The sequence below is a fragment of the Eucalyptus grandis genome, chromosome 8, assembly GCF_016545825.1.
Source record: "Eucalyptus grandis isolate ANBG69807.140 chromosome 8, ASM1654582v1, whole genome shotgun sequence".
NCBI classification, from domain to species: Eukaryota; Viridiplantae; Streptophyta; class Magnoliopsida; order Myrtales; family Myrtaceae; genus Eucalyptus; species Eucalyptus grandis.
The window spans coordinates 3,987,084-4,057,570 of NC_052619.1; the positions used below are offsets into that span (position 1 = coordinate 3,987,084).

Here is a 70,487-nt window from a genome sequence, read left to right on the forward strand (position 1 = left end):
CAACCCTATTTTTCTGTAAGTTATTTAATACAATAACTGAGGATAAGAATGAAGGAGATAATCTGAAACTCAAGAAGTGGAAATCTACTCATTTATGGTAGCTTTGTATTTTCCTACAACCCTATTTCTTGGAAATTATTATGATACCACCCACAAATTAGAAATATGGCTAGAAATCAGTTTTGTATGAAAAATATTAGCAAGTTATTTAATACAAGATAAGAACGAAGGGTAGAATTTGGAACTCAAGAAGTGGAATTTACTTATTTATGGTAGTTTTGTATTTCTTACAACCCTATTCCTTGGCAAGTTATTTAAAATGGATGATACCATCCACAAATTAGAAATATGGCTAGAAATCATATTGTATGAAAAATATTAGTAAGTTATTTAATATAATTACCAAGGATAAGAATGAACGATAGAATTTGAAACTTAAGAAGTGGAACTTACTCGTTTATGGTAGCTTTGTATTTTCCTTCAACCTTATTTCTCGGTAAGTTATTTAATATGGATAATATCACCCACAAATTAGTAATATGGCCAGATATCAGATTATATGAAAAATATTACCATTTATGGTACCAACCATTATTAGCTTTCTTTTGGTATGAGATTATTGCCCTTCTATGGTATTAACAATTAACTTTTCTTGAGATTGTATGAGATTATTTCTCTTTGTGGAATTTACAATTATCAACTTTCCTTGCATAATAATCAAAAGGCGGATTATCTTCCTATTGCCATAAAAGATTGTCTTGTTAAAAAAAAAAAGCCATTTTAGAATATGCCGGGGCAATAGAAAAAATAAAAATAAGTGCTTGGTTCATGCTAAATTTAGCTCGAACAATCTTCCTCAAAAGCGAATGGAGGATTTTTGTGGACCATAAACATCTATTCCTTGCGTGTAATATATAAAAAAATTTAACACTCTCCTCGTAGATAAATTAGAATTTGGTCAATGACTAACATGTGGCAATATATATTGTAAGATTTAGAAATATTTCAACTTAGGAATAGTAGTGATCGATAGTTTCAAAACTTGAGTCATTCGATTAAGCCTAAAAATTTAAGTAGAGTCGACACTTTCGCTCTCTAAAAAATGTGTGATAATCTATGCATTACTTGATGAGGTCAAAGATAAAAGACAATATAAGAAACATGCTGCATTTGATCGTTCGAACATTTTTACATCAAATTCAATAAGGACAAAATATGATAATAAATTGCCGGACATAACACGAATATAGACACTTTGAATTGAGTTTCCATCTTCTCCGATTGCGCAGTCGAGGTCGCCATGTTTGCACAACCGCTACTTGGTTGAGTCCAGTTTAGTTTTCCACTTGTAACCCAGCGTCACTAACGATTGCAAACCACCGTGATGTCGGCAGCACAATCAACAATAAGGAAAGGGAACTTGTGCTGATGGCACCATGCTCGCCACATGCATTTTCTCTCTCCCGAAGTGCCTCTGCTTAGATCGAGTCGAGCCGCCACTCCTCGATCCTCACAGCCGTCGCTGCCGCCCCATCACAGTTATCGACCTCGCCCCAACGCCCATCGCCGCCGCTGTCGACCTTTTACAAACTTTCGAATTACATCGATTTCAAGCGATACATCGCACACTCAAGCATCTAAAAATAAAATAAAAAATTACATGTGAAAAGATCATACCTAACCATACCCAACATAATCTATGTTCTTGCGATCTAATCTTCTTTTCCAATGACATTTTAGGACATGACAAAAAAAAAAAAAAAAAAAAAAGAGGCTCCCCGCCACGTGCATAGTGCTCCTCATCCTGCCTTGGCAGCCGCTATAAAAGGGGAGGAAGATGACTGAGAGGGACTGATATCTCTCCTCTCTTTCTCTTTCTCTCTCCACATTGCTCGCGGCGGGAAACCGACCAATTTGCGCAGAGCGCTCCCTCCTCAAATTCTCTCTTTCAAAAACCCTAACCCCCGAATTGCCCTCCTCGATTCCTCCCCTCGCTCGCATCGATTCAGGCTCGCGCGCAGCAGAGAGAGAGGGGAAGAGAGAGTTCGCATTCTCAGAGAATCGAGGGAGAGGGGAAAACCCACTTCGATTCTGTGGGGAATTGGGTTTTCTGGGGAGGTAGCTGTCCCTCTTCCGTGGCTTATGGCATTTCCGACCCGACAATCGGAAGCCACGGAAGAGGATACCAACGTGGACGCCCACACGGCCACCCCAGTCCGGTACGTGTCGCTGGACGAAGTTTACTCCGCCACGACCCCCTGCCTGACCGCCAGGGGATCGTCTGGCACCATGTCAAAGAAGATTAAGGCCCGCAAACTTCCCTCCGTCACCGACCAGGCGGAGGGCCCCGAAGTTGTCGAGATGGACAGGGGCGATGACCCCTTATATAATGGGGACAGCAAGGGAGACGACGGGGGCGCTCGTGCTTTTCGCAGGCGTCCCCGCGTAGGAAACGTGCCGCTCGTCCACGTGTACTCGCGGCGCACTAAGCGACCCGTATGCGGTGCGGATCGCCCTCATTGTTTGATATACTGATCGCTCGCGCGGAAGCCGCATTGGGATTGCCCATTAAGGCGGAATTTGGCGAGGATATGGAAATGGGGGAGGGCATGGACGAGGGCATTAATTGCTCTAAATCTGCAGCCGAAGTCACGCCTCGCAAGAAGAGGAAATGTCGGGGTGGCGAGCTCGCAAAACTGGGAGTGAGCTCGAGTGACCTGCACGACATGACTGGCCCTCGGTTGAGAGAGAACCGAAGGCCTAATGGCAACACTTACTGTGACCGGCGGAAGAGGAGGAAGCGTGACTCTAGTGTTAGAGACAACATTAGAGGTTTGCCCACAAAGAAAAGATGGGTGAGGTTAGTTAATCAAATTTTGCCCTCTATGAGATTAGGTTTTCAAATATGATTCGATGACGTGTTGGGAGTGTTTTTCGGAGTTTGCATCTTAGGTTATTTAGTTGGGTACTTACTACAGATATATTGTTATTATCTTGGTCAAATTTGTTGATGGGTTAAGGTTTTGGCATGACTAGGTTGTCCTATGATGATGCTGATCCCAAAATCTTCGTCGGTTTGCAATGCAAGGTGAGTATCTCCTTTCACCTTGCAATTAAAGCAAATGGCCTGTAATTCAACTAATTAGATGTTCCATTTGCAAATTTTATTAACTAAGCATGTGGGTCGCAGGTTTTTTGGCCATTGGATGCAGATTGGTACACGGGCAGTATTCTGGGTTACGATCCAGATACAAACAAACATAATGTAGGTTCACTACAGTTCCTGTAAAAAAAGTTGTCAAATCACTAGCCTCTGGATTGTGGCACAGAATAGACATTTTTTGATAAGAGTTGAACAACATGCAGGTAAAGTATGAGGATGGAGATAAGGAAGATATAGCTCTGGCAAATGAGAAGATCAAATTTTACTTGTCTCCCAATGAGATGCAGCAGATGAACCTGAAATACAGCATTAAAAGTATGGATTCTGATGCATGTGATTATGAAGAGATGGTTGTGTTAGCTGCCAGCTTAGATGATTGCCAAGAGCCTGAACCTGGGGATATCGTGTGGGCTAAGCTCACTGGTTCGTGCATATTTGTTCTCTTCTTTTAATTCTGTTCTGTGTGCTTATGCTCTTCTGGTACAATAGAAAGTTTAGGTTTGCATGAGACTGTATTCATGTACCTTTGCCGTTTTTCTATTTGATGGATGTTGATTTACTAGTTGGCTTATAAACCAATCATATGACTTTTCTGACAGGTCATGCGATGTGGCCTGGGCTTGTTGTGGATGATTCCCACATAAGTGCTCAGGGGATTTCAAATAAAACTTCTGTTGGCAGATCAGTTTCTGTTCAATTTTTCGGTACCCATGATTTTGCAAGGTTTGGAATTTTGTTTTCTTGAGGAATATTTTTTCAGTGTCAGATACATATTATTTTGCTCACTGACTTGTCTGTCTGTTACTCTGATTTTGCTATTATTCAGGATTAAAACAAAGCAGATTATTTCCTTTCTGAGAGGACTTCTTTCTTCTTTGCACTTGAAATGCAAGAAACCTCGCTTTGTTAGAGCTTTGGAAGAAGCAAAAACGTGAGTTATTCTTGAAATCTTCTAGGTGAAATGTTGCACTTGCAGCGGTATATCTGAAGTTTTGGTTGATCCCGTCATGAGATGTTTGAGTTTTGGACATGATTGTTGTTGCTGTGGAGATTTTTGGTTGCAATGTTAAATAGAGAAGACAGATTACAGGGTTGTTTGACTGTTGTTGCTATACATGCATGCGTGGATGCATCCATACATCCATTCATACATACATAGTGTTTGTGTTTCTCCAACACAAAAAGAAGGAAGATAAGTTGGTTAAATAAATAAATTAATTTGGACATCTGTTGCTTTTCATTCAATAAGTCAGACTAATCTTAGAGTGTCTTGATGAAAAAGTGTTTATTCTGTAAAACTAATTGAGAAACTCTTTCCCTCTAGTTTTTTTTTTTTTTTTAAATAATCATGATACCAGAAATTGGGAAATTTAAGGTGCTTTGGTCAAATTATTTGATTTGGTTTTGACTGGACTTGATGCCATGGGATGAGGCTTAAATTTGGTTGGCACAATTCTGGCGCTAACTAAGCTGTTTTGCTCCAATCAGATATCTGAGTGAACAAAGACTTCCAAGAAGAATGCTTCTGCTGCAGAGTGGCCGTACTACTGATGATTGTGTAAGTGCTAGTGATGAAGATGGAGAGAGTGGAGATTCGGCTGAAGACTGCATGGGCAATGAAAATAGCCAAAGAAAACTGGAGGGCCTTGGGACCCTTCCATATGTACTGGGAGATCTGCAAGTAATTAGCCTTGGTAATTGCCTCTGCTTCTGCCAACATGTTCGGGTTCCTACTCGAGTGTACTTCTATATTATGGAGCATGGCTCACGATAGATGTAGAGTAATGGATACTGCCACTGCTTCTGACGACATGTTTGGGTTCCTAGTCAAGTGTACTTCTATACTATGAAGCATGACTTGCGATAGATGTAGAGTAATGGATAATGTTGTGGAGTGAATGCATAAAAGTTCAAATGGGCAATGTTTCCTGCCAATTAATTTAATCATAGCTGGATGAACTAATAAGTGGGGGAAATAACAAAAACACACCTCACTTTTGACCTAATGACCACCTACATACCTCTACTTTTGCAAAAACCACTTGCGTATCTCTAAACAAAACCCTACATTGAAAAGACCAAGTTGTTTCACCTTGCAAACTCATTTTAGCATTTTGCTTAGGGTTTGGATAGTTTGGTTTTTGATTGATTTTTCAGTGTTTTGGGGGTGAGTGTGAGAATTTAGGATTTGGGGACAGGCTGTCTTGGAAAGAAAATTGCATTTATATAAATAGGGACACCAGAATAATTGTGAAGGTGCAAAGTGATATCCTTAGATAATAAGTGGTAATTTAGTTAAAGGTGAGCTATGTTTTTGGTATTTTACCAAATTTTTATTATCCTTGGGGATAGGGTCATACATAGTACTCACAAGCTTTTACAATGATTATTCAGGCAAGATCGTGAGGGACTCTGAATTCTTTCAAGATGGAAAGTACATCTGGCCAGAAGGATATACTGCCATGAGGCAGTTTACTTCAATTAAGGGTAACATAATTATTTATCATCTAACATTGTTGGTCAGGCTACTCTGAGGCTGCTTAGGTTCTTCATCCTCTAACACCTTTCTGAAAATGACAAGAATTGACTTTTACGTTTAAAGAAATGTACCTTTTCATAAGAAAACCATAAAGTGTCACCGAGTGAGCTATTGATGATAAAGTAGAATTCTAGTTTGCGTATGATGATTCAATTGAGTATATAGAAAGATGATTTTTGCTTTAGTTTCCTACCTTTAGGATATGTAAAAGTTGTCTCGTTGACTAATGGAGACTAATGGGCACTTCTTCTTCAAGATGTCAAAATTATTGTGGGTTATCAACAACCCCATCATTGAAAGTTTTTGAAGAACATTCAGTTGATTGAAAGTGTCCCAAAAATTGGATGACCAAAAAAAGAGGAACAGGGTGACGAGTTGAAAGGGAATCCATTGAATTTGCCCTTACTTTGATTGAATTTAACTACTGCTTATTCATATTCTCTTTGAATTGTTCAGATCCAAGGGCTCGTGCTTCGTATAAAATGGAGGTGTTGAGAGACCCAGAATTGAAGACCCGACCTCTATTTAGAGTATCTTTAGATAGTGGAGAGCAGGTACATTGTATTGGATAAACTTGATTTTGAATTTCATTTTAAAGTTCTCTATTTGAAAGGAAATAGTACATCCTATGACTTAGTGTTTTTGGCTTTCAATATTCTATCATCTTGAGCTTGAATTTGCTCGAGAGTATAGCATAGGCATATCGTGCACACATCTGCAGCTGTATGAAGAATTAATGCTGTCTCTGATCTTAGTTAGATTCTGAAATCCATAGAACAAAAGTTGGTCAGTATTGACCCTGATATTTATGCTGCGACAATAGCTTAGATTCCTCTTCTCTGGCATAGTTAACACTTTTATAGAGTATGTTTTCAAATTCTCTGTTGTAACCAATGAGAGGCTTGGAAATGTCTTGTCAAGGTTTACTTTGATACGATAGACCCAATAGATAAATGATTAGCAAATGATCGCCCCTTTCTTTTTTTTTTAATGACTAGTTGTTGGTTTGATGATTTACTGTCCTCATGGGAGCTCTTTAGTTAACCATGTTCCTTTGACTACATCCTAGGGTGAGGTTATAGAACTTCTATCTGGTCAGCCCTTGAACCAAAGTTATCAAAGTTTACTGAACTTCTCTGCCAGAGAGATACTTGGCTTTTTTCTGCATCACTCATCGAGTCCCTAAACTAAGTTACTTGAATGTGATGATTGACATTGGCATTATGTATTCCAGTTTAAAGGGTCCACACCATCAGCCTGCTGGGATAAGATTTACAAAAGATTAAAGAAGGCATATAGTGGTATGGCTGATGGTGTTATTGCTGAAGCTGGTGTGGAAACGACGTTCAAACATGGTTCACATATGTTTGGTTTCTCTAATCCTAAAGTGGTGAAACTTATACAGGTATGCTGTTCCTCTTCCTAATGACATTATCTATGTTCCCATTTCAACGTTAACATTTTGCTATTCTGGTTGTTAATTCTGTTTGCTTTATTTTGTATCCCAACTTAAACTTGTTTCTGTTTGTATTGACAGTGTTTATCAAAATCCAGACATTTGACCAAGGTCTCCATGAGCAAATTCCCAGTTGGTTATAGACCTGTTCGTGTTGAGTGGAAAGACCTTGACAAATGCAGTGTCTGTCACATGGATGAGGTGAAATTTTGTTTTCTTCATCATGTTAGGCTTTTGCAGCTTAATGGTTATTTGTGTGCTACTTTTGGTTGTTCCTCACTTGACAGTACTAACTATCAATTTAAATATGGTTAATCATTGTCATTATGTGCCTTCTTTTTTGCTGATTAGCTAGTTTGTAGGATCAGGGCTTCTTTTTATGTCAAGCAGATCTATTTAACCCCCCCTTTCATTGTTACTCTATCATTTTAACACAATGGATACTTGGTTTGTTCCTGATAATTGTCTTTAATTTCAGGAGTACGCAAACAATCTTTTCCTCCAGTGTGATAAATGCAGAATGATGGTGAGTACCCAAGTGCACTCTGATCTTTTGGCTAATGTATTATTGCTTGGATGTACATGCAGAAGTTTAATAGTTTGATGCTAGCCCATGTTCCTGTTCCACTTTTCACCTAATTTGTCCATTTGTTATCCTGTGTCGTGATTTGATTTTCTATCCCGTTTCAGCGGAATCTAGATTTTATCACCATCTATTTTCTAATTTTATCAACTTGTTTGTACTATTTGTTTAGGTTCATGCTAAATGCTATGGAGAGTTAGAGCCAGTAGACGGTGTACTATGGTTATGCAATCTATGTCGCCCAGGAGCTCCTGATCCTTTGCCTCCATGTTGTCTTTGCCCAGTTATAGGTACTACTTAGATTTTTGTGCTATATGGTTACTGTTACATGCTAAACTCTGCATTTGACTTTTGTGTAGGGGGTGCAATGAAACCCACAACTGATGGGCGATGGGCTCATTTAGCTTGTGCTATGTGGATACCAGGTTTGTGCTATTTGGATTTTTTTCCCCTTCTCATTATGGTTGATTGGTTGAAATTTTTTTAAAATGAAATTCTTGGTTTCATGCCATATGATCCTTTTTTGCTTTAGAAACTTGCTTGTCCGATGTGAAGAGAATGGAGCCCATTGATGGTATCAGTAGAATTAATAAGGTATCTTTGATTTCTTACATTCATTCATGTTGACCTTTTTAGTGAGTTTCTCATGAGTTATTTTACAAATATAACCAAGTTACAGTCGTTAAGCTAGAGATATTTTCTTGAACTTTTCCTAGGATCGCTGGAAGCTGTTGTGCAGCATCTGTGGCGTACAATATGGCGCCTGTATCCAAGTAAGTTTCCATGTGGATGATTATGTTTATTACTTAAGTTTGGCCTTTAGAATAGTTTACTAGAAGGAAGGAAGTTCTTTGATTAACTTGCATTTCTTCTTTTGATGAGCGCTCACATGAGATAGGCACACATAAGATGCAAATAAAAATCTCTAGTTCTGTCAAATGGGGTGCTTACTCAAAGGAATGTAGGCACCAGTTACTTTTTTTTCTTACAAAGTAATCTTAACTCTTGCAATTAAGCAAAATCAAGTTTGCTAGATTAAGATCCGCTCTCTCTCATTTAAGAAGTAGAAGTCCCACACAATATCTCGATAGACATAACTGCTGAGACTAGCATCATGTTGAAGGTTTAGATCAATTATCTGTCAAAAGATCACATTTGGATTATGCTACAGAAAAAAAAAAAAATAGATGAGAACCTGAAAAGAACAATACTTACAGAGGTGACAGTGATCCAAATGAAATTAATGATGATGGAAATAAGAGTAAAGGTTGTTATTGGGTCGGTGCTTTGGTCATCCAGCACCTATCAGGTCTTATAATTATAATGTTGAGTTGAAATAAAATCTTATTCTTCTCCTAAAGATGACTTACAGAGTGCCTCTTTTGACAGTGCTCAAACAATACTTGTCGAGTAGCATACCATCCACTGTGTGCAAGAGCAGCTGGTCTTTGTGTCGAGGTACTTATGATCTTCCCCTGGAATTCTGGTTATTGTACGTGTTTACTCCATAAGCACCAACTGCTGGCCAGCAAAAGCAAGAATACATTCGGGGCCAAATGCTTGCATGCGTCTCATAAAGTTTTGGTAGATCAATGACTTGTTATCTATCTGTCTCTGTATTTAATAGCTTGAGGATGAGGAAAGACTTCATCTCCTTTCAATAGATGATGAAGATGAAGAACACTGCATTCGTCTTCTCTCTTTCTGCAAGAAGCATAGACAGCCATCTAATGAGCGTCCTGGCTTGGACGAGCATGTCAATCAAATTGAGCGTCAATGTTCTAACTATGACCCACCCTCTAATCCATCTGGATGTGCTCGTTGTGGTAAGTGTAGCTTTCCCTACTCTGCTGTTCCACCAATGGGGCCATGGGTTGGTTAATTGCTCAAGTTGTGTTCTTTTTATGGTAGCTTTCTAGGCATTTAGTTATACGGCATTGCTTTTTTTCCTTTTTTCATCTTTTATTAACCCCTACGCATCAAATGTTGGCAATTGCGTAATGAAAGTCTTTTTTTGGTCGATAAAATTGTTTCCTTTTTTCATGTCTGGCAGAGCCTTACAGCTCTTTTGGGAGAAGAGGACGGAAAGAACCTGAAGCACTTGCTGCTGCATCCTTGAAACGCCTTTTTGTTGAGAACCAGCCTTACTTGGTCGGTGGGTACAGTCAACATTTATTGGCAGGCTTGCCTTCCAATGGAGTTGCTGTCAATAAGTACTCTTCTCGTCTTCACCAATTAAGGTTCCATCAAGTTGATACTTCTGATAGCGTATCTTCTATGGCGGAGAAGTATAAATTCATGAGGCAGACCTTTAAAAGAGATTAGCATTTGGTAAGCAAAATGTTAAAGTGAATTTAGCTATGGCATTCTTTTTTGGTTCTTCCAATACTTGATCTATTCTTCTTTTTTGAAGTTCTTTGTTTAGCTTGTATCATGAGTGCTGACTCACCTTGAGTAAAGAAAAACCAATACCATTAACAAATGCTACAACAGTTGAATATATGTTAGATATATGTATGTATGCACACGCGCGTGCACGCGCGCGCACACACACACACACATCGAATATTGGTATGTTTTAGCTTTCACCTTGAGTAGAGAAAAACCAGTTAAAAAAAAAAAAATAGACTAGAGAGAGGAGATCCTCTTGGAAGGGAGGATAAAGAGAAGTGTGAGAAGGAAGATGCATTTGCAAAGCAATGATAAAATGCTAGGAACAAAGAGATAAGGTAGTTCTGACTGCTTTTGATGCTCCATTTCACCAGTTACCGAGAGTTTTGGAGATTGTTTTTTTAGATTTAGCATGGAAAAATATATAGTTTTGAGTTTCTGCTTGTCATTGTTGGCTCCGTCAAGAGATTTCATCCTCTTTTGCATGATTGCTTAGAATTTTCTCCTATTGTTCTAATTAATTCTATGTCTATGTAGATTTATCAGAAAGAAAAGAAGTCAGCTTGTTGTAACATTTATTATCTTCCCTTTCTGCTGTCATAATTGATCTATTGAGGTTTCCTTTGCGATTTAACTTATTTTCATACATCTCTATGTTGCTGTGTTGTGGGATGATCATTGCTTTAGGTAAATCAGGAATACATGGATTCGGTATCTTCACTAAGCAACCACACAGGGCAGGGGATATGGTATGCAGTTTGTTAATCTGTTTGTAATTCTTTCTTTTATGAACATTTGATTAATGATATTATGCCAATTTGAAATTCCTTATGTAGGTCATTGAGTACTCAGGCGAATTAGTTCGACCTCCTATAGCTGACAGAAGGGAACACTTCATATACAATAAACTGGTGGTGAGTTCTGACATGATGTTGTCACAGTACTGCTTTTGCATCTGATGGATGCTAGTACCAGTCTAAATGAATAGAAAACCAAAGAAAATGGAATGGATGAAGATAAAGATACTTTAACATACTGCTGTCTGCTTTGCTTGCTACTTGGATGGGTGAAAGAATTCGTGTCAAAGTAGCATTGCTCCATAATGTCCTGGGGTGATGTATATTTTATTATCTGTCAAATTTCTAAAGAAAAACAAAACAATCAAATGAACGTCTTGTTGATGATCATCTAGATTGTCTACATGTTGTGACTGTCTTTTCTCATGTTTGGAGAATCAAAATGCATGTCTTAGACATGACTCTGATTGAGTTATTTTGGGCATTGCTAGCATTGTAAAGGATGAGGGGCTGTATGAATTTCTTGAATGAGGGTGCTGTATGATGAAGCTAGAAACTGGAGGTTCTCTGTACATTTTGCTCTGTTTTTGCAACAATGTCATTACACTGTTTATGGTTGTATGTGTGCGTGAATGTTCTGTCCTCTACTTTGAAGGAGAGATCCCTGAACAGGTTTCTGTGCTAATGGTCTTCCAAAAGAAAAAGCAGAGCCTTTCGAGTATGAAATGTCAAGAGTGCTTTTTCCCTGTGTTTGCTAGGATCTTCAATTTTCTGCATTCTGAGCTAAATGATGTCAATTTTGTGTCTTTAGAGTTGAGGTATTCTTTTGGCCAAAAAAAAAAAAAAAAAAAAGGTTAGGTATGCTAATTTTTGGATGTAAATATTAGCTACATACTGTGGCTAGGTGAAATACAGGAGCACACATGGTATAAATGGAAACAGGCACAGTGGAAATGTTGTCAAATTTTTGTTTTTCTGCGAACTTCAATAGTACTCATATTAGCACTCCTTAGAGGTACATCATTGACAGAAAATTCTTTCAGATACAAAAATATATACTGCATTCTGAGAGTAATGGTTCATTTCAGACAGAAGTAAAATGCTTTGGCTCTCTATATTCAGAAAATTCTCTCAGATTCAAAAATGCATGCTGCTTTCTGAGCATAATGGTTCATTGCAGACAGAACTAGAATGCTTTGGCTCTTTGTATTCAGTTCAAGATGCATGTCATGCTACCTTGCTGATTATGTTAACTTAAAGCAACTTGTTCCTGTGTTTGGTGAAGGCATGGTTGATTCTTTGTTGAAAGGCCCTTTGCACGCATTGTCTTGACCTTTCATGACAGGGAAAGCAATTAATCTTTTTTATTGTCTTCCCCATTTTCATGCAGGGTGCTGGGACATACATGTTCCGAATTGATGATGAACGAGTTATTGATGCCACAAGAGCCGGAAGCATTGCTCATCTGATTAATCATTCATGTGAAGTGCGCATTTTTCTTTTATATTGCACTTTCTGCTGCTTTATAATTGGATTGAGCATTATAGTTTGCTTGTTAATATGTGTGAAGTGCTATTTATTTTCCTATAAAAAGAAAGGAAATGGGCTTGAAGAACTTTATTGCTTGATAATAGAGCACCAGGTTTTTTCCTCCCATCTAGGGTGATTGTAGGTCTGGTTATGTTATGGCAGGCTAACCAAAATCATGTCTTAATACTTGTCATGAGTACACTAGCAAGCTTGTGTATTAGTAAGGCTAAGATTGAGGATTGTAGGTGAACTGTGGTGCATCTAGTGTGTCAACATGTTGGTCACTGTCTCTTTATGTGAACAGCTGGTCATATTTTCTACCTCAAGAGAGTATTCTCTCTCTCTCTCTCTCTCTCACACACACACACACACGCACACTAGGACCTGTTCATGCCATAGGATCAATATAAGAATGTTAGGCCATATGTTTGTTCTCCTTGGTACTCTTAGAGAGTACTCTCTCTCTCACACACACAAAACACACGGACCTGTTCATGCCATAGGATCAATATAAGAATGTTATGCCATATGTTTATTCTCCTTGGTACTCTTCTGATTTCATCTGCACTTTACCTTTGTGCAGCCAAACTGTTATTCTAGAGTCATCAGTGTTAACGGTGATGAGCACATAATTATCTTTGCCAAAAGGGATATTGAAAGATGGGAAGAGCTCACCTATGATTATCGGTAATGTGTTTCTTGAATGATCTGCATAAAAATGTTTCCTTCATGTATCTAGTTCTTACAGTGTCTTTTGTTACTGATATTCATTCTATGCATCTCAGGTTTTTCTCAATTGATGAACAATTAGCTTGTTACTGTGGCTTCCCTGGATGTCGTGGGGTTGTCAATGACACTGAAGCGGAAGAGCAAGCAGCAAAGCTCTATGTGCCTCGCAGTGATTTGGTCGAGTGGAAAGGAGATTGAAATGGTATGTCAACTTTTGGAGTGACTTTGGTCTTTGGCAATAAGCCTTCTCTGAGCTTCTCTTTTTCCCCCTTCTAAATGTTAATCCATTGACAGAAGACTAGATACTAATCAACATCTTTTCCCCCTTCTCTCTTCTTGACCTCCATATTGTGGTAGTCTTGTATCCTGTGTGCACTCATCTTGTTCTTGTACTGTTTTCTTTTTGTGCAGCATTTATACCAAATCAGCAGTATCCCTGCTGCTTTGTTTTTTTCTTGAATTTTTTTCCCATGTTGCTGGTCCTGAGTGAAGTCCTATTAAGTGCTTCAGCTTGCATGAAATTATGCAGTCAAATGAGGATGCTCTTTAATATCCATCTCTAAGATACTTGTGTCGGGCCCTACCAAAGATAAATATATGAGATTGCTTACAAAGATGAGACAGATCCCATTTGCACGTCTTGGTCTCTCCTTACCATCAATTGATGCTCTGTGTCTCTGTCCTGTCTAGATTCCTTTTGTTTGCTTGGTCCTATTCACCACAAGATCATGATATTCCCTGGTCTCGGAGGGCTGTTATGGGCAGACTTAATCTTTTTGAGACTAATAGAAATATGATTCAATAATGCCTTTGTGAAGAGGACAAAGCTGGAATTGAAGCTGCATCAGAATTTGCTATGTCATACAGTTGTTCTTTCCTTTGGCTTTCAGACTGTTCTCAGCTTTCTTGTATGAAAGGGGATTAATCTTCTGACAGCCTTCCCTGAGACTCATTCAAGGGGTAGATGACACACTAATTTCAGATCATACTGTCTTGGTTTTTTAGAGTTTCCAATTTTTGGCCTTAATGTGGCACTTTTCATCTGACTATACTTCTGAACGAAGGCCTTAAATTCAAAAGCTCAGGCGCTTAGGGTCTGCACTCCTCTTCTGCTACATGAGTGACTCTACTCACTCTGTTCTCAATTTACCTTGTCTTCCCATTCTGTCAATGGCTTTTGATGCTATCATTACTGTGTATAAATCATTTGTTTGTACATCTTCTAGTTCTTTTGCTGACAACTATATCCCTCTTTCCTTTGTGCAGAAGTTTCTCATTGCCAAAATATGCCCATGAGGCTCATGGAGCGGTTTGCTACCTTTTTCCGGTCTATTGATCTCAGCCTGTCATTTACTGTGGAGGATAGGATATAGTGCTCTTTATAGCCCTTGTCTCATCCTCTACATCATATCTAATTCCTCCTGGTGCCCTCGTCCGTTAGTTCAGCATCTTTTTCCTTAAGCTGTCCTCACTTGGTCACTCAGGATCTCCTAATTGATTCATAAAGACTCAAACTCCAAGCAGAAAATAGAGGCGATAGGATGTTTTGATTCACTATCCACATTCTGTTTTAGCTGCAACCTTCTGCTGGCCTCATTCTCAGGCATCCATTTTTTTTTTTTTTTTTTTTTTTTGGATATGCTCAGGCATCCATTTGACTATGCTTAAAGTTTGTAGAAAGTTTGTAGAATAGTTAATTCAGAGAAGTGTACATATAATACAGTGATCATTTTGTACAGTTGAAGTCAACTTTCTTCATCAATTTCCTTTTCTCTTCTCTTTATTTTAGATCTTTATGAAAATTAGTGGATGCTGGCTTTTTGCTGAAATTGACTATGGATCTGGTTGATTTCCCTTGAAGTCTTAAGTTGGAGTTAGGTGAGGTTGTTAAAGAAGATAAAGATGATTTTGGCATTTGTTTGGTGAAGTTTGGCTTGAAAGAAAAGCATGAGGCTTAAAAGAAGGGATGGGGCTCTCTGGGTCTACTGGCTTTCGGGAAGATTCACTTATTTAGTTTTCAAATGAAAGGTTCATTTGTCTTTAACCTTTGCAAAATGCTTTGCTCCTAATTAATTGAAGAGAGTTGTGCTTTTACTCTCCTATCCTTTCCTGAATGAGACACATTTTTCGTTGATTGAACAATGAGCCATCAGAATGAATTATGTACACCTTTATGCTTTGAGACATAATCTGCAGATTGATTAAGAGACCAGTTTACTTGAGTAACAATGCATAGAATCTGAGCTTAGGCCAGTGCTGGTTGGTTCACAAAATAGTACCTGTCAAACCTGTTGACAAACAGACCCCCTAAAAGCCATATACAATTGGCTTTGCTCTGCCAAACCCATTACAAAGTTTGAGCTAACTCATACATCACACGATCCACTAAATTTTAGTTAAATAATGGATCCATGATCTATCTTGCCACCTTTGTCAGTAATCTTTGGTTAAAAATTCTATAATTTTTCCCTAAAGAATCCACATATTAAAGTGAGGAGTGTAAAACACTAATAATATCATTTGTATTAAATGCATGTCTATCCAATGGTTGTCTTTTAAGATTTGTATTTATAAGAAAATTGGAAAGCTAATAGAAATTCAACCTTAATACCATATTTGAAATGAAAATATCAAATTCAATAGAGAGAAAATTTGTGACAGGATGTAGTTAAATCCTTACCTTTCTCTAGTTGCATTGTCAAGCAAAACATTGGTTCATCGTTGTTATTCAAGGTAAGGACAGTGAACGTGTCACTGGAACAGGGTAGACATATGTCAGTGCTAGAACTTGTTTGGTAGTTTTGGGAGCTTGGAAATTGTGGTGTGTCCTTTAACAGTGGGTGCAAGGTTCCCATTGATAGTATGTACACCTTGGCCATCCTCTTCCTGGCAAAAGCAATATGTCCAAGTTTTTTGCATGGTAAGGAAGTGCCAATGCAAAGAAATTGGAAATGTTAAACCATAACTAATCTTTCTGACATGTAGTTTCTTGCCAAATCTCATAAAATGCAGTAATTGAGAAGCTTTTGTGCAATTTGGTCAAGGGGCAAGTGCTTATTTTGCCAAATGAAAATCTACCTGAAAAACTAAAGTGAAAACGGTTGTTTAATTCCAAAAAGGAATCATAAATTGTGAATTAAAACCTAAATTACAAACAATGTATGTAGCATTCAATTAAACTATAGAAACAAAATTTGCTTCAAAATGTAGTTTTTTTAAGATAAATCCTAAATTTAACGTTGCCACTTACAAATGGAGCAAGTAGTTGAATTTGGTTTACTAAAGTGAATCTCTACATGGGAAAAGAAGAAGAAGAAGAAGCTTTTGTGCCTTCTCTGCTTCCTCAACTTATTCATCTTTTAGTCACTGTACCTAAAATATACTGAGTGGCCTTTAATGTGTGTTTTTTTCCTGCTGGAATGCTCTAGTTATGCCAATTATTAGATCTAGTATGAAACTAAAATTGTCTAAGAAATTGTTATCTCAAATCCATGTAGTTACTGTTGCCTTAATGTTAATTAAAAATCAAATGACTATGTCACTCCCTCATAAATCTTACATAGTCTAATCAACTTAATGATCTAGATGCAAGTCTATTGATTTCATCTATATGGTGCAAGGGATCTAAATTGCTTATACTTGACCTAGTGCAAGCAGGAGGACCTAACTAGTGAATTTTTGCGTAGTGGTTTGTAACCCTTGTTTTCTTGAAGTAGATTATCTCTTGTCCATATGAGAAAAGAGTAAATACCAATGAATGAGGTATTGGAGTAAGATGGCTGGTTCTGGTTGGATTCCGGCTTTGGTTCTCCTGCCTAACGAATCTGAAACTCGTCATTAACCCTATAGTCATGTTTAATTACAGAGAATAGTGGGAAGGAGAGAGACTATTACTGTGTTTTCACTAATGTGAGAGAAGGTGGCAATGAATCAGAAGGAATGAGCATGACTGTTTGAAAAGGTAAATTCTTAAATGGAGGAACATTAGTGGCATGATAACAATTAAATCAAAGGGTGACGTTCCTCTCTTGTACTTTTTTCCTCCTTATCTTTAACAAGTTTGTGGTGAGTTCTTAATTTATTTTCTCATTGTAAAGGTATGATTCTACCATGTTTCAAATTTTTTAGAAACATCCCATCATGATTCTGAGGTGTTCCCAAACACGGTACCTAAGACAGTATTATCATTTCGATTGCTCATTAGTTATTTTGTCCTGCAGTTCCATTATGGTCATATTATTCCAACTAACCAAGAGGAACCTGTAGGTTCTTAAACAAGACTCCAAATTCATCTTTCTACTCGAAACTTGGTCCTAACAGGACAAAGACAATGTAAAATGTAGGATTGCTTGGTGGATGGATGAGAATTTTGATTCTTAGTTGAACATTAGTAAACTAGAATTTTGATTCTTTATCAAACATTATTAAATGATTTTAAAATTGTGTATTTAAATGACAGCTAGTGTTGTTTACTTAGTCTCAGTTGACCTCTAATATTAATAAACATTTGCTGGTTGTCTCTCTTTTTTTTTTTTTTTTTTTTTTGGGTCAAATCTCTCTTTAAGTTCATTTGTTTAATTATTTGGTAATCCATGTTTTGTGAGAGAAATGTTTCTTCTTTGACATAATTAGAGCTTTGAAGTCCACATAGTCTAATTCAGATCATTAGAGGTTAAAAACATACAGGTCTTGTCTATTCGAGTTTTATGTAAGTACATATGTTTGTATTGATGATGTATAGCACTAAAATCCCACATGAAGCAATTTGGGTTGATTGGGAACCTCATTAAACTTGACTCATTGCTATTCATGATGAGGGTCTTGTTCCTTGCTACTTCTTGAGTAATCGCTGCAATATGTTGAACTTTCAATTAAATTATGAGAGTGTGCAAAAGAAAACAATTATTTGATTGGCAAAGTTGAATAAAGGAAACCTTTAGAGTAGCTTGACTGTTCAACTAGATGGTTAGGCTTGCATAAGAATAAGGAGGAGTTGATTGCAAAGTCAAACAAAGAGGAAACCTTAAAAGGACAATGCTATTGTTGAGTGTGATAGAAAAATGAATGAGCGAAGTAAAGTGATTGAGAACGGTAGCTACATTGCAGTTTCAACTATGTGTCCGTTTTTACAAAGTTGAAAAGCAAAAAGTTTTTTTTTTCTTCCTTTTTCATAAAAAAAATATGAAACGTTTTTCATATTTCAGGGAAATATGAAAATTTATATGTGAATCTACATGTCAAAATTTGCATATTGTGAAATTTAAGGTCTTCCGATTGAAATTAGTCGAAGTGCATGAGCCATAAGATTTAGAAAAGCAAAATGTAAAACATAAAATTCCTTCAAGACGTATTGTGAAATATCTATGGTGTCTAGGAAATTCAAAAGGGCCATATTTCTGCCCAGGGTAACGACCTATCATGCTACATTAGGGGTTAAAGTATAAATAGGATTGCTACATGTAAAGAAGTGGAATGAGTGAGATTCTTTTTAAGAGTCAAATTAAAATTGGGAATTTGTTGCATGCAAGGAAATAAAGTTTCAAGAGACAAATTAAAATCGGTAATATGTTCTTGTCAAGAGCATCCAGGCTAGAACATTCTGTTAATCATAGCTGATATGCTTTACATGTGCTTTCATTTGTATCGTGGATTCTTATTAAGATGCTGAAGAAAGTAGATAACTTGGGTTAGAATTGGCTTGTGTTGGGTGGTGTGCATGTTTCTGCAAACGAAGAGTTTTGGCTAAGTTGACTGAAAACAAAATATGTGTACTGTAAGTTCTTTGAAAGTATGAGTTCAAATGAATCTTGATAAGATTTGAAGACCAGGATATCTCAAAGAGCGAACCTCCTGATATCTTGGATCTATTTTTCAAAGGGATGGAGAAATAAATGGAAATCTCACCCATAGGGTACAATTAAGATAGATGAAATGGATAAGTGTGTCTGTTGTCCTGTATGATCATTGATGGCACTTAAGCTTAAGGAAGAATTTAACAGGATGACCATTAAGGCCGACCATGCTTTATGGCATGGAGGGCTGGATGGTCAAACACCAAAATTTGCACAAAGTGAAGAAAGGAGATGAGAACTCTTCATTGGGTATGCAGGCATGCCAAAAAAGACAATTAGAAATGAATAAATTGGGCACCATTGGAGGATAAAATGAGATAAGTTCATTTAAAATGGCTTGGTCATGTTCAACCAACATTTTTGGAGGCTGCAGTGAAGAGTTACGATTGGAGATGGAGACTTGGGTTAAAACTGACAGTGAAAGGCCTAAAGACGGGAGAGACACGGTGAGGAAAGATATGGAGCATCTACTTAGATTGTACAGAAGTATTCATGGAGCAGTTGAGCATACCTAGTGGGAAAAGGCTTAGTTTGTTGTTGAATGATATCTACATCTTCTGGTGGTAATATGTAAATGAATTTTATGACTATTTAAGTTGAACCTGTGATTTTACTTCAACTGTACGAATGATCACTATATTATGTGTACACTTTGTAGATTTAACAATTCTAGCAATTTTTAGCAGTCACATGGTCGCCTGAATATGAGATTGGTAGCATGTTACAAGCTGAAAACAAAATATGAATAGGGAACCAAATCTAACTCACTACCTTTGCATGGAATTTAACTCATAGTAAACCATTAGGAGATCCTGAGGGACCAAGAAAGGTCAGCTTGTGGAAGAAGATGCTGAACAATCGCGCTTTCACAGGAATAGGTTAACTTAGATTCAAGATCAATAGACTGGGGTAGGTAGTAGACAACTCCTTGAGGCTTATGGGCATATTTGGGTGTGAGAAACTTTGTTGCATTTGCTCTTTTTGATTTCTTGTCAACGTGAAAAGAGAGGAATGGGCAAAACTTTGAAAGATTATTGAAAGAGTCCTCTGTTTTTTATGATTATTGAAAATTGGTTGAAAGTATTACATTTTCAGCATTATAAAAACTTATGTGTGGATGTAAATGCTTTGATTGACATTGGAATTGCTTTGTCTTGTAATTTAGCCCTTCTTAGCATTGGCTATAGTCTTTTTAAATCCAAAAAACTGACTTTTTTTTTTTGAAATTTGGAAAAAATTGAAGGAATCATCATTTGCAGTTTCCAGAGAAGCAGAGGACAACGCACCTTTGGAATCTCTGTCCAAGCTATTCTGTTCCTTAAAGTTGGACCCCATTCTTGCCAAGCTGACTGCTTGCAATCGACATCATCTCATCCAAATCGATCAATCAGTATAAGTACCCTAAGGATCAAAACCCAACCTAAAACGCCTCATTCTTGCAAAGCTCACTACTTGCAATCACCACCATCTCATCCAATTCCATCAATCAGTATAAAGTACGCTGAGGATCAAACTCCAACCTAAAATGCCTCTTTGGATCCTAGGGTAAAGTGTTTAAATGATCTTATCATCATTTACCTGCTTTAGAGAACAGCTTTGTATTCATTGCAGGGGCCTAAGCCTTGTCAGAATATCTGATCGATAGTTTGGCCATAGCTTATTTTATAAATCTGCTGATGTAACACATCAGATTTTGGCAGTAGGATAATATTGACTGGGGCACATGCTGTGGAAATTTAATTAATCCACTACCCGCATTTTTCCCTTTCTAACGCTCTGTTGTAGGAACTACTGCGAAGGAATATATCTGATGGAGTTTAGCAATTCAATGTCATACTTCAAAGATTACAGCCAAGAAGGTTGTCCAGATAACCCTGAATGTATAAATAGCCTAAGAATTGGATGTCGAGCCTATCACTTATGGTTTTATTACCAGGGACTTGTCAGAAAATGCAACTGATCTCTTATCTTTCAGCATAAATATGTCAATGATCTCCCTCTTCTACCAAATGTGCAGAAAACCAAAATCATAATATATATATAGATATTATCTTTGCTTATTTGTGACTGTCGTGTGCTATCATAAATGTGAGTTGTTTGATGTGATTGTTGGGATATAAATCCGGTCATTTACTTGTTTGTCATATAAAGTGAGACTGTTACAACTAAATGTACGTTCGCTGTATTGTGTTTGTCGCGATGGCTTTTTTTCTAGTGCATCTGTAAAGGGCTGTGCATGTCGTAACCCTTCTTACACGGTATATGTTGGAGCAATCGACTGAGACCCTTTTGCTTTTATTGAACAATGCATGTTTACATGCCTGCCTTCTCATTTTAACTTTTGGGTGGAGCATTTTACTGGCACCCTGGTCCACTGTACTGCTATTCAATTTCACAGTAGTCTTGAAATCTTATGCTCACAGAGTTGCATAGGAAGACCCACGGAAAGAGCAAATTGGTAGAAAAGGGAACACAACATGCGGTTAGTATAGCCAATGCCATGCATACCTTGTGGGACAAATTGGTTTTAAAGGTTATCCTTGTAAAGCTCAGATTACAAGATGCAAAGAGTGATATGGGGTGCAAAGTTTAGCTAAATGCATTTTTCAATGTCAATTGCTTTTCTCTCTTTGAATACTTGCTTGCAGGTGGCTTCTCTTTAAATTTTATTTGCTCAAGTGTCTTAAAGTTGATCACTCGGAGAAATTAAATTTGTTAGGTTTTGACATGCTTTAGTGCTTGTTTTGAATCTTAGCTTTAGCATTGTGATTAGAGCTGATATCTACCGTCAAATCGACCTTTGGGAAGTGTTGATACCAATCTATGTTCAAATAGAGATTTGGTGCCTAGCATTTCTATTGTATGACTTGACGAAAGGATGAGGTAAATAGGTCACAAAGGGAATTAACTGGAATTTACATCACATCCTTGATCATGAGAATCTAGGTATATAGTATATACAATGAAAAAAATATTAGTATATATTCCCTTAAGCAATAACAGTATATGAATGGCAGGCGTTGTATACCTCTCGATATATATAATGTCATCGACGTTACCTTGATGACTTTCACCTACACCCTTCTGCGCTTCCCTAGCCCCATAAGAAAAGAAGGTGCAGCTTCATATGCTTTGTAAACATGAATGGCTGATGGTCTTGGCTGGAGATTAATGTTCTGTGCAGTGGCATTGATGAATGGCTGGTAGACAGACATTTACCAGCCATTTGCAATCACTAGTTGTTAGAAGGTGGCTGGTGGTATGAAGCAGAGACAGGTTACAAGGCTCTGGCTGGCACTAACTGAAAAACTAATGGTCTGTGACTGCAACTGTCATGTTGGTATATCAATGAGAGGTTATTTTGGAAAGCTACACATGGGCATGCAAAGGTAATTTCTTTGAACGTTACATTTGTGAAATCCGCTATTTGGGCACCAATTTCTTTCTACTTTTGAGTGCTGGGAACATGTCAAATATGTAAATGCATCACTTCGTATAGTCTGTTTGTCATTTGTCCCCTCCCCAATTGGAATATAGTATACCTCTTTCATGGTGAGGCCTTAATAGAATGACTAGTGCAGTTTAGTATTTGGAATAATAACCTGATAATATGAGAATATGCTATATTTTCTGCAATCTAGGTATTTAACTAACTACTGTTTGGCTGATATACAAAGCATTTAGAGTATTGTACTCAGCAGTTTAGATAAAGTAATTGTTTCAATTAAGATTTTGAGTTGCTTTTCATCTCACTTTTTACTTTCTTTCAACAAGCAAATGAGCACACGCTTTGCGTGAAAGAACTTAAAATTTGATCAATGTAGGAAAATCTTGAAAATTTAGTTGATCTGTGAAAATGAACTCATATTTTTGGTAAATACAAAATAAAATACAAAATAGATTTAACCAAAGATAACAAATTTTAAGTTTGGAAAGTGTTAAAGAGTTGAGGGATCATGAATTAAAGAGATAAAGATTTAATTCAATTTTGAATTACAATTTTGTCTCTCATTGAACTCCAAACAAATATGATCCATCTTAGTAAAAACATATATGGGGTTTCATGGAATTTATTGGTAAAATTTTGAGGTTGAAACCATCTTTGAGTTTACTTTATCATAAAGAGTGATCACGAGTTGCATCGAGGGACAAGTTTTTGCTTGGTTTTGTCAATTGGTATAATGCAAGAGCATGGAACTATTTTTAATTCTCTTGACTCTGTTCACAAGTTACTATAGCAGATTGTTTGTTTTGTTTCTTAGTATTTTTGTGCCTCTACTTCAGCCTAAAATATCCTTTATTAGGTATACTTTCTTAGTTTATAAATGGAGAATTATGTTTTTATTAGTCTCTGATGGTTGTTTTTGGCTTAGAGTATTCCAAATCAAATAATGTTCCTTCAACTAAAGTTGTTCTTTCTATCCCCTGGCCTTGAAGCTCAGAAGACAATTTTTTATTTTTTACTTTCTTTTCTGTCGGAAGACATTTTCATGATATATACCTAATGACAACCAACTGTAGTCTTACCAGGTGGTAGATATGCTAGCTCCCAAGTGCCATTTGGAATTCAAAGCAGACATTCCTCCTCCATTGTCCCTCGCCAGCCTGGAATCATCAGTTTTATCCAGAAATGGAATAGAATGGGATGGTTTTATGATTGAGCCTGCTTTTGAATCGGTTTCAGTTCACTTAGAGATTCCATTCTGTGAGCTGGTATTTAGTCAGACTCTTACTATCACTAGTCAACTCAGATCCATTGGTGTATTTGTGGCGTGAAATCAGTAGTTCTCTAGTTTTTGCTTCAGCTATATCAACAGAATTTAATGCATAAGCCATTGGCAGATATCTGAACCCACTGACTTTGACAAACCATAACTTTATATTCAAGTAACGTAACAGGACCCGCTGTTTGGCTGCTGAAACAACCTGGCTCATGCTCACCCTTAACCTGGATAGAGTCTTCTTGATATTACGTTTCAACCTTAACAGCACCCTTAGATATAAAGGATGCAGTCAACTTTCAGATACTCCATTCGACTAAAAAACATGCTATTCCTGCTGCAAAGCTTGCACAACCTGCACTAGTTATATTATTTATATCATTGCAGTCCACTTGTGTTTTCTTGACAACTAACTATGGCTTAAGAACAAAGAAGTGATCATCCAGGTTGGTGCCTTTTGACTTAAACAGATATGTAAAGGAGAAATAATGGCACAAAGTACAATGAGGTCAAACTAAAATAGTTTTGGAGCTAAATCAGAATAGTTGTGTTCTAGGGTTTGGAGAAATTGAAATGCTGTAAATAAGATAGGTTTGTGAGAGCTCAGCTGTAAGTTGCTCATAAAGCTTTTCAGATTTCAAATTCGAAACTTCCATTCAGAAATTCATGCTAGCAAATGTAGACATAATATGCACTTTTATTACAAATTTTGCAAGTGATGATGGGGCTCCCAATGGGGAAGCGATATTGTGTTGTGCTTTTTACTGTCCCTTCATCCTTACCTAAATTGTTTTGGCTCCTACTTGTAATTTTTTTCTGCAGATGGTTGAAATAAATGCATATGATATTCACTATCTTTCACTGCACAAACATTTATGTGGATAATCTTTTTTATCTGACACTTCTCATTTCTGAATGTTATTCATCTCAGACTCTGCATATTGAATTAGCTCTTTTCAACTCAAGACTTTCATACTTGTGCCTGTCTACTGCCGTCATTGGATTAAATTGCCAAGGACACATTTTAACAAGAAATGACAGTGATGACAGGGTGCAGCTGGAGGCACTCAGATTTTTCCATATATGATATTCTTTACGAAGACTAGCTTTGGGAGTTTGATTTTTTTGGATCCGGTTTCTACTTCTGCAGTTTCCATTCAGAAAACATATTCATGAGAAATTTTGCCTGCATAGGCACCATCATTGGTTTCGGACATCTGCAATGCTCAAGCAACTTTTGAATAGTTTTACCTTCCACCTAGCGTGTTTGCTGAGAAATATGTGATTGAACTCCTCATTTTTGTCTTAAGCAATTTCATAATCAGTGAGTTTGTTCACTCATCCAAATTTAAGCTTCTTCTATGTGCATCTAAAAGGGCTTATCAAATTTTAGACTTTTCTTCTAGTTGTAGGTGCGAAGCCTAAAGCAGTTTCGTAGATAAATTGTACTTGTATGTCATGAAATGAAAGGTACAAAATGTGGGTGAGAATCCGTCTGGAGTGCAAAATTTTATCTTGATTAAGGAACTGAAATTTTCCCTTGATTTTCGGTAGCATGAGAATTTATCTTCCAACCAGCAGCATCTTCATGCGTTTAACCCTTCTATGTGCGCTTGTTCAAACTAATCCGTGTTGGTTGCAGGGACTCCGAGAAGTTCACATTAGGCTCGGGGCTGAAACTCGGCTTGAGAGCTGGATGCCACCTGATCAGACCAGTTTTCAGGAGCGTTCAGCTCATGGTTGGTCCGCATCAAGGCCTTGAAGCCGTCTTTTGTGGTGCATTTGTTAGGAAGTCGACTAGAGGGTCCAGTAAGGTGTCCGTGCGTGTCTGAAGATCTGTTTACTTAAACAAAAGTCGGAAAATCTCGAGCTTCGATGTGAAGCTTGATTCGTGATTCAGATGTTTTCGGTGCTGGTTTCTATCGTGCCGACATTTCTTTTTCTTTTTATTGGCCAAGTGTATTCCTGGATTTTGAAGCTTCTCTACGAGGAGTTTGGCAGGCTCCTCGGGGAGATCCCGAGTGGCTCTTGACATTTCTTTTCTACTTAACACAATACTTAGGATAGAACTTTAATCATTTAATGCATGTCTTTAATAATAAAAACCAAAAAATCAGAAAATTTCAAATTTTAATAAAGGGCAAATACAACCCTAACATATGCCTAGTATGGCATAAATATGCTCAACTTTTTTTGTCACAAAAAGTCCTGAATTTGTTCACTGTGATACAAATATGTTTAATTTTTTTGTGTCACTAAAAACTCCAAATTTATGACATATATGCCTTTTATTATAGTTCCATCCATGCTCTATTTATCACATTTGTATAAGTTTTGGATTTTTATTACACAAAAATGTTAAGGATATTTGCAGGCATTCATTATGGGAATGGTATAAAATTAGGAGTCATAAATAATTTTTTATTAACATTTAGAAGAATCATATTTGTGATAATTATCCATGCATCATATAGGATAGGAAGCATGTAACTTTAGGCAATTGCATCCTAGGCATTTTAGGATAGTTTCTTTCCGTTAAAAAAAGGTATTAACATCTCGAAAATCCCAAGTTAGTATACATGTGATAATTTATCCAAATTAAAATCACAAACAAGTATACATATGATAGATTTATGCTTCATTTTTTTAATTAAATTTGACCATCGAATTGTTAAGTTAGATGACGAGTGTAACCATAACGGTATCAATTTGTGATTTTTTTATTAATTTAATTTAATGGAAACTAACCAAGTATTATCACAAATGTACTAATTTGGAGTCTTTTATAGACAAAAAATTAATTTTTGTTAAATTTGTCATTAGTGTATCAATTTAGGTTTTTGATAGTTAAAAAATCACTTTGGGATAAATTTATATACTAGTTTGGAGTTTTCATAATATTAAACCTTAAGAAAAAAAGCATATGTAACCACCGCCTTGGTGGCCGCGATGCTTTGGGCTCTCTCCCTCTCATGAAGGAGAGGAGTTCGAATCCCCTCATGGTCGCTTGGGGTCTTAAGTAGGATGTCAGGGGTGGTAGATCCTCCCGCTTATGTGTCCCCCTAGGTTTATTCACTAGTTGCCGGTTGTACGGACTTCCTAAGTCACCAAAAAAAAAAAAAAAAAAGTACATGTATATCTCGATGTCAGAAAATATTACATGTCATTCTAGGTTAGATATCATTTTAAAATTTAGGATTAAATTGACCAAATTAAAATATTTAAAACTAAATTTGTACAAGCACAATAGATTGTTGACTTTTTTAGTTTATTAGTAATTTGTACGGGGTTCATGGGCCACAAAAAAAAAAAAAAAAGCATATGTATATCTCGATGTCAGAAAATATTACATGTCATTCTAGGTTAAATATCATTTTAAAATTTAGGACTAAATTGACCAAATTAAAATGTTTAAAACTAAATTCGTACAAGCACAATAGATTGTTGACTTTTTTAGTTTATTAGTAATTTGTACGGGGTCATGGGTCACACAAAAAAAAAAAAGCATATGTATATCTCGATGTCATAAAATATTACATGTCATTCTAGGTTAGATATCATTTTAAAATTTAGGACTAAATTGACCAAATTAAAATGTTTAAAACTAAATTGTACAAGCGCAATAGATTGCTGACTTTTTTTAGTTTATTAGTAATTTGTGCGGGGTTCATGGGTCACAAAAAAGCATATGTATATCTTGATGTCAGAAAATATTACATGTCATTCTAGGTTAGATATTATTTTAAAATTTAGGACTAAATTAACCAAATTAAAATATTTAAAACTAAATTGTACAAGCGCAATAGATTGTTGACTTTTTTAGTTTATTAGTAATTTGTACGGGGTTCATGGGTCACAAAAAAAAAAAAAAAAAAAAAGCATATGCATATCTCGATCTCATAAAATATTACATGTCATTCTAGGTTAGATATCATTTTAAAATTTAGGACTAAATTGACCAAATTAAAATGTTTAAAACTAAATTCGTACAAATGCAATAGATTATTGACTTTTTTAGTTTATTAGTAATTTGTACAGGGTTCATGGGTCACCAAAAAAAAAAAAAACAAGCATATGTATATCTTGATGTCAGAAAATATTACATGTCATTCTAGGTTAGATATCATTTTAAAATTTAGGACTAAATTGACCAAATTAAAATGTTTAAAACTAAATTCGTACAAGCGCAATAGATTGTTGACTTTTTTAGTTTATTAGTAATTTGTACGGGGTTCATGGGTCAAAAAAAAAAAAAAAGCATATGCATATCTCGATCTCAGAAAATATTACATGTCATTCTAGGTTAGATATCATTTTAAGATTTAGGATTAAATTGACCAAATTAAAATATTTAAAACTAAATTCATACAAGTGCAATAGATTGTTGACTTTTTAGTTTATTAGTAATTTGTCTGAGGTTCCTGGGTCACCAAAAAAAAAAAAAAAGCATATATATATATATCTCAATGTCAAGAAATATTACATGTCATTCTAGGTTAGATATCATTTTAAAATTTAGGACTAAATTGATCAAATTAAAATGTTTAAAACTAAATTCATACAAGCGCAATAAATTTTTGACTTTTTTAGTTTATTAGTAATTTGTACGGGGTTCTAGCTCACAAAAAAAAAAAAAAACATATGTATATCTCGATGTCAGAAAATATTACATGTCATTCTAGGTTAGATATCATTTAAAAATTTAGGACTAAATTGATCAAATTAAAATGTTTAAAACTAAATTCGTACAAGCACAATAGATTGTTGACTTTTTTACTTTATTAGTAATTTGTACGGAGTTCCCGAGTCACCAAAAAACTAAAAAAACATATGTATATCTTGATGTCAGAAAATATTACATGTCATTCTAGGTTAGATATCATTTAAAAATTTAGGACTAAATTAACCAAATTAAAATGTTTAAAACTAAATTTACAAGCGCAATAGATTGTTGACTTTTTTAGTTTATTAGTAATTTGTACGGGGTTCATGGGTCACAAAAAAAAAAAGCATATGCATATCTCGATCTCAGAAAATATTACATGTCATTCTAGGTTAGATATCATTTTAAAATTTAGGACTAAATTGATCAAATTAAAATGCTTAAAACTAAATTCGTACAAATGCAATAGATTATTGACTTTTTTAGTTTATTAGTAATTTGTACAGGGTTCAAGGTCACAAAAAAAAAAAAAAAAAAAAAAAAAAGCATATGTATATCTCAATGTCAGAAAATATTACATGTCATTCTAGGTTAGATATAATTTTAAAATTTAGGATTAAATTGACCAAATTAAAATGTTTAAAACTAAATTCGTACAAGTGCAATAGATTTTTGACTTTTTTAGTTTATTAGTAATTTGTACGGGATTCATGGGTCACAAAAAGAAAAAGCATATGTATATCTCGATGAAAGAAAATATTACATGTCATTCTAGGTTAGATATCATTTTAAAATTTAGGACTAAATTGACTAGATTAAAATGTTTAAAACTAAATTCGTACAAGCACAATAGATTATTGACTTTTTTAATTTATTAGTAATTTGTACGGGGTTTCTGGGTCACCAAAAAAATTAAAAAGCATATGTATATCTCGATGTCAGAAAATATTACATGTCATTTAGGTTAGATATCATTTTAAATTTAGGACTAAATTGACCAAATTAAAATGTTTAAAATTAAATTCGTACAAACGCAATAGATTGTTGACTTTTTTAGTTTATTAGTAATTTGTACGGGGTTCTTGGGTCACCAAAAAAAAAAAAAGCATATATGTATATCTTGATGTCGAAAATATTACATGTCATTCTAGGTTAGATATCGTTTTAAAATTTATGACTAAATTAACCAAATTAAAATATTTAAAACTAAATTCGTACTAAGCGCAATAGATTGTTGACTTTTTTAGTTTATTAGTAATTTTCTTGCATTGCAATGAATTCTAAAATACTCTACTTTCCTCAACTAAATTCTAAAAGTGGCAAATGGATGTCATTGAACTTGAATGGAATGCTATGCATGTCAACGGAAAATCACTTTCTTTAAATGCAACTGCAGAAGAAAACATGGAGCATAAGTATGCAAATCTCTAAATGGTAATAATACCTAAAATGAGCTTTTAGTTTAATCTAATTTAATCAAGTTCTTGTAACTAGATTTTCTTACTTGCGAGGTAAAGAGATCTCTCGTACTTTATCAGGTTCCCTAGTCGGCTTGGTAAATAAATTAATGGCGACTCTAAAAAAGTAACATATTAACGAAAGAAATCAAGTTGCAATCAGTAGGGATTGTTTATGCCCACTTGATAATTCATTAGCTCTCTCGAGATCCAGTTAGAGAGAGGGATCGCAACAAATCTAGATCATCGAACCATATGTCCTATAACCCATTTATTTATGTGAGCTGTTCATTCAGGATAATAAGATTGAGGTCGATCCTCCTATCTTTTTTTTGGTTCTTAGGCTAATACTTTCGATCTTTCAAGGCGGTAACTTTGAGGGCGAATGAGACAATCATCATCAGCAAACGGACCCATTAGGACCCCCCCAACCGAGCCAGGGCCATGCCATTCCACATTCGAATTCTCGAAACAAACAACATTCGAATTTGCCGGTCCGAGAAGGGAGTGGGATTCGACGGTCCAGCTGACCAAAAGGCTCTTCCTTTGTTTAATAAAAATGTCATCTTTACGGGTAGGGGGGGAAGTTGGAGATGATGGTCCTACCCATCGTTGAATCTTCCCCACGTTGTTTCTCCTCTGTCTCTCTCTCTCTCTCTCGTTCTCGTTCCCACGATCCCTTTTCTCCTGCGGGCAGGCGAAGACACCCCAGCCCAGCACGCAAAAACAGAGTCTCTCTCCTGTTCTGTTCTGTTCTGTTCTGTTCTGTTCTCTGCCGTTGTCTCTGTTTTGCGCGCACAATTCAGAGCCGAGGAGGAGGAAGAGGAAGAGGGTAGGCGGTGGATCGGCGGCATATTCGTGTTGAAGCGAGACGCGGGGCGATAAACCCACCCCTCCCCTTCCCTTCCCCATGGTACCCACCTTCCTCCTCTTCCTGACGTGGGTCCTCGCCGCGAGCTCCGGCGTCGGCGGCGGCGGCAACTACGGCGTCTTCAGCCTCAAGTACCGGTACTACGGGCAGGAGACGTCCCTCAGCGCCCTCAAGGCCCACGACACCCAGCGCCAGCTCCGTATCCTCGCTGGCGTTGATCTCCCCCTGGGCGGCACCGGCCGCCCTGACGCCGTCGGGTACGAATTTCCGTCCCTCTCTGGCTTGGTTTCCTTATCGATTACGTCCTCGGGTCGGGTTCCGTCGGAGTCGTCGATTCTGCCGGTGGTCGTTGTGGTTGACTTGTGCGACTCCCTATTAGGAGCTGATAAAACACGATTTGTTGTATGTTTTTTGCATGAAGGCAGCTAGTGTTTGGATGATCAGACGGGGCGTAGTTGAATATAGGGGTCAATTCCATTCCATTTTGTGTGTGGAAACTGATTTCTGGGTCTGGATTCTTTTAGGCTTTATTATGCGAAAATCGGTATTGGGACCCCTGCGAAGGACTACTATGTACAAGTCGACACGGGGAGTGATCTCATGTGGATCAATTGTATTCAGTGCAGAGAATGCCCCAGAAGAAGCTCCCTTGGTGTATGTAAATGCTTTCGTCTCTGTAGTTGTTCCTCTGTTCTAGTCTTTCCTGACTCAATGATTCTTTGATCTGACTCATTGTCTTTATTCTATTAGATAGACCTCACGCTGTATGATATAGAGCAATCGGACACTGGTAAACTGGTCTACTGTGATAACTCGTTTTGCATAGGGTATAGTGGAGGTCCCTTGTCAGGCTGCAGCGCTAATGTGTCTTGTCCATATCTTGAGATATATGGTGATGGGAGCTCCACTGCTGGATACTTTGTGAAGGATGTGGTGTTATATGATCAAGTATCTGGAGATCTCCAGACAACAACTGCAAATGGAAGCGTTATATTCGGGTCAGTTTCATCTTCATTGTTTAAGTAATACGCTAGTAGGGTTCTTGACCTTCAGCTGTTTCTTGAAGTTATTACTAGGAGAGGGGTCCTCGGTACAACATAATAGGACTGTGTCTTCTGTTTTTGTGCTTCTATAGCTAATTGACTGTTGGCTTGTAATTGAAACAAATGAGACGGATGTGTTCTTTTGCTTTTAAACTGCCTGTCTTAGTACCATGTTGGCATATTTGAGGAGAAATAGCATAAAATTAGGGGTATCACGGACAAAGTAGCAATTGACAGAGTGTTTTGGTGGTTGGTTGGTGGAGGGGGTATTGCATACAAATTGCAGTGAGGAATTTGTTGAATGGTCTAGTACATGTTCAGTTCAGTCTTTAAATTGGTTTTGCTGCTTGTGACATATAGGTGTGGCGAGAGACAATCTGGAGATTTAGGTTCAGATAATGAAGAGGCACTTGATGGCATCCTTGGTTTTGGAAAATCAAATTCATCGATGATTTCACAGCTAGCTTCATCTGGAGATGTCAAAAAGATGTTTGCTCACTGTTTAGATAGTACGAATGGTGGTGGCATCTTTGCAATTGGACGCGTTATTCAACCAAAAGTGAATACAACTCCTATGGTTCCTGACCAGTATGTTTTCTTGTCCTACTTTCTTTTGGGCGTTTTGATGCATTTCCAAGTTGCATATCTTCTAAAATGTCTTCATTTAAATTTTAGTCGTACTTTTCTGTTTGAGTGGTTTCCTCCTTTGTACTAGTTCCTTCGTATTAAATTGTTTTAACTTCTCCATATCCTCTTGGTATCACTGGCCAGAAAACCCTGATATTTGTTGGAATTTTTGTCCTTGTCCCTGTCCTCGTCCTGATTTTCAGTCTTGCTGATTTAATTTAAGTGAAAAAGGTAACTCTAGAAGGACTTCTTGATTTGGTGCTATGATCACTTGGCATGTATATGATGTGAAAGCACCTGTTAAAGAACTTCTAGAACAGTTGCATTAGCATAATTCTAGTTTGTTGGCCCAGGGCAAGAATTTGCCCCGACATTTATGGACCATAGTTTCTTGTGGAGTCATTAGGCTCACTGTTTGGGTGCTATCTGCAAGTTCAATCTGGTAAATGTAGGACTTATCTGCCATGCTCAAGCCCACCCTGATATCAGATGAGAATGGAGTTCATACATGGTGTACTCAGTTTCCTTAGAAGAAGTTTTGCCTTGCTATAAATATACCCTATAATGTCAATGATTTTGCTTATGGTGTTGTTTCTGGCTGCCAAATTTAGTCCAGTAATTTTAACGCGTGGTAAGTCGAGTTTATGTAATCTCTTTTGTAATATTTACAGGCCACATTACAGTGTCAACATGACTGCAGTTCAAGTCGGTCTTGAGTTGCTAAATCTTACAACGGATGTGTTTGAGATAGGAGACAGAAAGGGCACCATACTTGACAGTGGTACAACCTTGGCCTACCTTCCAGAAATTATCTATCAGCCATTAGTAAGCAAGGTCTGTGGTATAACCGGATGTCGATGTTCAGTATTCTCCCATATTGCTCACTTGGATGCATTTGTGCCTTTTTTGTTTTCAGATTATTGGTCAGCAGCCTGATTTGAATGTCCACACGGTTAATGATGAATACACTTGCTTCCAATATTCAGAGAGGTATAGTGTATCTATAGTCACATTGACATTGATCCATCATTCAGAAAAGGCATTTTGTGGTTATATATGTTGCATTTGATTTTATAAATGTTTTTTCCTTGTAAAGGAATTTGATAAATGGGTCAGGAATCTGCATAGTGCTTTCACCAATATTAACACATTCATAGCGGGAAAAATGAAGAAAAAGATGTCTAGATGGACTAGCAAAATGTTTTCGTGTGGGAGGTTTGAGATCCCCTCTCAGCCAAATTTCTGTCCCAAAGCAAAAGAGGATTATGTGTCTGCAGTTTTTCAATAAAGCCTTTGTAGCGTTTCCAGTTCTAACTTAGGCAGCGCATGTTAAAATTTATACTTCTCTATTTATCTGTTTCTTTGTTCCCCGGAACAGGTTTGGAACAGAACTCCGTTTGGTAACGCAATTTGATTTTTCTATTTCTGGAACATATTTGTTTTATAAATTGATTTAGAAGAAATCAGAAGCTAAAATTTTTAATTTCTCAATTTCTGTTCTAGAAATTTTGTCGTGCGCACCCTTAGTCTCGTTTCGGTTGTGAATTTATACTTAAGTGTGCTAATTCTAAAAGAGTTCTGTTAGGAAGATTTGTTCCCCCTAAGGGGCGTGGAATCTTTTTTGTGCATGCCAACTACTGCCACTGCTTCTGGCTTTCACAAGAGCCAATAGTTGATAGCTGATTTCACAAGCCTGAAAGAAGAGAAAAGATTATGGTGTCAAAGTCCTTTTTTGATTTTAAAAGAGTTTCAGGGGGATGTGATCTTGTGTCAGTAGTATTCACATGATTTTGACATTCATTTAATTTACGAACATAGATTCCTTTACACGGTGCTATAATGCATCGTGTAGCTTGTACCTTTTATTGCACGATAACTATATGATCTCATTCATGTATGTTTCTCCTGTTGCAGCGTTGATGAAGGATTTCCTAATGTCACCTTTCATTTTGAAAATTCGCTCACTCTGAATGTTCATCCTCACGAATATCTATTTCCTTATGTAAGTATGATGACCTGCAATCTCTGCATTTACCTGTTTAATGATGCCTTTTCTTGGTCAAAATTTTGATATGCTTAACTTAACTGTTTGTTATACCATAAAGGGTTAGTGACCTTATTTTTAATAGAAAAGTAGAGGAACTATGGGTCCTAATTCTTCTTGGAGTATAAATGATGTTTGACATTGATGTTATGGAGGTCCTTGATGGTTGATATCCTAATGAGGAACTCAGTTAATCACTTTTTAATATGAAAATAGAAAATTTGGGATGTTTTCCAAAATCAAACACGGCCAAAGCTGCCAGGGATCCGGGGCTCGCTTCATTCTATACTATCAGTCCTATTTGTCTATATATGCCACTTACAGTAGTTATAAAGTTGTCTGGAAGTGAATGAAAAGGATCTCTGAAATGTCGGGGAGCGTTGAGCTGTCAACCCTGTCTTCTCCAGTGTCAAGGTGGCAAGAGCCTGTCTCTTGTGGCAACTAGAGCTGGTGGAGCTCATGGTAGTAATTTGTTCGTCTGAAGGAAGACGTTCCCTGGTTCAAGCAGGGGCAATCGGTAGAACTTTAGAGCTGGTCTTAACAGGGATCCATTGAGGAGCTCCGGTTTTCATGGAGATTAATAAGACAGAAATGTATCAATTTGCTACCTTTTTAGTCACTTAGAACTCCCAATGTTTTGTGCATAGTCTGCAAATAATGCTGATTGCACATCGCAGTGTACACCGCAAATTGAGACAAATAAATAATGAGAAACTGAATATTTCCTTGCTTCTGCGAAGGGAGTTAGGGAAAGCTAAAAAAATTAATGGATTAATGGGTGAATAAGATGGATCAATTTCATGATAAGTTATTGTAAATAACAGCTATATAATTTATCATTGTGGCTTGTACATAAATGTGTTAAAATTTCACTGCCATTCAATATGCAAGCAGGACACTAACAAAAGGGATTAAGATTGATGGGTATATCGGGTAGGACCTGGATGTATAGGACCAAATAGTGTACTCTTCTATTCGCATGATATTTGGTAATTGGGCTGGTGGCAAGATGGGTCTGAGTATCTATTATCTATTCACCTTTCCTATTTTATGCATCTATAATGAGTTCATTCATTTCAAAGGTTCATTTTCCTAATACTGGATTCGCAGGAAGGTTTATGGTGTATTGGTTGGCAAAATAGTGGGATGCAGTCTAGTGACAGAAGGAACTTGACACTTCTCGGAGGTATATTAATGTGTAATATTACACGTCTTCTTACAAATCCCTCATTGTCGTATCATCTTTTCTTCTTCATTTGGAAAATTTGGTATTTGGCAAATGTTAATCACCTAAGAATTTTCTTGGCTGATATAAAAAGAGCATTCTCTGTGTAAGATTTGATCCCCATCCTTGGACACTTGATTTCTGCATCCAGCTGATCTTTACAGTGTAAGCCTTGTGTCTGATGTATTGTCCCAGAGATGTCAGCATTAGTTATCCCTATAGCTATTACTAACAAGCTGTCCTTAAGCCAAAGGACACTTGATTTCTGCCTTCACGTGATCTCCACAATATAAACCTCTTGTCTGAGGTATTGATTGTCCCAGAGGTGTCAGCACTAATAATCCCTGTAGCTATTACTCGCTCTCTCTCTCTCTCTCTCTCTCTCTATCTCTATATCTACATCAAGTGTTATTGTCTTAATGGCTCCACAGTTTCTTAATATACGTTGTCGATGCCCGTGAAGCAGGTTTGTGGTTTCGATACCTAAAAACCAATTTCTAACTCTGCAATCTTAATTTTGGTTCTCACAAGGGCTTTATTTCAATGTTCTGAGAGGACATAAACTTCTCTTTGGAGGAAATAATAGTAGGCATGTCAATAGCATGTCATCAGTGAGGATGAGAAAGGCCTTGAGCATTCACTGCCTGATGAAACTTTCTTTTATGGGCAATTCTGCCCCAGTTTAGAGTCGTGGTCCTCTCAAATCCTCCATGGTTCTCAAGGCAATTTTTTTCATGCCATTCTTATCAAAATTAACCATCAATCTCTCTATATGTTAAGGAAGCTCCCTATCATATCAGAGAGTGTGTTGTGGCCAACAGCATGCTTCACTGTACATTGAAAAAGTTAGATCTTTTAGGTATCCTAGTTTCACCATTTTGCGGCAGCAGGTTATATTTGACCAATTGGCTTTTGAACTTACATTTCCCCAGTTGTTTGTTCTGACCTCATATTTTGTGAGTACTGCTGCTTTGCTCTCTTAAAATTTGTTATTCTGCCTCCTTACTTTCTGAGACTACCAGCTGCTTCCACTTGGGGTATTCCAATGGTAGATTAACTTAAATTGTCGTACCTTTTTTTATCTGTAAGTTGAGGCTTTTAGGTCTCTAATCCTGTAAATGTTTGTTTGGTTGAGATATGTAGCCAGAGTTTTATGAAGAAACTAAGTGTATGGATCATCTTCAGCAGTATTCCTAGGGATTGACATTGAATGCACACCATTGGTACTTCTATGACAGTTAAAACTTTTGTTAAGTTCGGACACATCAAACACTGAATTTCTTGTACTCGATGTCAAGAAGCCTGATATCTTGTTTGGTCCATCACTGAGCTGCTGTGGATGATGCCATTCCAAATTTTCACTGTCAAAAGCTGTTATAGTGGTTCTTTTCCTGTACTTAAAGAGTCTATGCTAAGCTTCATGTGCTGCTTTGCAGATTTAGTGCTTTCAAATAAGCTTGTTGTGTATGATCTGGAAAAGCAGGCCATTGGATGGACAGAGTACAATTGTAAGTACCATGTCACTTTTCCTCTGTCGTTTATGGATCTTTTCTTCATTCCACTATGTTTCCATTGAACTCGTATAAGGGTAGGAATATCCTAGTACTCTCAAGTTGTAGGTGAGAATTGGATGTTAAGGTCTAAATTGAACAGCTGAACAAGAAGCATTTGCTTTTTCATGCTATTTTTTTACCTTGGAGGTCTCCTGCCTTGTCTGTTTGTTTGGTTATATAGGAACAACAACCTTGGACATTACTAGGATCAATGATTCTATAAAATTTAAGGTTAATGAGCAACTATTCCTGTTTCTTGACCTCTTGTTGTTTCTTTCAGGCTCTTCAAGCATTAAGCTGCAAGATGAACACAGTGGAACAGTACATTTAGTAGGTTCCCATTATATTCCCTCTGAAAGCCCTCCTCCTTGTGATGTAACGGTGTTGGTTCCGTTCATTTTACTGTTGACGCTGCTGCAGATATTCATACACCAAAACATGTGAGAGTCGATCAAATAAAGGTGAAAGTTAACATATAGGGAAGATTGTTAAACTGATCACACAACTGTGAAGTAGGCACTTTTGACGATTGGTAGTGATCATGGTTTGCCCGGGCATCCTAGGATAATGTAGTTTGTCATTTTGGGTTAATAATTTTTGTCCACAAAGTGAGAATCTTATATTACCCATAGCTAATGCATGTATAGTCTCTCTCTCTCTCCCTCTCTCCTCTCTCATGTGCAAACAATTCTATAAAAGGCCAAGTAATCCAAATACAGATATTCCTCTCTGATTTTAGTTCTGCTGAAGTTTTGTGTTGGAAATTTTTGCTTGTAATCTCTTGAACATTCTATAAAATGGACTTGCAAAAAATGGTTCTTACATTTTTTATATTGCTTTTCCTGCTAGCCCAAAATACGGTCGGTTCTTTAGGTTACTTAACTACAATGTAATTATTCAAGATCAGACTGGGACATCCGGTGCTTGGGGGTGGGGTTGCGCATATGCCTTTTATCTTTTTATGAATCTGACCGGTTGTATCTTTCAGAGTGGGGAAAAACTGAAATTAAGGGACACATGAAGCTCAAACTGTAGTTTCGTCGTATACCTTGTGATGTTGTTCAGCTGTGATATTCGATATTTTGTTAGTCGAGGCGCAGTGTCTAAATTGATTCCGAGAAATTGAGCATAGTTGCTAACTAAATGTGCGTTTGGTAATGTTTATGTTTTGAGAAACAATTCTTTTTTCAATTTTTTTTTTTTTGTTTCTGTTTTCAGAAACAATTTCTGAGTATTCAAACACGTTTGGTAACTATACAAAATTTCTATTCCTAGGAAAGAAATGCGTTTGGTACAGTCCGATATATTTTTTTATGATTTTTTTTTAATTTATTAATAATTTTATTACATTTTTTTTTTCTTTTTCTTTTCCTTCTTCTAGCTAGTCACTGGCAGGCGACTGACTAGACAAGGACCGACAAGGTCGGCCTTGGGGGAGGCTTGCGGTCACCTCGAGCCTCATCGTGATTGGGTGAGTTTTCACTCGGCCACCAGCGAGGTTGAGCCTTGCTATGGTTGGGCAAGTCTAGGCCACTACGAGGTCGGTGTCGCCTGGCCAAGGCAAGGCTCGGGGGCCGGCGAGGTCGCTGGAGCCTTGTCTGGCCAATCGTCGGTCGGTGCCGAGGCTAATGATCGACTAGGAGAAGAAGGGAGGAAGAGAGAGAGAGAAAAAAAAAAAAACAAAGAAAAGGAAAGGGGAAAAAAATTGATAATTGATTCTTGTTTCTTGAATTGTTTATTGAATGTTCTCGGAAACAATAAGCGATTTTTTTTTTCTTGTTTTTGTTCCAGATTTGTTCTCGGGAACAAAAAACTTACCAAGCGCGTTTTTGTTCTATTTCAACTTCTAGGAACATAAAAAAACAGAAATACTTGTTCTTGAAAGTGTTACTAAACGCACCCTAAATCACTATTTATGATTTGTCATATACTAAGGTTGACATCATAGATAGCGTTGATCATTCTCTCTGTATCTACTAGTTAAAATCTTGCATCTCACTTTTGTTTGTGATCCTTCTGTGGAAAAGAGGTGATCAATACAATCAAACTGTTGTGCAAACGTTAGTATACACATGAGGTGGATATGCCTGCAACGCGCTTTTGTACTTGGTTTTTCTAGGTTTCGGCATTTAACCTATCGACACGCTCTTTACAGGCATTCTTCCTCGTACATGATTGGTCTTAGAGATCTTGCATAATGGTGCATATGGCTCCGACTGGATGCATGCACTTGATCTATCTAATAATAATCCAAAAGTCTCTCTTAGAAGGAATTTTTGGAGGGATTTTCCCCACGCCTGATTATATTCCACTATAACAAGAGAGATACAGATTGAGTCTAAGCCTCACTCGCATTGGAAATCCCAAGAACTAGGGTTCAAAGAATACTTGGAATGTGAATAGGTGAAGGAGAGCTTTTGGAGGGGTGGCAATGGCAAGCCCCCGCCGACCACGCAGTCGTTGCGATCCACCACCTTGAGCAGCCTCGGGCTAACCAAGGACTGATTGAAGCTCCCACATTCGACGTGCACGTTGATTACCGGACACATGGGGCAGTTGTTCTGCACTTCGACCCTGAACTTAGGAGGATCTCCGAATCCAACTTGAGTCTGCTTCACCGTCGGGCCGTTGGCAGCGCACTTGGCCCCGGACCCTGACACAAACGAGATGGTTAGCATGAACAAGCGACGATGAAACATGGGATATCATCGTATGTCAATGATACGCCACAAGAGAGAGAGAGAGAGAGAGAGAGAGACCAGAATGAAAGAGGCCGGAGAAGGAGAGGAAGAACAAGGCAAGGAGAGCGAAGGATGCTATGCATTTCATGTTGAGCAACTGAGAGAGAGAGGGAGACTTTGGACGAGAGTGTTTGAATGATTGTGTTGTGTCCTTGGGGTCGCATGCAACCCCCTTGATGTTTATAGGCATTGGGAAAAGAAGATTAGCGTGCATGAACGCTGGTTCTATAAGATGAGATGGTAAGCTGATACGGTAACAATGAAATAAAACACGGTCATTGGAGAGAGAGAGAGAGAGAGAGAGAGAGAGCTTTGGTCACATGTTTGAGGTCAGAAGCAAAAGGGCCTCCGGCCAATAATTCGACCTGCAAAAGGAGATGCGCCTCTGCAAATCCCAAGCAGGGCCCCCTCCCTCTCTGTCCCTCTCTTTCTCGCTGAGTCCACATGCTCTGGTTCACCAATGCAGTGGCAAGTCCACGAGAAGGCCATCACGAGACCGACTTGCGATGGGGACGGGTCGTGCTAAAGGAGACACGCCGCGGAGTAAAGTCTTTTCCGTATCTAATTAGCCCTTCTTTTTTCCAGTCTTGGGAAGTGACTCTGTCGATGCACAAGCTCCGCGCGTCGGGAATCAGTCGACTCCCGTGCTTCCTGACTTGTAATCTGCAAATCGCAGAAAAGGGAGATTCCCCGGGTCCTTACCTTACTCTCGAACGATTGAACCAGAAGGTATTCATAGTAGAGAGAGAGAGAGAGAGAGAGTGAGAGAGTCTCATTTTATAGGGAGAATACTAGGGTTATGGACTTGATTAATATGCCTCATGAAAGGTTTGTAGTTTGGGCAAAAGCCACAAAAAACCACAAACTATATTCATTGCAACATATTTATCAAAAACTTTTTTTTTTCAATAACACCAAAATCTAAAACCATGACTACAGTCTAATAGACTGTTCACGTATGCCCTTTTCCATTAATAAGCACCATTAAAAATTTACCCGCATGAATATCATAAATCAAATTGTGTTGACATGACACACAAGTGGTTTAAGTAAAATAAAAATGATGTTTTGACTAGGAGTGTGCAAAAGAATCGGGATCTCGCCCTGACCGCCTGTAAGCCAGACAGGAACCGCCCGGAACCAGTGGTTCTTGAGGAAATCGATCCGGGGTTCCCGATTCGATTTATGGGAATCGGTGGCACTGGTCCGATTTTCGGTTTCATGGGCGGATCCGTCTACCCGTCCATCCGGACCGGACCGGTTAATTTTTAATATTAAAAAAAATAAAATTACTAATTAACAAACACTGTCGAATTTGCTCTCTCTCTCTCTCCATCACACCCATTTTCCAGCTTCCGCCGAAAACCTTAACAAGTCCCGAGAGCCTACGGCTCTCCACGCTCCCTTCCTTCCCCAAAAACTCGAAAGATCTCAACTTTGAGGTTCCCCAGCTTGCTGTCCTCCATCGACACTGTGGAGCTTTGTCACTTCCAAGTGAAACGGCACAGAAGAGAGCTACAAAACAGTAGCAAAGAAACCCTAAAACGCCGCCTCTGCCCCTCCAAATCCAAGTACCAGAACCCTCCCAAGTACCCATCTTTCTTCCATCCGCACATGCGAAGAAGCAAGGTTGCAGGAGGAGGAGAAGAAGAATAGGTCTAGGGTTTGCGAGGATAGTAGCAGGTCCATCCATCCCTTTCTTTATTCAGCCCTCCGAAAAATCGCCGTCGCCCTTAATAGTATCCGTTTGTCCGTCCATCCCTTTCTCTATTCGGCACTCCGGAAAATCGCCGTCGCCCTTGACAACAACGGGTCCGTCCCTTTCTCTATTGATGAGACTAGTTTCATGGATCCATCCGGAAACTGGACTGGATCGGCGGTCCGATTCCCGGATGGATTCCGGTTCCCATTTTTTGGAACCGGTCCTTAGCAGACGGTTCTTGATTCTAGGTCGAGAACCGCCCGCTCAGACAATGCACACCCTTATTTTTGACTGAAAAATCATCTAACAAAGCCTTGACATAGGTTAAACGCAATATGTGCTCAGACAATGCACACCCTTAGGATATATGTGTCGCAATATGTATAATTTTAATTTTTTTTTGTCATAAAAAAAAAAAAAAACCTTAAGAGTAAATATGCCATAGTGGGTATAGTGAAAAAATTTATAGCTTTTTCCCTTGTAGTTTATATGTCGTCATATGTGTCAACCGAACTCACCATGGGTCTGTAGCTTGTATGGATTCGGACCGAATTGACATTAAAATTCTCTTACTTTATGTGAATAGAATCAACCCTAACAAATGTTCTTTTCATGCAGTATAATTTTGGTAACCACGACTCAACTAAGACCCAAGCCAAATCCACCCAATACCTCCCATTTCAAGAGTGCATTGATCAATCCGCCGCCGCTATCACTTCATCATCGCTACCACTAGCTTCACCTCGACGTTGCCACCACCACCGCTGGCAGGTCTTTCCCTTATCTCAATTGCAATTAGACAGTGCCATCTCTACGTAGCTAAATCCCAACATTTGAAGGAAGGAAAGCGTCGCAAAATCCATGAGATGCTCATCACATCACAGTCCGAAGCGAAAATCGACTAAACCAACTTGCATCTTCTCCGTCTGTACTCCTTTGCTTTTTGGGCTCCAGACAACAACCTCGTATCGTATCTTCAACAAGTGAACGCTATCCAACAAACCTTAAAAGGACGAGAGGGACACTTCAAGACGAGAGAACCGCAGCTAAGGATTATCCAAAACATATCCAAAACAATATGCACATAGTAAGGGAAAAGAGTGAAGACATATAACGACAGCTATGACATCAAGAAATCAAATCCGAAAAACAAAAGATATCACTTTCAATGCTTCCACTTCCCAATAAGAATAAAATTACAGGAGAAACCAAAGGAAGGCTGGGAACAACAAGCCGACCCAGGACAAAAACAAAGGCCAGTGCCCACCTCCCCAGCCAATAATTCACAAGACCCTCCACCCCAAAATATGGAAAAGAAGATAAAAAGAAGAAAAAGTCCTTCATCCTCACTTTCTTCATTTATGAATACAACTGGTAAAAGAATCAAGTAAGATATTGAAGAATTCTATGTACTGATGAAGAATTATCAAAAAGATCATCAGGTTGCTGACCTTGAAACACCACATCACAGAGAGCCCCTACCAAGAAGGGCAGCCCTCAGATGATGTCGAACCCCCACGTCTTTTTTTATTCAAAACCCTGAGGCCTACTCACCACAGGGCATTACCGCTTTCAAGGGTTCTTTTGAGGAGATACTATTTGCTCATTGGATGCGGATTGGGAAGTAGCATGACTGCTCGAATTTGAATCGAGGAAGAGGCAAACCACAGCACAGTCGTCAACCTTGGCATATGGATACTTGAACCTCCAAGCTCGAATGGCTGACTCAACTAAGGTTCTTGCAGCACTTGACCTCGGTGCTGAGGCCACTATGTCTACAACTTCGTTGTTTGAGAGGACATCCCAAATCTGTCGAAAGAGGCAAGGCAATAACAACACAAGTTATTTAAACATGAGCACCAAGCACCTGAATTTTCGAGTATACAAAACCCTTTTTTTCTTTCAGTGTCCATCTGGTAATTTCTATTAAAGGGACAATTATGTTGAGAACTCAGGGAAAAAGAAAATAACCATAACAAAGTTTGGCAGATGACAAACTGACACTAAGGCAGTAGGCAAAGCTTCTATTCATCCAGTGCAAAGATAAGATGCTTGTAATAAACATTTGTCCGAGAAGAAATGTTATCATCTCCCATAGATACATGCATAACGTACAAGGTCAAAGTTACCTCTCTTTGTATAAAACTGAGCGCCATAGACGATCCTCTAAAGGCAATTATGACATATTAAAGGTCGTGTTTTCGTATTATAGTAATGCCTTCTGTAGGCATATCTCCACTCCATTTTAAGAATGTGTTTCCATTTCAAGACTTGATATAATGGTTATGCTTTATATCAAAACTACGCATGACATACCCATGGACATAATGAACCAAATTAGGAGAAGATAAAAGGCTTCTTTCCCTAGAATCTGAGAGCATATAGTTTCTTCACCTATCACACACAATATCATGATAATAAGAATCGGCAGACTTCTTACCCCATCAGTGGCCAACACTACAAATTCATCCCTATCAGTGAGGCATCGATAAGAAATCTCCGGTATGGAAATCAAACCAAAGTCTTTAAGGCAGAAGTCTCCGAATGCTCGAGCCATGGCAAGGCCAGGAGAGTCACAGTTGGGAAGCCATACTCGTGCAACCTCAGGTTCATTCTTTAGAGCAAAAACTCTCCCTCTACACAGCCTGATTCTCTCTAATTCTCCTGTAGGGCGACAAGACAATTTGAAAGGTGCACTTCTTGTAAACTGAGAAGAATTGAATTTCTATTGCCCAACACAATATATTGCAGAATCTATTGTCAAGGAACACAAGATGGGAAGCTCAGTGCTGAGCAACAAGTTCACAAAAGCATCCTCTGCCACATCAATATCTCCAAAATCTTAAGCTAAATAAGAAAATCATGAAGCTTTTGAAGCGCAAATCTCCCAACAATTCCTCTGTGAAATTCTTCCCCTACTCCGGTGATTGAATACGAGGACAATCGTTTCTAGCAGTACTGACCAAGAAAACTTTGTAACCCACGTTTATAATCACATTTTGTAACATCCAATACCTAGAAACCAGCTTAAACACATGTTAACATGCTTAATTCCTCTCGTGTTGGACATATATTTCTTTTATTTATATGGACTCTGACTTTCACAAAACAAGAAAGTTTAGTGACAATATCGGGCCAACCTAAGTAACTTATGAACTTCTGCCAACATGTCTCACCTTTCACGTATTTTCATAAACAAGGAATGTAAGACAAAGACAACAGTTCAAGGAAAGAAGAGCAGAAAGTACAACTCCTAATAGTCAATGATATAGCAAAATTGCAAAGGTATGGTTCAAGAACATTTGAGACCCAGAGAGAGAGAGAGAGAGAGAGAGCTACTTGGAAGATCCGGTTTGAGGTCTACAGTCAACTGGACAGCAATAAGAGAGTTATTTTTGTCCCTGGTACCCAACACAGCTCTAGAATCGCCAACATTTCCAATCAGAAGATCATGACCCTGCAAATGTCGAAACAAAGTGGAAAAATGAGTAATTGAGTAAAGGGGAAAAGATCACAGGATAGTAGATGGCTATTGCCCAATAAGCTTCTCAACCAACTTGAAAGTGAACTGACCACAAATTTCATGCCTTTTCTTGATGGCAAGTATCTTAACTTACCTGTTTGACCAAGGTGACTGCAGTTGTCCCACTGCAATAGCAATCTATCTGTGGGTGAAGTTTGAGCTCTTTGTCCATAACCTTAAAGGCCTTCACGAACGACTCCTTCAATGTGAGAATAGTATCAGAATGATTCTCACCAAACTCGAGCTTCGGAAAGGTCTTCAGATCCTCGATAGTCTTTATTGAGGTCTCTTCCGAGTTCATACTTCCCATGGCACTGCTGCTGAAGTCAATATGCCCATCTGGGCTGCCGACTTTCAATTCCCATAGAGCACTCAATTTCAAAGGGAGTGAATCCCTAACCTTCTTAGCTACCATGTGGCCAAATGGGCCATGGCCATCAAAAACACCACAAAGTATAGTATCTGTCTTGGAGCCGAAATTCTGTGGAGAAAGTAAAATTAGAGGTGAAACCTAGATAAAAAAAAAAAATCAGAAAACAGACTTTAGCTTATCTATCAAGACACTGGATCTGTTCACTTCATATTATCAGAGGCCTTTAACTTACCACTAGGCAGCTGTCAACATAAATAATGACCAATATTTCTTTTTAAATACATCTGCCAGTAAGCCATACTAGACAGTGAGGTGCATATCTAAAAAAAGTTCATTCATTTTGTACTGCACAGAATATCTAAATGAAAGTTACCTTAAAGAGGATCAAGTACAAATTGAGACACCTATACAGGACTCGTTTGCAGCATGTCTAGAGCACATAATCCAGTATTCCGTAATTAAAATCAGCATAACATATACAGAGTCACAGGACAAATTCAAGCATTTACTTGCATAATTTTCTTTATTTTTTTGGGTCTGACTACTTGCATAATTTATTGGTGGTAGTTTCTCTAATATTTATATTCCCCGCAATTAATGCATGCAACCACACAAAACAATGGCATAATGGTTGTCTAGAGTCACAGCAATGAGTTACAAGCCAGTCTCATCTCTTTTGTACACTTAAATCTTGTCCATCTTTAATTCAATATGCTACTAAATTTTAATGATCCGAAACATAATAGCACCAAATATTTGGAACTGGATTCAAAGTCCGAATATCCACAACAAGAGGTTGGTACTAGGTTCAGAAAGGGATAATATTGTTAAAGATTAACCAAATCAATTGTGGATGAACCAACGGACCTCCCAAACAATCATGGCATCCTGGTTAATCCCTTTCTTGCCCTGCCTGGTGAACAGAGACGCGGCATCGCTGGACCCGTTCAAGAATATCCTTCCCGGAATCCGGTACAGCCACATCTCCATCTTCGACTCGAACGAGGAATTTTTCCTCATCTGCCTCTTCCGAGACGAGCTCTTCGCCTTGGCGCTGCCTGACGAAGATGCCGGGGCAAAGGGGACCGAGCTCGCCTCTGCCCCGGAGAGACACGAACCCATCCCCAACGAAACGGCCTTGCAAATGTTCAGCAAGCAGTCCAGTCCTACCAAACACTGTGCATCCGAGCCCCGCCGTATCTCCACGATGCCTTTATTCGTCGCCGTTTTGTCTCCGCCGGAAGAATCAATCAAATCCCCAAGTTTTCTATCCACAGCCAGTCAACAACAAAACCACAACCATCAAGCCATAATCTCACGGTTACCAACAAAAGAAACCACAGAAAAAGGAAAAAAGAAAAAACACAGACCCAGCAGAGCCCACGAAGAACCCGTGATAATACCAAGCACGAGCACAACAACATTACCAAAAGGGGGACAAAAATTTAAGATTTTGCGACGAAACCCACTAATTACCGGGAGATTCGAGGCCGAAAACCGCCGACCCTCTTCCTGGGACCCGACGGAAACGAAGAAGATTGCGGAAAAACACCGAAAAGAGCCGAACCCAACTAGAGAAACAGCTGCCCGGAGCCGAATGATCGAAAAATGGGATCGTCCCTCCACTCCTGGCAGCAATTTGGGAAGCACCCGGAATTCTTCCCGCGGACGTCAATCCTGTTCCATTGATGGGGGCCGGGACGGGGGGGTCTCACCAGACGTGAAGCAACCGGCTTCCCGTCACGGCGGAAGACGACGGCTGCAATAAAATATGGAACCAGTGGGGCAGTGGTGGTGGTGGTGGTGGTGGGGGATGAAGAAGGAGTCTATGCCGTCTCGGATTGGACTCTGAGAGAGAGAGAGAGAGGAGTCTATGGCGCGATCTGAAGGAGAAAGACGATTAAATAAATAAATAAAATAAAAAACCGAAACTTGAAGAAGAAGAAGGTGAAGAAGGAGAATCGGTCGGGGAGATGGGGCAGGGGGAGGAGAGAGATATGCGTATGCGATCTTCCAGGATGCTTTATAATTTGACTCCATTGGTTCTCCGGCTGGGCCCCACCCTCTCTCTCTCTCTCTCCTCTCTCTGCTTCTCTCTCTATGTTTTGTCGTTGTTCGAGGTGGTCTGTTTCGGATTTTTATGAGCCACGTTCGGGTCCCCTTTTTGCATCGAGAGAAAGAAGAAAGGCGGTCTTTTGTTGTCGTTTCGGTGAATGGAAGCACCGCCTAGCTCTTGAAATTATTGCAAAAGATAGACATTTGCCGTCTAACCCCGCTAAGGACGGCACGTATTTCAAAGGATTATTACTAAAAAAAAAAAATCCTCAAATTAATAAATCGATAATAAATTTGTCTCAAATTTAAATTGATCTCAAATTTATATTAATTTCTAAGTGACTTGTAATGCTAGTTGAGTTTTTGACATGTATTATCTAACTCGAGAATTTTACAAAAAAATTTAACATATGCTCACAGAAGATAAATATGCTATGAGTATATCATTTTGGAGGTTTTGGGGAGCCAAAAATTAATTTAGAATAGATTTATTACAGGAATCTTGGTTTGATTAATTTGAGATTTTTATAATCTAAAAATTAATTTAAAATTAATTTGTCATGAGTATATCAATTTGGAGCCGCTCGTGATATCAATCCTATCTCCAAAAATTTTAAAGCATTTCACACCACAAAATTTCGATGGAGACGAAAACCTTCCGAACATGAAATTCAGGGAACTGATTTTTTTTTGTGAATTATTTAATAAAGTTACTCGAAGAATATTTAACGAAGGTTTTCACATGTCATGAGGGCCTCCCCACGCATGAAATCGTTTAAGAAATCGGAATATCTTCCCGGACTGTACTTTAAAATAAATTCCGGGGGAATCGGTAGTTTTTTCCGGTTTTCAGCCCCGAAAGAGGGGATACGCTGCGGTAACAGCCGAGTCAATCACGGAGCCACGTGGGCGAACATCCTCGCGCCGCGTGGGGCCCGCTAGTCGGGAAGATTACGCAGCAGCTGTCAACTTGCTGTGGCTGCCATGCCAGTGCCAGATTTTCTTGGTCGTGTTATGGAGTTTCTTTATCTTTGAATTCTCTCTCTCTCTTTTTGCCTCTTAATTCCGGGGAACATGAGTTCAATTATTGGTGTGCGTTTCCGCGCTAGGGAGTTTGGGGAATTCCTTCCCACAAAAAGGAACGAGTTTAGACTCTTTTTAGAGTTGAATGAAAACGCAAAGCATGTTTTTCATAAGATCAGTCATGCTTCTACGATGAATATACTTTGTTGGAACCAACCATCCTACCTGTGTCCCTAGATTATTAAAGAAAAATTGGTGGGCTAATTGATGTTCGTGAGCGGATTTCAATGAGTTATGAACTGACAACAAAATAAACCAATAAACCAATCATCATAAATTGATGTTGTCACTTAAATGAGCGCCTTTTGTTTCTTTTATGTAAAGGGTCAAGAGCATTTACATATATAAGTTGGAGAATGAAATCAAGTCCATCTTCTTAGCACCCCTTACCTAAATCTTAAACTTATCTTAAATAAAATTCTAAACTCGTTACATACCTAGCTAGAACGAAACCTGTGTAAAGCACAAGATGCAATGGGCAAATAAAAGAACTTAATGCCTTCCACACACTAATATATCAAGTAGGGTATCGCTACAGAAGCGCGTCCGATGTATCGTATTGGCATAATTACTCAAATGAACTTAACAAATATTTAGAACTCGAAATCAAAGGAATGGGAATACAGATGAAATTACAAATCCACGTAAGATGATTAAGACATCATATTCTCAGTCTCAAGTCAAAATCCTTTCTGAGTTACGTGAATAACATTCTCATGCATGCCACTTGCCATGCACACTATAAATGGAAACAAAGTAAAAAAAAAAAAAAAAAAAAAAAAAACGGCGGATGGACCTACGTAGTTGTTGCAATTGGAAATACATCTGAATTATGATGCTGGTGTTCTTATCCTTTTCGAGGGTCTTGATCATTATTTATTAATTTTGCCTTTTGCGGTTAGGGTTTATCCGAATGATGATAATTGAAAAGGGCGCTTTCTGAATTTTCAATCATTTTTTCCCCACGATTGCTTCCGTTTTGCAGCCTTGTTTTATCTTCTTGTTGGCACCACTCTCGAGGCGATAATGCTTTTCAAGATTATAAAAACACCGAAAATACTTCAACCTGAATCTACTTGAGAGGCCCCATGTGCTCGTATCTCCGAAGAATATTTAAATGTTTTCATGAAAGGTAAAAATATTTGTTATTTATTTATTCTATAAAAAATGCAACGGAACCTAAAATTATGGGTGTTTGACTTGCTTTTTATCTAATGAGAGATGCATTTCATGTGCCTAATATTGGGGGAATTCGCTAGCATGCACCTTTCGACATTGATATAACGTTGGGCAGGTGAAAGCAAAAGGAGAAGGGGTGATGGAACTTTGGACGGGACAGAAGCTTTAAAATGCGCCACGGAAAGGAACTGGAAGCATCAATCTCAAAAGTCAAACGAGATCATGAGTCACTAGGAAGATTACACATGTGGACGAAAGATACATGAAGAAACGGGAGACGGCAAAATAATGTTCCACGCAGTTGTGTCAATTAGGTGAGTGTGGGCAAATTTCTAGCTCAAGAATTGAAATTCGCACCATTCAAATCTTGCTAATCACGTGCCAAATTGCTCTAGATTAGGGTTAGTTGCATGGGCTAAAGGTTTGGATTTACTTGGTTCGCGCAACTTATAATCTGTTTATAAATTTTTAAGTAGCTTTATTTTCACATCTGTGTTCGTGAGTTATGTATAAAAATTCTACATACGGGGACAAACTATATTAGGAGGAGTGTTGCTTTCACGTATTTAAGTGGTTGATGTGATTTTTGGCTTCTAGCTTGGCTTCGTGGTAATGATGACTAAAACGAAATGTAGATAGTCAAATTTTGTTGCTCTACATCACAATGTCCCTTTTTTCTTCTCATAATTGTGTCGCGCATATAATCAAGATGTTTATCAATATGTTAATTGGTGTTTTTAAAAGTAGAAAAGGGTTCCAATGGGATTAGGATCAAAGACGCATCTGGAAATTATCTCTTGGGTTGGAAAAATGTTAGATAATATAAAAAATCAGAATTGCTGGAAATCTGTTAAAAAAGAAGAAGAGAAAACAAGGTTAGTTATCTGAGTTATACGAGAATTATCCTTAATAATAATTTCGCCCATCAAAGTGCAAAATTTGGTGCAAGAGACTCTAGTGGCTATCCTCTTAAGATATAACAATTTTTTTTTTATTGCGCGTAGAATAATAAAAGGAAGAGAAAAAACTGTGCGTAATCCAGCAAAGAAATGAAAGATACTGAAAGAGAAAAAAGAAGTTCTTGTTTTTTATAGGTATCACTTTTTAATTATGCTCAGAGTAAATAGGTAAAAGAAATAAAGCTATTCAATTCTTTATTAAATTGAAAGCAATTGCAAATCCGTTATCGTTTGATTGCAACGAAGATCATTACAAAACCGTTATTAAACCATCATAAAACATTACAAGATCGTTATAGGATAACGATTTTCATGGTTGTCATAATTTCTGGAAAAAAAAATTACTTTCAAATATTTTAAAATTATTGAAATATCCAACAATCCCTCGCGTATTTCAAAAGGTTTTGAAAAGAAAAGAATAATGTTTGGTGATTGGAATGTAATGCATTGAAACTGGTGCTTGTTAGGCTATGAATCAGTAATTGAAAGAATGAACATAATTCACAAAATCATAAGTAAAGTTTGCAATTTCTATGAACTAAAGATTTTTTTTTGTGAATTATGACTTTCACCACTTAGATTTTGTTGCTCAAGGCAATAGATTTTGTTGCTCAAGGCAATTTTGCGCTAATAGACTGTACTCGCATTTGTTTTATTCATAGGTGCTCTAGAAATTATTGCCAATAATTCTCATAGTAGTGGCTCCATCTCACACTTATATAGGTAATTTTATCAAGTATATTTTAAAGTTTAATACACCGCCAAAGATGGCTATGGCATTCATTAAGAGCTAAGTTCAACATTCTTTCCATTGTAGTCTTGTATTTATCTCACGTTAAGAGAGAGAACGGTTTTTAATAGTGCATCACTGGATTAGAAAGTGATTTATTATTATCCATATGAATTTAATTCATAGGATTGCCAATCACGGGGTATGTTAGCATCACTGTTGATTATTGTAACCAATTTAAGTCTCATTTTTCTCAATGTCTAGTCAATAATTGCTCTACTAGATCACATCTCAATTGGATGTGTCTCTTTTTCCATTAAAAGTTTTTTCATTGTAGTAGTTATTGCCACTTGAAAGTCACAATGTACAAAAACCGAAGGCATTGGTTTCAATCACAACGAATATTTGCTAAGAAATTTCTTAGCTACTTAGCCTTATTGCCATAATTGAGTTTACCACACATTTTTTCACTTAGCCACAATATTGGCTTGGGAATGGCTATAGCAATTGCATCATCTGATCATTTATTTCAACCAAGTCGACTTTTGGTTTAATAGGATTGTCATTTTCTTCACAATTTTTGTTTGGCTGATTTCTTAGTTACAAACCTCTCCACCAAGAGTGAACATGTATCTTATAACGAATTTTATCTCATCTGAATTTGATATCCTATTAACATCATTATATCCTTCTAATAGAGCAGGAAATCCATGAAATAAAATGCCATAGTTTTATATTCATGTGAGTTGAATGCCGTATTTAACCTTCATATTTTTCTTTTTGCTCTGCACTTTTTGCTCATTCGGCTCTACATTCACAGGCACAAAATAAATAGCACACTCAATTCTTATGCACCAATTCACATGACGTGTGTCATCTCTTGAACAAGCCATTCAACACGCACCATAATGGATGGGCCCAGTACAGCTTGACTGCCCAAGAGCTACTAGCCTCGAACCAAAGCGACTAGTCAAGAAAAGTCACAGCCTCCACAAGGTTCAAAGCTTCAAATTGGACGAAAGGAAGTCACATCCACCCACCTAATCTCAGAGAAGGAACAGCAATGGATGTAATCGAAAAACAACAGGCGGAATCTTCCAACAGTTCGAGGGGTATAAGGACGCGGCGCTGCCATGGGCTTTCTAGCTCCAACCTTTTTCCACTACGTGACGTGAACATGGCAATATACAGACCCTCCAAAAAAGAACATGGCAATATCAATGTACCAAAAAGATAAAAACACATGGCAAATCAAGTGTAGTTTGAGGAAACTCGTGCGATGCGAGAAAACTGAGTTCTAGATCTATATTTAGGCGTGCTGTCATATCGCGGTCAAAACCCATGAATGCAGTGTCCAAAAGACAGAATTGTCGCAATCAATTAAAACCTCAAAAGCAATGCTTCGTTGTTGAGGTTTACACAGAGAGAGAGAGAGAGAGAGAGAGAGAGAGAGAGATGCAAAATAATAATCACAAACTTGAGGTACAAAAGACCTGTGAACGTCTAACTTCCTTTTAGGAAAAACATAGGTATTGAAACCCCGAAGAAGGAACTCGGTAGCAATTAAGATTAAAAAAAGAAGAAGGAAAAGAACAATGGGAGAAGCGTGAATAATTTGTGGTTATGTGTCTATTACGAATAATATTTTAATTTCATGTAGTTAAAATATAAAATATACCTATTAAGGTGGTGTCTCAAAATAATGATTCCTCATTTTCTTCATAAATTATAATAGAACAATCTTAATTATAATAGAACAATCATAAGACACTAGAAGATGACAAATGTAGACTAAAGTTTAGACGGAAAATAAAATTCAAAACACGGTAATTAGAACCTTCAAGAGCGGAATGCTATTTGCATTATCAAAACGTGCAAAGACTTTTATGATGTTTCCATACCAAATAGTCCAAGTGATGGTGCAACGGTAATTTCATAATTAGAGTTGTTTATATCCACGTTGCACATATGGCTGTCAATGTAGACATCCAACCATGACCGAAGGGGCCAAAAGAGCTTATTATAACTCTTGTCATTTTTATGAATGAAAATTGGCTCCTTTGATCATGTCCATTAGACTTATAATAAAGGACGTGACGACCTCTTGAAAGAATAATTTAAAGTTCATGATTTGACGTCTTGATTTAGACCTACTCATGAGTATGGCAGGGATAGCTCACACGCCCACCCGCCCACCCAAGCTGCAAAGGCCTAAAGGGGCACTTTCAAGCAGGTTTCGGCGAAGCCATTTGGTCATAACGCCCGGCTTGGCTTGATGATTTTGTACATGGTTTTTTTGTTAGCGGCAGACCTCGGCAACAAATTAGGTCCGGTCGACCTATTGTTCACCTCTACTTGACCATCTACATCCTCGTTGTACACATTCTTATTAATCTAATAAGCTCGACTCTTTTGATCAAGATTGATGAAGCAGGACTCATCGGCCCACTATGGCCAGGATCCTCTGACGTGAGTCCAATTGCTTGGTACCTCTCGGCATCCTGGCCAATCCTCAAACTTTCCTTAGATCCTATCTAGCCAAAATATATTCGACGCATTGTTCTGTGTTCTATGATTTACATAGAAAAAGAAAAAGGACGCAAATGGTCCATAAAGATTGATTTAATATGTAATACTGTCCCTGAATTTTTAATATATTTAATATGATTTATGAACTTGATCCAATATCCAATATTGTCATTGAATTTTTAATTCATTTAATATAATTCCTAAAATTTGATCTAATATTTAATGTCGTCCCTAAATTTCTAAACACTTTCATATAGTATATGGGCTACATTGAATATTATTTAGGGACCACATTAAACAAATTAAAAGTTTAAGAACAACATTGCATATTGGACCAAAATTCGAGTACCATTTGTGCTATTATCTCTCTCTATGGAAACTGGGGCTAAAAAAATAAAAAAAATCCACTTCTTTGCTCTTCATGTGATACTTAACCTTACTTATGTGATTTTCACATGGCATGCCGCATTGTATAACTATGCCACATGGGGGGGCATACTCGACCAAATAGCACCATTTTAGTCATGGTGGCTCACAATGTACCTCTATCCTTCTCAAAATGTTGTCATGCATATAATCGAAATGTTGATCAAGATGTTAATCGGTGCTTTTAAAAGTAGAAAAAGGGTTCCGATGACATTAGGATCAAAGATGCATCCAAAAATTGTCTCTGGGGGGGGTAGCAATGAGTTCATGATTGTCCAAAATACTCGAACTTTTTGTTGGAAAAATATTGCATAATATGAAAAATAAAAATTGCTGGAAATATGTTGAAAAAGATTAGAAAATAAGATCAATTATCTGAGACATGTAAGTATTTTTCTTAAGGATAATTCCACCCCTTAGAGTACAAAAGTATGTGCAATAGGCTCTGATGGCTATTTTCCTAAGATACAACAAACATTTTTCTTTATCATAATAGAAGAAAGAGGAATAACTATGTGTATAACCCGACAAAAAAAGGAAAGATATGTAAAGAGTAAAAATAATATTCCTATTTCGTTATGTATCACTTTTTATTATCCTCAAGTAATAATTTGTAGGTAAAACGAAAAAAGCCTTCCATCATCAATTCTTGCAACACCTTTGTGGGCTCCTTAGCAAGAAATGATAAAATCGTTACAAATCCATTGCAGCGAAGACCGTTATAAAACTGTTATTAAACCATCATAAAATGTTACAAAACTATTATCGATTAATGACTTTTATGCCTGTCATAATTTCTATAAAAAAATTACTTTCAAATATTTCAAAAATGTTGAAACATTTAACAATCCCCCACATATTTTAAAAGGTTTTGAAAAGAAAAAAAAATAATGTTGGGCTATTGGAATGTAATACATCAGAATTGGTGCTTGTTAGACTATATATTAATCCTAGAAAGAATGAATACAATTCATAAAATCATTGGTGAAGTGTATAACTTCTATGAAACAAGAATTTCATTTTGTGAGTTATGATTTTCACCAATCATATTACACTCCCATAAATTTTATTGTTCAACGCGGTTTTGCACTGATAGGGCATACGCGTGTTTGGTTTTTTCATAAGTACTATGGAGATTATTGCTGATAATTCTCATAAGAGTGTCTCTACTTAATAATTATTTAGGTGATTTCATCAAGTGTATTATGCAGTTCAATATACCACCAGTGATGGCTACGGAATTCATTAAGAGTCTAGTTCAACCTTTTTTTCATTGTAGTCTTGCACTATTCTCACATTAGGAGAGACAACAATTTTTAATAGTGCATCACTAGATCAACAAGTTATTTGTCATTACACATGAACCTAATTCATGGGATTGCCAATCACAAATTAGGTTACCATAACTCTTGATTATCTTTAACTAACTAAAGTACCATTCCCCTCGATGTATAGTTAGAGGATCAACCGAATTTACTTTTGACTTTACATAGTTGACGGACATAATTTCATCTTTAAATAATTGTTTTACCATAGCACGTCTCAACTAAACGTGTCTCTTTTACCATTGAAAGTTTTTGCATTGTGATGGTCAAATGCCCAAACACTATAAGTGTTGATTTCATTAAAAAGGAGTATCTGCTAAGAAATTTTTTAGCTAGCCTAATTGCTAGAACTAAATTTACCACCCATTCTTTCACTTAGCCACAATATTAGGTTGGGAATGGTTGCAGCACTTACATCATTAGATCATCAACTTCAACTAAGTTGACTTTTGATTTAGTAGGATTGTCATTTCCCCCATAATTTTTGTTTGGTTGATTTTCAATTTACAACATCTCCACAAAGGGTGAACACATATCTTATAGCGGATTTTGTCTCATTTGAATCTGATATCTAGTTAACATCACTGTAACCTTCTAGTGCAACGAGAAATCCACTATATAAAATGCCATAGCTTTATATTCACATGAATGTAAAATTACAACTCCAAAGTACATATTTGCCCTTCATATCTTTCTTTTTTATCCACACTTTTTTTCTCATTCGGCCTCACATTTGCACACACATAAAATAGCACACTCGATTCTCAAATGACAATTTACATGTCGTGCATCGTCTCCTAAACGAACCATTTAACATGCTCTACAATGGATGGAGCCATTGCAGCTTCACTGCCCACAAGCTACTAGCCTCGAAGCAAGTCGGCTAGTCAAGAAAGGTGAGCCTCCAACACAGTTCAAAGCTTCAAATTGGATGAAAAGAAGTCACAGCCACCAACCTAATCTCAAAGAAGGACAAGCGATAGATGTAATCGAAAAACAACAGGCGGAATCTTCAATAGTTTGAGAGGCACAAGGAGGCGGCGCTGCCGTAGGCTTACCGGCTCCAACCTTTTTCCACCTAGTGAACATGGCAAAAAACATGGCACTTTACAGACCGCCTACAAAAAAGGACATGGCAATATCAATGTACCAAAAAGAAAAAAACACGTGGCAATATCAAGTAGAGTTGAGGAAACTCATGCAATGCGAGAAAACTGAGTTCTGGATCTATCTATAGGCGTGCTGTCATCTCTCGGTCAAAACCCATGAATGCAGCGTCCAAAAGACAGAATTGTTGCAATAAATTAAAACCTCAAAATCATGCTTGTTTTGCAGGTTTACTCAAAGAGGAGAGGGATATAGGACATTTGCTTGCAAAATAATAATCACAAACTTGAGTGAGAAAATGCTTACAAACGTCCAACTTCCTCTTTGAAAAAACAACCGTGTAAGTATCGAAGCTTCAAGAACGATTTTACCTGAGACTTAATAATCAGAAGGAGACGACTCAAAGCTCTTTAATGCTGATGCTAGATAATGTTCCATGACAAACTGCCCACAAATATATGATATTTGTCCATCATTATCTTCGAGTCCTTGTTCGGTTCCAATAGTTGTGGTAGCAGTAGTAGTTGCACTTTGGGAATCAACAAGACACTTCTCCTTAAGATTATTGGAAAACAAAAAAGAATTGTTGGAAATTTGTTGAAAAAGATGAGAAAATAAGATCAATTTAGCTGATGCATGAAAGCATTATTGTTAATGATAATTTCGCCTCTCGAAGAATGAAATTTGGTATAATAGACTTTAGCGGCTATCCTCATAGAGATATAATAGATTTATTCTTCATTTTGCATAGAATAATAGAATCAACATAAACAACTTATGTGTATAATAGTAAATAAATGAAAGATATTTACAAAGAAAAAAATATCCTTTTTTGATAGGTATGTCACTTTTCAATTATCCGCATAGTAAGGGCGCGTTTGGTAACACTTCTATTCCCAGGAATAATTTCTGATCAGAAATAATTCTTTTTTGTTCTATTCTCGCGAACAATTTCTAACATTTTAAGTCATTTAACATTTTAAGTCGTTTGGTAACTATCTAAAATTTCAATTCTCGGAATAGAATTGCGTTTGGTAACGTTTTGAGAATTTCTAATCCAAATCATTTTTTATAATTTTTAAATAATTTGATTACTTTTTTATTTTATTTTCTTTTCTTTCTCTTCTTCTTCTTCAACATACATTGATCATCGGCTTTAGGAGGACCAGCAACCGGCCAGATGAGGGCCGGCAACCTCGCCGAGCCACCGTGAGGTCGGCCTCGCCTTGGCCAGGCGAGGCCGACCTTGCGGTGGCTTGACGAGGTCGAGCCCCATCGATGGCTAGGCAAGCTCGATCTCACCAGATTTTGGCGAGGTCAAGCCTTGCCCGGCTAGGCGAGGCTCGCTAGTGGTTGGGGGAGGCTTAGGTGAGGCCCGCCAAGCCTCGCCGAACCTTGCCTTGGCTTGGCGAGCTTTTGGCGAGCTTGTCGGCGACTGGCGATGATGGGTGGCGAACGGCAGGGGGCGACGGTGGCGGTAGACAGCAATGGCGACGACAGCAGCACTTGAAGAACAAGAGAGATGGAAGAAGAACAAGAAGAAAGAAGAGGAAAGATAACAAATAGATTGATTTTATTCTAGAATTGTTCCGGGAACAAAGAATCAATTTTTTCTACTTTTTGATTTTGTTCCAAATCTACTTCTGTGAATAAAAAAAATAGAAATTTGTTCTCAGGAACAAAAATTTTACCAAACGTATTTCTGTTTCAAATCTACTTCTGGAAACAAAAGAAGATGAACAATTACTATTTGGCAAGTTGCCAAACATGCCCTAAGAGTTTGTAGATAAAAGAAAGGAAATCATTTTTCCTCATCAACTTACAAATAAGTTAAAAATTGATTGCAGTCGATACCATTACAAAACTGTTACAAAATAGTAGCTTTCATGCTAGTCATAATTTCTCAGAAAAAAAATCCAACACTTTTCATGAAACTATAACCGACACATGCAAATTCCGTGATTTTTCATACCTAATTTATTTTTTAGATTTTTTATAATTATGTGTTTTCTCGTTATTCATGTTAGAAATTAGGGAAAATCGCATAGAAGTTAAAATCTCAAGGGTAAGAAGGAACTCGATAGCAATTAAGAGTAAAAAAAGAGGAAAAGAACAAAGGGAGGAGCGTGAATAATTTTTGGTTATGTGTATAGTACGAGTAATATTCTTAAGTTCGTGTACTTGAAATATAAAATATATCTATCAAGGTGGGTCTCAAAATAATGATTCCCCATTTTCTTCAAATATTGTAATAGGACCATTGCGAGACACTAGAAAATTGAAATGTACACTAAAGTTTAGAAATTCAAAACAAGGTAATTAGAACCTTTAGGATGGGGATGCCAATTGCATTATTAAAACGTGCAAAGACTTTATGGCGTTTCCATATGATGGCGCAACAGTAATTTCATAATTAGAGTACGTTGCACATATGGCTGTCGATGTAGACATCCAACACTGGCCGGAGGGGCCAACGAGCTAATTATAACCTCTTTCATTTTCTATAGATGAAAACTGGCTCATTTGATCACGTTCATTAGACTTATTATAAATGATGTGACGACTTCTCGGAAGAATAATTTAACTTCATGATTCGATGATTCGACCTAGATCTAATCATGGTCCTCGCAGGGACAGCTCACCAGCTTGCGCGCCCAAGCCACAAAAGCCTGAAGGGAAACTTTCAGGCGGGCTTCCGTCAAGCCATTCGGTCATAAGCCCAACATGATTTTTTTTGTTAGGGGCAGGCCTCGGCAACAAATTAGGTCCGGCTGACCCATTGTTGACCTCTACTTGACCATCTAAGGGTGCGTTTGGGAAGACTTTTGGGGAAAGTCTTTAAATGCAGCGCTTTGAGTTGAATGTGTTTTTCAAAATGCAAATTGTGTTTGGTAAATTGTAATTTAAAAGTCCTTTGTGAAGTATCTTTGAGTAAAATGGTGTTTGGGGGAAGAAGGGCTTTTGTGAAAAAAAAAATATCAAAAGAAAAATAAAAAAATGAAAAAATGAAAAAAAGAAGGACAAAGCGGATCCGGGTGGCCGGCGGCGATCCGACCTCCTGGCGACCCCCGGTGGCCGGCGAGGTCGCGCGACCCTCGCGACCTCCGGCGACCCCGATCCGGGGCCGGCGAGGTCGCGCGACGCCGTTGCGACGCGCGACCTGGGCCCGCGAGGTCACACGACGCCGTCGCGACCTCGGATTCCGGGCGGCGAGGTCGCGCGACGCCGTTGCGACCTCCGGCGACCCCGATCGGGGCCCGCGAGGTCACACGACGCCGTCGCGACCTCGGATTCGGGGCGGCGAGGTCGCGCGACGCCGTCGCGACCTCCGGCGACCCCGACGGGGCCCGCGAGGTTGCGCAACGCCGTCGCGACCTCCGCGACCCGGATCCGGGTCGGCGAGGTCGCGCGGACGCCGTCGCGACCTCCGGCGACCCGGATCGGGTCGGCGAGGTCATGCGACGCCGTCGCGACCTCCAGCGACCTCGGATCTGGGCCGGCGAGGTCGCGCGCGTTGCGCGATGCCGCCTCGACCTCCGAGAACCCCGATTGGCCGTTGCGAGGCTACGCAACCCTCGCCTGAGGTCGGGCGACCTCGGCGAGGGCCGCGCCTGGGTCGCGCGACCCCGATCGGCCGTCGCCGAGGCTACACAACCTCGCCCGAGGTCACGCGACCTCGGCGAGGGCCGCGCTTGGGTCGCGCGACCTCGCCGGGATGTCGCGCGACCATGTGGTCGCGCGACCCGAGCAAAATGCCGCCGGGGGCCACCTCGACGGAGAAGATGAACAAGTGCTCTTCACAAGGGCAAAAACGGAAAAACAAATAGTTCGTAAGGATAATTTTAGAAAAAAAAAATATGAACAAGAACCTTAGCTTACCGAGAAAGTTCGAAATGCCCCCTCGCTTGGGCTTTCAGCCTTCAAAAGGCAAGTTTTGAGCTGAAGATCCTTGCAAATTTTTTTGCCAAACACCCATTTTTAGCCCAAAGGGCTTTGGAAGCCTAAAGTGGCTTGGGAAAGCCGAATCCAAACGCAGCCTAAATCCTCCTTGGCCACATTCTAATTACTCTAATAAGCCTTACTCTTTTGACCAAGATCGATGGAGCAGGGCTCATCGGCCCACTATGACCGGATTCCACGTTCCGACATTTCGATCTACACATAATCATGGCCATGGTGGGGGTAGCTCACCTGCCCACCCGAGCCACAAAGGTTCTAAGGGGAACTTTCAGGCGGGCTTCGGCTAAGCCATTTGGTTATAAAGCCCGGCCAAGCTTCATGATTTTTACATGGTTTTTTTTTTTTTTGTTAGTGGCAGACCTTGGCAACAGATTAGGTCTGGCCAACCCGTTGTTCACCTCTACTGGAACATCTAAATCCTCCTTGAATACATTCTCACTACTCTAATAAGGCCGACTCTTTTGATCAAGATTGATGGAGCAGGGCTCATCGGCCCACTACGACCAAATTCTTCTTATGTGAGTCCAATTGCTTGGTACCTCTCAGCATCCTGGCCCATCCTCAATATTCAATTGGATCCTAGCCAGCCAGATTGCTCTGTGTTCCATGACATATAAACAGGAAGAGGACACAAATGGTCCATTAATATATAGAAAGAAAGAGGACACAAATGGTCCATGAAAATTGATTTAATGTGTAATATCGCCCATAAACTTTTAATTCGTTCAATATAATTCAATATTGTCCCTGAATTTTCGATTCATTCAATGTTCAACGTTGTTCTTAAACTTTTAAATACTTTCGTATATTCTATGGATTACATTAAATATTTATTAATAATTCATGGACCACATTGAAAAAATTAAAAGTCTAGGGACCATATTACATATTAAGTCAAAATTCAGGAACGACATTGTATATTAAACCAAAATTTGGATACCATTTGTGCTATTGTTTCTATATATACATTAGAGAGAAAAAAAAAAAAAATTCTTGTTCCTCACGCGATTCTTAATTTTGCTTTTGTGATCATGCCACCTTGTATAACCACACCACATGGCCGCTTGCACTCGACCAAATATTAGTCATGGGGGTATTGGACGTCATGAGCTGTTGACACATTCTGTGCATTCGAGTGGGCTCTCTCATCTTCACTATACTTGTAGAAATATATTAGTTTGGTGAGTTGTCAATCTCAAATGTCTATCACTTATTAAATTTGACAGAAGTATGATTACATAAACTTCAACAATGAAATAGATTGAATACGTTGAGCATTACTGCATCCTTTAGTAATCATTAACTGTCTCATAAAAGAGATAGTAAAAAAGAAAAAAAGGAAAAAAAAGAGAGTTCCACCAGCATTTTTATTGACTAAATTGGATGAAGTTTGTGGAGACACATTTAATTCGACAAATTCGAGAATTTGATTGCATTTTCTTGAAAACTCTACGACTCAGCTAAATTTTTACAGTAAATTCTAAAACTTCTGATATAGTAAGATAAGAATATCATGACGTCATAAAATAAAGGAAGTAACATTCTACCCTGGTTTGATTACAATGACTTGTAATAATCAAGATAGCTTGCCTCGCGAATTCTCTAGACTTTATATCTAACTTATCAATTATTAAAAAAAGAAAGAAAAAAAAAACACAGGCACAAAACTTATATAGCACAAAATCAAAGTAAGGACAATTGCTTTTACTTGTGAGGCAATAAAGTGCTGGCAAAGAGGACTGTCGGTGGAGGAATTTGTTGGGTCAGCTACATCAAAATTAAAAAGAAAGAACTAAATTCCTTTTCATACCACGTCCAGCCTGTCCTCACGTGAATCTGGAACGTTCGTTTGGCCCCTCAGAGCTAATCGCAGCCGTCCATCCCTCCTCGCCGAACACGCACGACGCTTAACGACACATGCCGCGACCAACTGGTTCACAGCATCCGACAGTGACCCCCGATCTAACTCTCTCTTTCACTCGCGTCCCCTTCTCTCTCCTCCTCTCCCGGGTCACCTCCATTTCTTTCCTTCCTTTTTCTCCTCTTAGATACCCGCAAATCAGCAGCCACCGACGACCCAGAATCAAGAAAGACAGCGCACGCCCACCTTCCCGCTCCGTCTCTCCGATCTGGGACTGATCCGGGTGAGTTTCTCGTTCTTTTCAGCTTCTTGGACACTCTTTGGGGTCATTGAATTGCTCAGGATGTCGTTAGATTTCGTATGGCTTGTGGGTTTTCCAGTCCGTGTCCGCGTATGTCTAAAGTTTCGATCTTTGACTTGGTGTAATGCTGTTCGTCGATGGTGAGGATGTTGATTTGTGATGCAAGAATTTTGAGGAAATGACTCTTGTGAATTTGTCCCTCCGGAAAAATTAATGTTTTGTCCAGTTCTCAAGATGGAGGAGATGAGAAGAGCGATCTGGGTAATTCTCGCGACGGCGGTGTTGGCGAGCAGCGTGATGGTGGGGGTTCGTGGGGACGACACCAAGACTTTGGTCAAGAAGGTGAAGGGGCAGAAGGTGTGTATGAAGACGGGATGGGAGTGTAACACTTGGTCCAAGTACTGCTGTAACGAGACGATCAGCGACATCTTCCAGACGTACCAGTTCGAGAACCTCTTCTCGAAGCGGAACTCGCCTGTGGCCCACGCCGTCGGCTTCTGGGACTACCAGTCCTTCATCCTTTCCGCTGCCCTCTACGAGCCCCTTGGCTTTGGCACCACCGGCAACACGACCATGCAGATGATGGAGGTCGCTGCCTTCCTCGGCCATGTCGGAGCTAAGACTTCTTGTATGCATCTTGCCTCTTAAGTTAATTGTGATCTTTCTAATTTTGTAGCTGTACTAATTCTAATCGAGCCTTAGGAAGATCATGGGAGTGCGCATATTTTTGTCTTGTGGTCTTGATCTTGCTTCATGTAGTTATCTAGATGAGTTTGAAGCTTAATTTGCGATAGATGTTGCTCATTGTTGCTCAAGGGAATTAAATTACTGGATGAGGTTGACTGTCCAAAGTTTGTTGGCTTGACTTTGCTTGTGAGTGAAATTGATTTTGGTGGTAGTCCTTTGAAGGTTGTTCTGTTTCTTGGTATACTTTTAGGGAAGCACACTGCTTATTTAAAGAAGTCAATGTGAATGTCCATTGTTTTCTTCTCAATGCTTTTTTTTTAATAAGTACAGTACGAGGTGAACCTACTGGGAGTGACGTGTATAATTGGTACAATCTTTTTAGTTTGTTATCGATTTTTGCATTTTGAAGCTGTCAGTACCTGTCGTGCTGGCATCAAGCTTCCTCGTTTCTCTTAACTTTTCCTAGATAAATAGAATATGTTGTTTGTATTAAACTGATCTCGGGTATTGCTGTGGAGAAATCTGGTCTGCGAGAGTGACTCAGTAAGTATTTACAGTGATGGTTGATGGATGAGCCATGAAAGAATTTGCTTAGATCTCATCAGGACTGGAGGGCCTCAAGTTGAATGAAATAAATTTAGCTAAATCTAGTGGTTGAATGTATGTTGGTTCAATTGAATAGTAGACTGTTTCGGATGAGTTTGATCCAAGTTAACCGGTACTGGCTGTCAGTTGACAAGCTAAAATTACACTGCCACCCAAAATGCAGTTGACTGCACATTCTGTCTCTCTTTTACATAAAAAATCTGATTAATAGTAATTCTCACTTGATTATTATCTCTGATGATGATTTCAGGTGGCTATGGAGTAGCAACTGGAGGACCTCTAGCATGGGGTCTTTGCTACAACAGAGAAATGAGCCCTAGCCAGTCATACTGTGATGACTACTACAAACTCACCTTTCCTTGTGCTCCTGGAGCTGAATACTATGGCCGTGGTGCCCTGCCCATCTATTGGTATGTATATATATATATATATATATATATATATATATATATATATTTTAATGTCAAGGACTTTCGAAAGAGTCTCTGTTTCTATGACTGGTCATAAACTCTGTCAACAATTGCATAAAATGAAATATTGTACAGTTGTATGAATAGGCTTGAACAATGAGGGTTAATTTCCACTTGAGCGTGCTGCCACACTTTATCAGCCACTCATTGACCGTGCTGCCACACTTTACCAGAAAGTCACTCTTTATTATGTACCATGAGCAATTTGCATGTCAGTCTTATCCCAAAATTTTCATCAAATGACGCTGCAACATGCGCTAATCTATGATTTCAAACCTTTTCATTTGAAAGGTCTACATTTTGAAACTTCTACACAGAATCTGCAACAAAATGCGGTTATGATTCAGTGACAAGTGAGAATTAGCATCAATTCAGAAACAACTTTAGATGAATATTTTTCAACATATAGGACAGTATTGCTCTTTGGTAGAAGGCAAGGCACTACCCAATTTATGAATGATCAGGAAAAATCTCTTACATTCAAGTATATAATTACAGGGCTTTCATTTTATTGGTAAACAAATTCTAACTTGTCTTTTTGTCTGTGATCTGTATTTAGGAACTACAATTATGGTTACATTGGCGAAGCTTTGAAGGAGGACCTGTTGAACCATCCAGAATACATTGAGCAGAATGCGACCCTCGCCTTCATGGCTGCGATGCATAAATGGATGACGCCGGTCAAGAAATCACAGCCTTCGCCTCATGACGTCTTCGTTGGTAACTGGAAGCCCACCAAGAATGACACTTTGGCCAAGCGTGTCCCTGGCTTCGGCACCACAATGAACATCCTTTACGGAGACCAAGTGTGTGGAAAGGGCGATATTGATGACATGAACGTCATCGTCTCCCACTATTTGTATTACCTTGACCTGATGGGTGTTGGCCGAGAGGAGGCTGGACCCAATGAAATCCTTTCTTGCGCAGAACAGGTCGCTTTCAACCCTATTACTTCCTCCCCCTCTTCCTCTTCTTGAGCCTCTGAGTATCTTGCCAGATGTTCAACCGGTGAAGTCAAACTCAAGAAATTGTGTATGTGTTTTGCATCCAGTTAATATCACTAAGAAGCCCTGTGAATTGGCCCACTGCCATTATTTGTTCTTTCCATTTATGTCCAGGTTCGGTTTGTTTGTGGAATAATCATAATGTTTTGCAGTATAATTTGTAATTTTTATCATCCATTTGTTCTGTTGTACTCGCAAACGTGAGATGTCGTGTTGTATTACTATGAGGGGTGTCTCCATCTGTGCTTACACCGTTTATTCTTTACTGCATGGGAAGTGAGAGGTGCATCTCGCTTTTGCTTGTGGACCAAGCAGAGAATCAGGAGTAGCTGTCTCCGCTTTCTTGTTGCTAAGTGAAAACTTCGAGATGTGGAAGTTCTCAACTATCCATGACACGGCGGTGGTGATTGGTAGACATGCCAACTAGGAATGTACAAAATGTACAAAGGAATCGGGAGCTGCCTGAAATTGGAATCGGATTGTACTGGAACATTAGTTCTCAAGGGAATTGGTCCGGTTCCTGGTTTCAATTGAAATTGGTGGATATTGGTTTCAATTGAAATCGGTGGATACTGGTCTGGTTCCTCTGGTTCCTGATTGCGGGTGTGGAATCACTCACTCAGATTAGACCAGTAATATATATATAACATATTTAATTTTTAACAAAAATTTTTGACTAGAAAACAAATTAAGAAAATGAAAATCCTAAAAATTTTAATTAGGAGTTTAATACTCATTGACTTAGTTCTCGTCTCATTTCACTTTCATCTTGTTTAAGTCATCTCTTTATCTTTCACTCATAACCTTGACTCTCATGCTGAACACCCGTCAACTTAGGTTTCGGCCTCAACTTTTAATATGGGCTCAATCCTTTTCTGATATTACAATTAAGAATGGGGAAGTTCTTTATTTTCACTTTACTTTGGCTTGTTGGAAAACATTGCATTGAGTGTGTGAAACTTGGTGAGACCAGTTCGATGGAACCAACGAGCAGTTCTCAGTTTCAGTTTTTCAAGAATCGGTCTTAAATGAGCAGTTCCCGATTCTAGCATGGGAATCACTCATCTGGACTATGCTCACCCTTAATGCCGACCTAAGCCTGAGATTAATTTCTCAAGCCTCCCACCATTCTTCTTTGCTTAATATATGGATGTGAGCGAGGTCCATGAGTCGTGTTTTGTCTCACAAAACTCATCCCTTTTGTTTTCTGGGTTCGAAACTGCTCAAAAGCTCATGGCGAAGGAAGTGGATGTTGAAGAGAGAGGGGTGTGTGTTTTGAGGTAGGAGATCTTGACTCACAGATTTCGAAACTCTTTAGGGTGAAGATCGAAACCGAACGGTCTGAGTCCAATTGTCATCATATTGATATAGAGCTGGGAAGGAGGAGTGGCACCGACTTTCTTCCTCTTCCTCAAGTTCATGGTGGGAGGGCATTCGCAAGTGTTGAAAATCCCTTTTTTTTTTTTTTTTTTTTTTTTTTTTGAGGTTTGAGTTTGAAATGTTCTTCTATAATGGACTTTCAATTTGGCGGATTGGATGGCCAATTTTAGGCTCCATTTTGAAAGCATGTTTGTTAAAAATAATTAGTGTTGCTTAAAAATGAATAAACTAAAGATATTTTAATTTTCTTCAAAAATGTTTAAATATAAATTGTTATTGATGATATAAACATTTTTCGTTAACTAATTATTTCAAGTGATAGAAACAATAATTTTTAAGAAAACATTTTTCAAGTTATTTATTTTCTTCGAAATAAAGGGAGCCTTAATTCAACATAACTTGGATAATTCGAAGTTCACGTGTGCAGGGATGATTCTTAATACCCGTCCCTCTTACATGCACCCGCTAAAGTTGCTTATATCGTGGGCGTACTTGTTTTGGAATGATAAATTTATCGTGGAAGGGTAGGAGATCAATCCATTACATATAGTTAAAGTCGAAGTTACAGAGACTATTAGCTTTTGGACTTGTTGGAGGCACTTAATTTACAAATAGGAGGCTCCTCCAATTATTTCGACACCCATGACATTTGAAGACATACCGAGCCTACATAAATTGCTCTTTTCTTACATGTAACTCTGTTTTTTTTTGGGTTAATACCTTGAAAAACCCAAAACTGGTACACCTGTGACAAATTTACCCCAAACTATTTTTTTTACCACCAAAAACCCCAAACTGGTATACCTTTGACAAATTTACCCTAAACCGGTACACTTGTGACAAATTTACCCTCTATTAGTTTTAGTTAAATTTTCTTGTTAAATTATAAAGTTAAATAACACGTGACAATTGACCGGTATATCAATTTGAGATTTTACACTCTGTTTGTCATAATTTATAATTTTTGTGATTTTTTTGTGGTATTAATCTAATTTTTTGGAGGGTATATTAGTCACAAATTTACCAATTTGGGGTTTTTTGTGGTCAAATAAATTAGTTTGGGGTAAATTTGTCATAAATGTATCAGTTTAGGGTTTTTTTTTTTTATAGTTAGTAGGGGTAAATTTATCACGGTGTACCGGTTTGAGGTTTTTCATGGTCAAAAAAATAGTTTGGGGTAAATTTGTCACAAGTGTACCAGTTTGAGGTTTTTTTTTTAAGGTATTAACCCTTTTTTTTTCAATCATGAGAAGCTCTTACGAGTAGTTAAGAAACTGTCTTTGATTTGAGATCAAACATTAATGCTTTCAGGCACAGTTGGTGGAGATTAGGGCGAGCGCTTCTAGGGTCAATTCAACTTTTACCTAAAACTAAAACTTACTCGTCAGCATGAGTTCCCAATTTTTTGAAACCTTAAAACCTATCTTATGTATTCTAAAATCTAAAATCTATCCTGTCATAAGTTTCATGGTTTACATAGATTTCACTTATATTCTTAATTGAATGAATGTAGTGAATCACTACATTTAATAACGATTACTATTTGTTGTTACAATCTACTTACTATAACTCATATTTAGATATACGAAGAATATGAAATATTGACAAATAAAAGTCTTAGTCATTGATAAGTCGAAAGTGGAAATTCACACTAGTGATTCCAAATTACATACTCATCATTCAACATCATGGGATACCATAAAATTGGGCAGATATAAAACAAGAAAAATATAAAGATTTGTTCCAACTTCCAAGTTCTAACACCTAAAACCTACCCGTTGAAATATGTTCCCCAATTTTTGAAACTTAACCTAGAATCAGACTGATTCTTTGGTCCCGCATCCTATCCTGAAATCATGCTCACTCCTTATGAAGAGTAATTGAAACTCGTAATGTTCGATTTAAGATTAAGCTATCAAGGCCCTTGATTTGAAATTAGTGATAGTTCAATTAAGGTTAAGCCATCTAAACTCTTAAATCCTCTTCGATATAAGAATCAAAGGGTTTTTGCAATGAAATTAATCCATTTCAGTATGTTTTCGCTGATCTTTAAGTTTAGATTGGACATTTTATTTATGTGCAAACGCATGTAATTAGATGTTTTCAAGCATACCCCTTAAAGTAACTATTTAATAGTTATAAGCGGTTGATCTCGACGTTTCCCCTTTTTAGGATAAATTTTCATCCCATTTAACAACAAATGCACAACAGGTTCTGCTAATTCGATTATCAATTCGAAATTCGTCATATCAATGTCTATATCTATACTTTTCATGGAGAAGTTATGTTTATCTGGTTTCCTGAATATTCCAATAGTAAATTTCTGATCACATATTTAATTTCCTAAGTTGAATAGAATTATTTGTGAAATATTTGAATTACTACATAATATATTTTTTGTATAACTCGAAAAATAAGGTGCAGTTCGGCTTCTTCTTGCTTGAACTATTTGAGACTCGCACCGAGGAAGAGAGAGAGAGAAGAGTGTTGTCAATGGCGGACTTCACGAAGACGATCCCTTGTTCTCCCACAATGCCACCACCATCTTGCATCCTTGTTTTCTTCACAGAACCCGTCGTCCGAACCGCATCTGTCCATAGCTACACCTTCCATTCGCCACCATCAATCCTTCATTCCACAGCTTCAGAAGGATCACCTGCTTTCCTCCTCCTCCTCTTCATCATCATCATTTTCAACGTGACAAAGAGGTCATGAGGTCTCCGGATGACATTCTGCCACCTCAAGGGGTACGATATCTCGAATTAGCAAGCGGTGCTCATGCTTTTTGAATTGTCGATGAGACATCTAGGTGGTTTAGCTTTCTTTGTGGAAGATGGTTCATCATCAGAATTTAGCTTTTGAACACTTAAAGAATGCTGCGTTTGGCTTACCCTGGAGTTTGGCTCGCTCTTCGGATTTTAGTACTCGGTTGTTGTGCTCAGGGAGCAGCTCAAAGTTTCTCGTATTATCATGTGTAATGTATTGAAGAAAGCTGAAGATTCATGTTTTGTTTAATGAACTTTTTCTCTCTGAGAGTGTTTGGAATGTGTGGTATGTCTTCATCTGATGTCAATTTTTGCAGTGACATAAAGTATTCCCATGACAGCCATTTTTACAATAATCTTGATATGTCATGAGACACTGATGCCTATAAATCTCTGTAAGTCGTACTTTTGCTGTTTGGAACAGCTCTTGGATGCTTAATGAATCCTAACGTTCTGGTTGTTTTCTTTTAATTTCAT

General features: G+C 38.2%; 6 protein-coding genes across 9 annotated transcripts in view; 4 read left to right on the top strand and 2 right to left on the bottom strand.

The window, feature by feature from the left end:
* The first annotated feature begins 1,864 nt into the window (after positions 1–1,864).
* On the top strand, positions 1,865–14,950 carry LOC104456297 (histone-lysine N-methyltransferase ATX2). Its single transcript, XM_010071062.3, is given in 26 exon segments — positions 1,865–2,860; positions 3,037–3,088; positions 3,191–3,265; positions 3,367–3,586; positions 3,763–3,886; positions 3,990–4,094; positions 4,652–4,857; positions 5,558–5,650; positions 6,159–6,256; positions 6,937–7,107; positions 7,240–7,359; positions 7,637–7,684; positions 7,914–8,031; positions 8,101–8,166; positions 8,274–8,335; positions 8,458–8,514; positions 9,131–9,199; positions 9,369–9,567; positions 9,795–10,052; positions 10,055–10,072; positions 10,820–10,881; positions 10,969–11,046; positions 12,320–12,415; positions 13,043–13,146; positions 13,245–13,390; positions 14,455–14,950. Coding segments are annotated over 25 exon segments (3,003 nt in total). The 5' UTR covers positions 1,865–2,498; the 3' UTR covers positions 13,387–13,390; positions 14,455–14,950.
* Positions 14,951–30,455: 15,505 nt separating this feature from the next.
* Positions 30,456–37,986, top strand: LOC104456298 (aspartic proteinase 39). The gene is made up of 10 exons (XM_010071064.3): positions 30,456–31,009; positions 31,277–31,406; positions 31,503–31,750; positions 32,156–32,383; positions 33,094–33,256; positions 33,339–33,412; positions 34,337–34,424; positions 35,577–35,652; positions 37,128–37,199; positions 37,525–37,986. Exons 1-10 carry the CDS (start codon positions 30,792–30,794, stop codon positions 37,686–37,688), a joined length of 1,461 nt encoding a protein of 486 aa, XP_010069366.2. The 5' UTR covers positions 30,456–30,791; the 3' UTR covers positions 37,689–37,986.
* A 1,521-nt stretch (positions 37,987–39,507) lies between these two features.
* LOC104456299 (uncharacterized protein At1g05835) lies at positions 39,508–40,747 on the bottom strand. Of its 2 annotated transcripts, none has more exons than XM_039301129.1 (2): positions 40,351–40,747; positions 39,508–39,897 (listed from the first exon to the last, which is right to left on the bottom strand). In XM_039301129.1, exons 1-2 carry the CDS (start codon positions 40,472–40,474, stop codon positions 39,590–39,592), a joined length of 432 nt encoding a protein of 143 aa, XP_039157063.1. In that variant the 5' UTR covers positions 40,475–40,747; the 3' UTR covers positions 39,508–39,589. The 2 variants fall into 2 exon arrangements, with proteins under 2 accessions (XP_039157063.1, XP_010069368.1); XM_010071066.3 differs by having other exon boundaries at positions 40,004–40,744.
* A 1,477-nt stretch (positions 40,748–42,224) lies between these two features.
* On the bottom strand, positions 42,225–47,578 carry LOC104456300 (probable protein phosphatase 2C 33). 3 transcript variants are annotated; one of them, XR_005545779.1, is made up of 6 exons: positions 46,451–46,841; positions 45,305–45,691; positions 45,027–45,144; positions 44,128–44,351; positions 43,139–43,496; positions 42,225–42,690 (listed from the first exon to the last, which is right to left on the bottom strand). XR_005545779.1 is itself a non-coding variant. In XM_010071067.3 (6 exons), the coding sequence occupies exons 2-6, from the start codon at positions 46,703–46,705 to the stop codon at positions 43,260–43,262; spliced, it is 1,221 nt and encodes a 406-aa protein (XP_010069369.2). In that variant the 5' UTR covers positions 46,706–46,850; positions 47,060–47,578; the 3' UTR covers positions 42,791–43,259. The 3 variants fall into 3 exon arrangements, 1 of the variants encoding a protein (XP_010069369.2); XR_005545780.1 differs by having other exon boundaries at positions 42,225–42,733; XM_010071067.3 differs by lacking the exon at positions 42,225–42,690 and adding an exon at positions 47,060–47,578 and having other exon boundaries at positions 42,791–43,496; positions 46,451–46,850.
* Positions 47,579–62,854: 15,276 nt separating this feature from the next.
* LOC104456301 (chitinase-like protein 1) lies at positions 62,855–66,102 on the top strand. Its single transcript, XM_010071069.3, has 4 exons — positions 62,855–63,080; positions 63,325–63,726; positions 64,642–64,801; positions 65,421–66,102. The coding sequence occupies exons 2-4, from the start codon at positions 63,333–63,335 to the stop codon at positions 65,836–65,838; spliced, it is 972 nt and encodes a 323-aa protein (XP_010069371.2). The 5' UTR covers positions 62,855–63,080; positions 63,325–63,332; the 3' UTR covers positions 65,839–66,102.
* A 3,650-nt stretch (positions 66,103–69,752) lies between these two features.
* The window catches only part of LOC104456303 (exopolyphosphatase PRUNE1-like), a 9,309-nt gene continuing 8,574 nt past the window's right edge, over positions 69,753–70,487 (top strand). The window contains exon 1 of the mRNA XM_010071070.3: positions 69,753–69,992. Within this exon, the coding sequence (XP_010069372.3) occupies positions 69,957–69,992 (36 nt within the window). The 5' untranslated portion in view covers positions 69,753–69,956. The remainder of the gene's footprint in view (positions 69,993–70,487) is intronic.

What these genes read in the sequence shown, in the direction of transcription:
- LOC104456301 (XM_010071069.3), top strand. Translation starts at nt 63,333, where the DNA reads ATGGAGGAGATGAGAAGAGCGATCTGGGTAATTCTCGCGACGGCGGTG. An exon ending in TGTCGGAGCTAAGACTTCTT is followed by an intron (nt 63,727 to 64,641) that starts GTATGCATCTTG and finishes TGATGATTTCAG; the next exon opens with GTGGCTATGGAGTAGCAACT. An exon ending in GGTGCCCTGCCCATCTATTG is followed by an intron (nt 64,802 to 65,420) that starts GTATGTATATAT and finishes ATCTGTATTTAG; the next exon opens with GAACTACAATTATGGTTACA.
- LOC104456300 (XM_010071067.3), bottom strand. Translation starts at nt 46,705, where the DNA reads ATGGGTTCGTGTCTCTCCGGGGCAGAGGCGAGCTCGGTCCCCTTTGCC. An exon ending in CCTCAAACCGGATCTTCCAA is followed by an intron (nt 44,352 to 45,026) that starts GTAGCTCTCTCT and finishes GTCGCCCTACAG; the next exon opens with GAGAATTAGAGAGAATCAGG. An exon ending in TAGTGTTGGCCACTGATGGG is followed by an intron (nt 43,497 to 44,127) that starts GTAAGAAGTCTG and finishes CTCTTTCGACAG; the next exon opens with ATTTGGGATGTCCTCTCAAA.
- LOC104456299 (XM_010071066.3), bottom strand. Translation starts at nt 40,199, where the DNA reads ATGCACGCTAATCTTCTTTTCCCAATGCCTATAAACATCAAGGGGGTT. An exon ending in CTCCGGCCTCTTTCATTCTG is followed by an intron (nt 39,898 to 40,003) that starts GTCTCTCTCTCT and finishes CGTTTGTGTCAG; the next exon opens with GGTCCGGGGCCAAGTGCGCT.
- LOC104456298 (XM_010071064.3), top strand. Translation starts at nt 30,792, where the DNA reads ATGGTACCCACCTTCCTCCTCTTCCTGACGTGGGTCCTCGCCGCGAGC. An exon ending in ACTCCTATGGTTCCTGACCA is followed by an intron (nt 32,384 to 33,093) that starts GTATGTTTTCTT and finishes TAATATTTACAG; the next exon opens with GCCACATTACAGTGTCAACA. An exon ending in ACGAATATCTATTTCCTTAT is followed by an intron (nt 34,425 to 35,576) that starts GTAAGTATGATG and finishes CTGGATTCGCAG; the next exon opens with GAAGGTTTATGGTGTATTGG.